The sequence below is a fragment of the Callospermophilus lateralis genome, chromosome 15, assembly GCF_048772815.1.
Source record: "Callospermophilus lateralis isolate mCalLat2 chromosome 15, mCalLat2.hap1, whole genome shotgun sequence".
NCBI classification, from domain to species: domain Eukaryota; kingdom Metazoa; phylum Chordata; class Mammalia; order Rodentia; family Sciuridae; genus Callospermophilus; species Callospermophilus lateralis.
This window is the reverse complement of record NC_135319.1, coordinates 54,434,218-54,485,035: the sequence shown is the minus strand read 5'-3', so window position 1 is coordinate 54,485,035 and position 50,818 is coordinate 54,434,218. Positions and strand designations below refer to the sequence as shown.

The 50,818-nt window shown below is 46.8% G+C and overlaps 2 protein-coding genes across 2 annotated transcripts; both read right to left on the bottom strand.

Moving 5' to 3' along the window:
- Nucleotides 1–6,572: 6,572 nt before the first annotated feature.
- On the bottom strand, nucleotides 6,573–27,175 carry Cdhr1 (cadherin related family member 1). The gene is made up of 17 exons (XM_076834976.1): nucleotides 27,121–27,175; nucleotides 26,393–26,488; nucleotides 25,292–25,437; nucleotides 23,799–23,849; nucleotides 22,596–22,685; nucleotides 21,191–21,277; nucleotides 19,789–19,905; nucleotides 18,569–18,712; nucleotides 16,787–16,865; nucleotides 15,099–15,199; nucleotides 12,778–12,981; nucleotides 11,780–11,932; nucleotides 10,062–10,226; nucleotides 9,553–9,620; nucleotides 8,777–9,005; nucleotides 7,869–8,126; nucleotides 6,573–7,103 (listed from the first exon to the last, which is right to left on the bottom strand). The coding sequence occupies exons 1-17, from the start codon at nucleotides 27,173–27,175 to the stop codon at nucleotides 6,573–6,575; spliced, it is 2,574 nt and encodes an 857-aa protein (XP_076691091.1).
- An 8,401-nt stretch (nucleotides 27,176–35,576) lies between these two features.
- Nucleotides 35,577–42,663, bottom strand: Gpr15lg (G protein-coupled receptor 15 ligand). Its single transcript, XM_076834253.1, has 3 exons — nucleotides 42,594–42,663; nucleotides 40,623–40,697; nucleotides 35,577–35,662 (listed from the first exon to the last, which is right to left on the bottom strand). Exons 1-3 carry the CDS (start codon nucleotides 42,661–42,663, stop codon nucleotides 35,577–35,579), a joined length of 231 nt encoding a protein of 76 aa, XP_076690368.1.
- Nucleotides 42,664–50,818: the final 8,155 nt, after the last annotated feature.

Sequence of the window (50,818 nt, the reverse complement as noted above, 5' to 3'; positions counted from 1 at the left end):
TCCATTTATTCAAGTATTGTTGAGCACCCACAGTGTTCCAGGAACGGAACTTGACAGAGTGGGTTCAACAGTGAAAATGAGGACACAGTCTTTATCTTCATGGAGCTAAGGCCATGTTTACATGTAATATTTACATGTAACATTTTGCATATATTATTCTGTAAAGATAGGTAGTTATCCCCTTTTATAGGGAAAGAAACTTAAACCTGGAAAGTTCAATGATTTATGAGGCTGACTCTCCTTACATTGACCACTGGGTTCACCCAATATCAGAATTTTCTGATAATCAGTGTTGGTTGAAATAATTAAAAACATTTTTTTGTGGTGCTGAAGATTGTACCCATAGCCTTATATATGTTAGGCTGTGGAACTATATAACCATTCCTTTTTACTTAGTATTTTGAGACAGGGTCTCATAAGTTGCTCAGACTGACCTTGAACTTGTGATCCTCCTGCCTCAAGCTCCTAAATACCTGGGATTACAGGTGTGCACCACTGTGCCCAGCTTGAAATAAATTTAAAACAAAGACAACACTCATATTCAGATCAATTGTTCATCATTCCTTCAGGTCCTTCTCACTTATTCTTTTAGACACTAGAAGAAAAAACAATTTTTAATGGGAATTTACAGTCACATCAAAAGTAGAGAGAATCTCATTCCTTCCCATCTGTCAGCTTCAACAAATTTTTTTTTAATTTTTTTTTTTTTTTGAGAGAGAGAGAGAGAGAGAGAGAGAGAGAGAGAGAATTTTTAATATTTATTTATTTTTTTAGTTTTTGGTGGACACAACATCTTTGTTGGTATGTGGTGCTGAGGATTGAACCTGGCCTGCATGCATGCCAGGCGAGCGCGCTACGCTTGAGCCACATCCCCAGCCCTTCAACAAGTTTTAACATTTTCTGGTCTTATTTCATCTGGTCCTTACCCTCAACCTTTTTTTAATTTTATTTTTTGGGGGATTTTAAAATATTTTAAAATAAATACAAGCTTCCCACCTACTTATATGTAAATATTTTAGTTTGTTCTCTAACAAATTAAGTTCTTAAAAAACACAAGACAACACTAGAATGCCCCTTAGAATGTATATTTTTTAAAAAATGCATATATACTTAGATATGTACATGTGCACAATAACACATACATATAATAGAGAATTTCTTTGTAATAAATTTCATATGGTAATTTTTTACAGGATTTTTTCTTTTCTCTGAGTATATATAAATTAAAATTCTATTTCCAAAAAATTATAATTTAGTCCATTATAACCATGCGTAATAGTGAGATTCATTATGCCATATTTGTACATGTGCATAACATAATTTGGTCAATCTCATTCTCTAGCACCTTTCCTTTCCCTCCCTTCTTCCATCCCAGATACACTTGCTCTACTCTATTGATATCCCTACTACTATTATTATTATTTCAATTAGTGCACACACATATATTAATGAGATTCATTGGAGTATATTCATACATGGACATATTATACTTTGGTAGATTTTGTTCCTCAGTAGTTTATCATGCCCCCTCATTCCCTTCCTCTACACTATTGGTCTCCCTTCTATGGTCTTTCTTCTATTTTCCTGAGACTCCTGTGGTATATTTCAAAGGTAAGTGGCTGAAGAGAGGCAGGAACTTGTATTTGTATTGGCCTCTGAGTATTTCCTTCCACAGGACTGAGGTTCAGCCATCATGAAATAGCTTGGTGCAACCATGAAGGCGAGAATGGACTCTCTGATTTTCCTCTGCCAAAGGGGGCTTGGTGGTGGGCATGGAACAGAGTGGGCAGGAGGAGGGAAGGGGCATGGAAGAGGAGTAAACCTGGAAGTGGGTCAGAAGCATGTTGATCAGAAGCTGTGTTCAGCTGCTCCTGTGAAGATGGACATTTAGGGAAGAGGAATCTGGTCTAGAGTGGATTTCTGGGAATACCATCCTTTTGAAGATCTGTGGGGAGCCTCTTAAAAAGTTCTAGAGTGAACTGGTTATGGGGTACACACCTGTAATCCCAGCAGCTCAGCAGGCTGAGGCAGGAGGATCTCAAATTCAAAGCCAGCCTCAGCAACTTAGCAAGGTTCTAAGCAACTTAGTGAGACCCTGTCTCAAAATAAAAAAGGGCTGGGAATGTGGCTCAGTAGTTAAACCTCTAGGTTTAATCCCAGTACCAAAAAAAAAAAAAAAAAAAAAGAATCCTAAAGATTCACATTATTGACAGTTCCAGATGGTTCAATTTAGGATTTTTCTACTTAGCAATGATGTAAAAGTGATATGCATTCAATAAAAATCAAACTTCAGTTGAGAATTTTTATCTTTTTCTGGATTAGCAATATACAGCATGGAGATGTTAGTGGCAGCAAGACACAGCTCTCAGTCCATTACGTGATCAGAAGGGAACAACCACTGATACTCTACTGTACAGTGATGCAAAGCTACGATGTTCAGTAAGTTAGGTGTGTTAAATGCATTTTTGGCTTACAATGATTTCAACTTAACATGGATTTATTTGGATAAAACCCCATAGGTCAAGGAGTATCCGTACATGTAACGTCATGATACCTATGCTAATATCCCTCACCTTTTCTGTGCGATTCATGTTTGAAGGATGTTATAATAGTTTTAGATCCATTTGTCATGCTCTTGGGGGGAGATTATGCATTTAGAGTTTAGATAATGTAATTTTAAGACAGGAGGCATTTATAAGTAGGGCTACTGGTTTTTAGAATAGAGCTATCTCTATTCCCAGGGTTCTGCTATCAGCAATTTGCAGAAGGAATTTTGTTCTTTTCCTCTTTTCTTCTGTCTTATTAGAACCTGTCCACCTTACACCTAGATTAGGGCCCAGCAAAGATGATAAGACTAAGAACATGTGTTTCCACAGGAATGATTGAGTGAGTTACTGAGTACTGGATAAGTGACAGGACCTCATTTAGCAAAAGAAGTTCACTGGCATGATTTCACGTCACATGAGTGTTCCCAGCATCAACCTGTTGCTAATCCACTTTATTAATTATATTATGTTGGCTCATGCCACAATCACCTCATTCTGGAATCCAGACCCTTCAGAACACCTCTGTCTCCTAAAAGAACCTCTTTGTGTCCACATGCCAATCTGCCTGCCGTGGTCCTTATGCAATATCATCTTCATTTTAACCTATCCCCATCTAGAAACCCTGAAGACTGTCAGAGAAGTGTTGCTGCCTGTTAGTAGCCATCACTCTGGATTCTTTGAAGCCTCTATTGTGCTGTGTGTGATGGCATGGATCTATAGTCTCAGCTGTTCAGGAATCCTTGATCACATGAGTTCAAGAGCAGCTTGGTCAACATAGCTAGGCCCCATCTTTTTAAAGAAAGAAAGAAAGGAAGGAAGAGAGAGAGAGAGAGAGAGAGAGAGAGAGAGAGAGAGAGAGAGAGAGAGAGAGAGAGAAGAAAGAAAGAAAGAAAGAAAGAAAAATATTCTGTTCTCAAAGAGATACAGAATCCCTGACGTCCTTGGAGAAGCAGGGGCAGAAGGTTTGCCACACTTTTCCAGCTGGGTTCTGCACTGGGACAGAGTACCAAAGTTATCGTAGGGACAGCTCATCAGTTCTGTCTTCCCTTGGAATGAGGAGGCCCAAATGCAAGCTGCAAGTTGCAGCTTACAGAGGCCCAGCTCTCTTCTACTTCCATCTTCTGTCTTCTCTTCTCCCAGTACATAGGGGAGGATTCCAGGCCTATTAATGTGTAGAAACACGCTCAGGAAGGTCTGCTTGGAGAAGCCCTCTCCCCCAGGAAATGTGCCTTTCTAGGTGGGCCACAGTAAGCTATCCTCAAATATTCTCTTCTGCAACTAAAAATAGCAACTGTCTACTGAGCTGTGACAGTAGCTACAAAGCTGGTGCCAGGTCCTTTGAATATATTAGTTCTTGTCATTATCACAGCAATAAGCTTATGTTGTCACATTTAAGTGGCAGGTAGTGTCTATTGATTGTCCATGGAGCTAATGCTCCATTCTTATAGTCCAGGAGTGGAAGGCCCTCCCTAGATGCTGTTCCTGCCCTCTCAGCTCTTTCCCTACAGGCCTAACATTGTACCAGCTTGTAGATCTGGGCCTTTCTTGATGTGACTGAGCAAGGAGCCCCTCACCCTGCTGTTCCCTAAGTCGGTGGGACTTGGTTAGCTCTACCCCAGTAAAAAAAGCAGGGTCTACTCTAGTGCTGACTATATTCACTGGTCTCTTCGGTTAAGCTGTCCCCTCCTTCTCTGTCCCAATGTGACTCATGCTGGCTACTTGGCCCTTTCTCCTTCCATGGCCAGTTCCAAAATTGACTCTGCTTTGGTTCAAATTTCTGGGCTTGTCTTTGGAGTCCGACTCCCTTCCAAAACCCATCTGCTATCCTGAGCTCCCAGTTCAGAGGTCTTAGCAACCATCATTCCAGAGATTAACTGCTTTCCAGCTTACCCGCCCATGCCAAACATCCCAATTCCTGCCCTTGCTGGACTGTACTGGGGTAGTTACTTCTAGCCCCAGATCTCCTTCTTTCCCAAGCAATCCTACCTGAGTGTGTCTTACTTAGAGAAAAAGCCCAATCCAAGTCCTGGTTGAGGGGGTCAGGTAGACAAGTCTGCAAAGGTGCTGCTGTTTGAGGTGCATGCAGGCAATTTGGACAAAAATTTGAAGCCTCCCTCAGTTGGGGTTCTGGCTGGCTATACCCACTGAAGAAGCCAGGAGGCAGGCTGAGCTTGGTTGTGAGTCAGGTAGACTGGTCTCCACAAGTCCATGAACACAAATGTAAGCAGGGGCAGGAGGTCAGATTGCGTAGAGTTATTAGATTTTTTATTTACCATTTACAAAAGAGATTGACCGCATGCATGATGTAAGGATAGCTGTATTCCCTGCAAAGAGCAGACATGATCCAACCCAGCCCTTTCCTGAAAAGTCTGGAAAGACCTGTCCAGTCTGGGCTCCTGACATGCTAGAGCCTGCCCCTCATTAATACTGTTTGGGTTAGGAACTGAAGACACCCTGGCAAGAACTCTGTACACTGGCACGTCTGAGTTATACCTCAAAACACAGATTCAGACATCAAGAGAACCACACAAGCATAAAATCTCTTCTCATAAAATCATGACATATTCTAGAGGGCTTATGTGCAAGTGGAGCAAAATGTAAAGAACAATTCTATTTTTCTATCTGTGTATAAATCTAGATTTTCTTATGGCAGGTTCCTTAAAGCAGGGAAGAACCTCTGTATATTAACCACAGTAGGTTTGTAGGGTTTCTCTCTTGGGAACACTGTCACATACTAACAATGTATGCCTAGACCACAGGAAAATGCTTTCAGATCAGATCCCAGCTACCAACCCACTATGCAACATCGGACAAATCATGCCTTTCTTGGGAACTCATTTCCCTTATCTTGGCAAAATGGAGGCTCAGACTAGACATTGCTGCCCAGCTCTGGTGCTCCCTGAGAGTGGAATGGGTGAGGGGAGAACAGAAACAGAAAGCTATCATCTGGTTCTGGCTTCTGGGGACCAGTGGTAGCCAGCACAACACCCCAGTGTTGAGAGATTCTGATATTTTCTAGAAGAACTGTACTCAGAGAACTGGCCTGCATAAAAAAACAAAACAAAACAAAACAAAACAAAAAAAACAAAAAACAACTTTGCATTTGTGCCACTTTGCACTTGGTTGAAGGCTTCATCACAACTTTGGGGCTGAGGTTCTTCATTTTACTGATGAGGAAGAAGATAATCAGAGAGTTAAAACAGCTTCCCTAAGTTGAATAAAAACAGAACATCCCTTAGATCTCAGCCCAGATATCTATCTATCATCCTACACTGTCTCTTGGAAGAGGAATGGTGGGGCAGCTTCTCAGAAAGGAGTCCCAACAGTCTTTTGGGTACTTCTAGGATTCCCAGTGTGGCTCCAGCTTCTAGGACCAGGCAGTCCTGGACAGGCATTTCTGCCTTCACTCTTGGTAAAACCATCTTATACCTGTAGGTCCCTTGTCCCACATGAGCACAATAGTGGTCTACAATCTCACCCGGATGCCATGCTTCAGTGTTTCAGTGGCTTCAGGCAGAGAGAGCCCTGCAGCCAGGATGAGTTTTCAGTGTCTCTTCTCCCCATGTTTGCCTGCATTTCCTCTCCTGTGGAATGTAATGTTTGCTGACCTCCAGCCTCAGCCAGGACTGGATCTCCTTTTCCTGCTCCAGCTCTTAGCTATGGACTTCAGGATCCAGATTCTTGTTGGCTTATCACATAGAGCCAAGGCCCCATGATGAGATCTCAGCAGAACCCAAGCAACTGTGAAGTCTGGGGTTGGTGAATAGAAGATGCATAGAGCTAGCTCCTTGTCAACTCATGGCCTCTGAAGAATGGGGAGCATCATGGCTGTGTCAAGGATTGGGGGCACAGGGACATATTTGCTAAATGCATCCTGAGAAATTGCTTGCCCAAGGCCCTATCCAGAGACTTGTGTATGGGGTACAAAACAGGGATGACCTTCAGAAACAGAGGAAGGGGAGCACATTGAGATCAGCAGGGTGGCTATGTTGGGTAGGAAGGGAAGAAGGAGCCACAGGGTATTCTCTAGAAGTAAGCCTTGTTTTTACTTTTCTTCTCAAACTTTTGCTTGAGCTCAGAGACCAGAGTCAACTGGGTGGGGCTTCCCAAGGCCTCAGACTGAGGTGACTGTTGGGATCTCTCTGGGGTGAGGGATCCAGAGACTGTAGGCACCGTACAGCAGGTGACTGTGTTGGGCACCATTCTGGGTGGTGGAGGGAGAGCTGGAGCTGTGGGGGGCAATGGGCTTCCTGTGCTGTTATTGCAGTTCTCATTGGTAGGATCCTCTTTTAGCATGAACTTGGTGGCAGACTTGTCCTTCCTGAACTTGAGCCACTCAGTGCGGGCAGTGCGGGGTGCAGGTCTGAAACGCTTGCGGAATACACGTCGCACCGGCTGGACCTTGTTGGACTTCTTGTTACGCCAGAAAGTGGCAGTGGAGATGAAGACGGTTATGGCCACAACAATGGCCATGATGCCGGCCAGCACACCCACGGCCTTCATGGGATTGTCCTTGGTTTGTATCAGGAAGGCAGCCATGGGGCTTCGGGACAGTGTCTGGAAGAGAAAGCCGTTGCCTGAATTGAACTGTTCCCACTGGCCCCTGGAGGACAGAGTGGGGGCGTGCACTTCCTTAAGCCTGATGGGATGAATTAGCACCCCCTCCCAAAGGCCCCATGCTGGGGATAGAACCAGGGCCTTACGCTTGCTAAGCAGGAACTCTACCACTGAGTTACACTCCCAGGCCAAGCCTGATGTATTTTAAGAGAATTTGAGAATCTTAATAAGTGCTATGGGCTTCTTTACAGAAAAAGTGCATAGGGAGAGCCAACATAGTGCAAATCATTCTCTAGGACAATCACTTAGGCAGAACACGATGCCAACAACCTCTTTTAGAATCAAAACATCTGTTTTGCTGGACGCTGCCCTTGAAGCATAGGATATTGTTTGTCTGTGATTACAGGGGAATTCACTAGCATAAATGTATCAAAAATCCCTAAAGTGACGATTCTCTGCCAGACAAGTACACATAATTATTTCACTTTTGCTTTTCAACACTCATGTGAAGAGGCATCATTATTTCCATTTTATAGGGAAAGGTAACAGAATCCTAGGAAAGCCTGAAGTCACACTATTTATAGGTATGGAAACTAGAATTTCAGTCTGATTCCCAAGGCTATTGGTTTGATGGCCTAGGGAGCCTTTGATAGCAATGAGCATTTTTTGGAAGAAGCAGGAGATGATCCCTCTCCCACTGCCTTTGTGTCAGAGAGGCCTGGGCTAGACTTCTGCTACCTTTTCCTTATTGTGCTTTGTACCCACCTCAGTGTCTGTGATGTCAATCTTGAGTAAGGCCGTGGTGCTGAAGGATGGGGAGCCTCGGTCCTTGGCCTGCACTTGTAAAGACCATGTGCAGTCCCCTCCAGGTGTGATGTTGTGCAGAGCATCGAGGGAGCGGATGGAATTCTTGAGCCTGATCTCTCCTGTGTGTGCATCAATTTCAAACACATTGGCTGGCTCCGCATGGGTGATGGAATAGTCCACCAGGTTGTTGGGTTCCTCTGCATCCTGATCTATGGCCTGTGCACAGAGAGGGACAGATAGAGCCGGGCCTGGGGAAGATACCTTTCTATGCTGGATAAACCAGATGTAATATGGAGCTTGGGAATGGTTGATTTTAATTGAGATGGATTAAGCTGGGAAAAAAATAGAAGGTATGCACTGCCGTGAGTGAGGGGCTATGCTAGGTCCTGTATGGTTCCATTGCCAGAACAAGTCTAGGAAGTAGGTATTGGTGAATCTATACTATAGATGAAAAACTGAAAGCTTGGATACTAAGTGACTTGCCCAAAGGTAGAAATGGAAGGAGGGGAATTGGGATCCAAGGTCAATTCTATTGGGTTTCAGAGCTCATACTTTTTCGCCATTGGGAAGACAGTGAAGCCCAGTAGACAGAGCACTGCTCTGAAGGCAGGCAGACCAGCTATGTGAACTCAGGGAAGACAAACACTTAACCCATTAGAGCTTTCTGTTTTCCATTTGTAATGTCTCCTTTCTCAGAAGATTTTTCTGGGATAAGGTGGAAATGAGATTACGTAAAACACCTTAAAGTCCATTGCCCCTAGTAGGAATCCATTACCTTTTATTTTAAACTAAATTCTTATGTTCCAGTGTCTCTCTCAGCTGCTAGAACCAGACTTTTAGGGGAGCTCAGCTGCCTCAAAACTCACCTCAATTTTCACTGGGGACCCCAAGACCATCGTCTTCTCCTGGATGCTTTTTCCAAACTGGGGATAGTGATCATTGACGTCCAGTAGAGTGATGAATACTTCAGCCAGGCTGTACCTGCCCTCCATGTCCTCAGCCTTCACATAAAAGTTGTATCTAGCAGTGGCTTCAGCATCCAGGCTGGCCCAGGGCTGAGTGTAGATAAGCCCAGTGGACGGGTGTATCAGGAACCTGCCAGGCACAGGTATGCACATGCATGGATGTACACATGTGTGTGTGGCACATGCACCCCACTCATGCACACACATCCATGCATGCAATGATAAGCAGATGAGCTGCCTCCAGGAAGCAGCAGTGAGGCATTATGAAGCTTCTCCCAGAAATCCTGCCTGCTCAGGTTCCATCCTTGCAGTCTATTGGGGGAGGAGGAGTTTAACAACCCCGAATTATAGCTCTCCTCCTGGGCCCTGCTCCCTCCCCAAGCCCAGCACTGCTTGCCTAGTTCAGAAAGCCTCCTGCCTTAGCTCTAGCAGTGACCATGACCTTCTTTTCCCCTAGATATCTTGCTTTTTTAGGTCCCCAGAAATCTCTGACTTGGGCTCTGTACTATTTCCCACTATTCATCACCACCCACCTTGCACACTCTGGAATGCTCACTGTCCCTGCAACCCAGGCTCCCAAGGCTTCCAGGTTCTTCCTGCCTTCAGCAAAAATACCTCTTCCCAATGCCAAATAAATCCCTTGCCTGAGGCTATGTCTCGGTTCTGGATCTACTTACAGGTCAGCCCCAGTCCCATAGATGGAGTATCTGACTTTGCCCCAGGGTCCTGTGTCTGGATCCACAGCCTGGAAGAAAGAAAACTCCCAGTGGCACCTGTCCTGTGGTCAGAACATGTTGACAGCTCCCTAAGCAAGGGTTGCTTTCAACGGCAATGCAAGGAGGGCCTGGAGTTTGCTCAGCTGAAGAGGAACTCACCAGGAGGCAGGAGATGCCTTAGGTCTCTAGTTTTCCTCCAGGGAGTTCTCAAATGTTGGAGGAACAAAAAGGTTCAGATCTTCAAGTCATTTATTCCTCCTTTATACATGAGGAAGGGAACGGGATGGGTCCCATGGCCTGTGCATATGTCCTCAACACAGACCAGTGAAGAAACGCAGGCTAGAGAGGGCAAGCAGCTCAAAGTCACAGCTAATGACTGTGGGCTTTGTGATTTAAACTGGAACCTGAATTTGTCTCACTTACAAGGCCCATTACCCCACCCCATGTCCTGGAGCCAGTCCCCAACCTACTGTGACAACCACCACGTTGGATCCCCCTGGGGCATCCTCAGGGATCCTGGCAACATAGTAGTGAGAAGTGAACTTGGGGACATTATCATTGGTGTCCAGGAGCTGGATCACAATATCTGCCGTGGAACTGAACTTCTCTGGAGTATTCACTTCAATGGCCAGGAGCTGGAGAAGGAGGAAAAACCGAGGACTTGTCTGGATGGACAGTCACCTGCCCAGGGCCCTCCCACCACCTGCTCCCCAGAACTGGTCCAGCACCCCTTGCCTTGGGTCTGTTCTTACTCTCCGCTTCCAAGAGGTTATTCCTGCCACCATCTGTAAGATCTCTCCTCATTCCTCCCTCACAGACAGCTCCTGTTTATATTTGAGCAGTTTTTTTTTTTGTTCTACTGATCTGCATATATATTCCTTTCTTGCTCCAAATTTTCTGACTATTATTTCTCCAAATAAAAACCAGGATAAGTTTTCTTACCTCCTCTCCAAAGGAAATTCTAAGTCAGAGTTAGTTGGGGAGATAGTTAATTCTATATCAACCTAAGGAGAACTTGCATTTTTTTTTTTTGAGAATTTTAATATTTATTTATTTATTTATTTTAGTTTTTGGCGGACACAACAGCGAGCGCACTACCGCTTGAGCCACATCCCCAGCCCCCCGAGAACTTGCATTTTTAAAACAAGGTACATCTTTACATATCTTGCCTTCTTTATATCTCTTTATGAATTTTTTGCATTTTTCATCATTTAAATACTACACATTTCTTGTTATGGTAATTTCTAGAAGTTTTTTTATTCCTTTATATATTCTCTCTCTGTTTGATTGGGGGTATCAACTTGTAATCAAACATGTCAGCAATTTTGCTATTTTTCTAACGGTTTTTAAACCATTTCTCTTAAATTTTCTAAAGAAACAATTATATCCCTTACAAATAATATGAATTTTAGCTTCTTCTTTCTAACATTTATGACTCTTATTGCTTTTCTTTCTTTGGGAACAATGTTATTCTAGAAATCATGCTAAATAATAGTGGTGATGGCAGGCATTCATGTTTTGTTCCAGAGTTCATAGAATTCTTTTAATATTTCATTTTTAAACATGATGTTGGGCTATAGGTGTGTATGTGTGTATAAGTGTAATGATGTCTTAAATAATATCAATGTAGTATTTATTATTGATTTTTACTAAATATAACAAGTTAATATATAATATTGATTATTTGTATACATTTATAATTTTACTTAATTTTAAGTGACATTAAAAAAATATTTTTTCCCTCTTCAGCTAATATGGTATGGTTATGGTAATTTCTAGAAGTCTTTTATTCCATTATATATTCCATTATATATTCAGGTTATCAGAATAAATGACAGATGTCAAAGACACGTGAGAAAACACCTTGATAATCAAACGGTTTCTCTCTTTCTACTAACAGGCCAAATCTTAGTGGTAGTTTTCTCTGACTCTCCACCCCTTGCATTCCTGGGCATTGTGGTTTAGGAGCTGGGAGCTCAGTGAAGCTAAGGCCGTGAGCAGTCTGTAGGAGGCTGTCTGTGCGCCACTCTTCTCCCCAGCCAGATCTAACACCTTCTCCCCATGTCAGCAGGAGGAGCAGAGGGCCAGGGAGAAAAAGAGTAGGACCAGGAAGGACAGGGGTGATGGGAGTCCCCTCAGGAGCGCCCCATTACACTCCCCATTCAAGACAGTGCAAAACATCACCTACCTTAAAGGTTAACACCTGAGAGCTTTCAAAGTCAATGGCGTCTGAATTCTCCACAATAATGGTAACTTGGGCTTCATTTAGGACCGTCTGTGGGACCACTCGGAAGAGGCCTCTGGGTCCCACCAGCCGCAGGTTGAATTTGGCATTGGCTCCCTGGGCAATGGAGCGTGGCAAGAGGAAACAGGGAAGATAAATGAGAACAGAAACAACATCACATACAGGTGCTAAGTGCCCTCAGCATAGGGAAATGCCCTTATCCCTGAAAGGTGAGTCATCTTTCTTTTTAAAGGTGCATTGATCACGGATCAGAAAGATTTAGCAGGTTATAAGGATTAAGCAAGGTACAAACACATAAGGCCCAGTTCTGTGCTGATCATAGGGGTGGAAGGACATATTTGCAAACACCTGTTTGCAGGGAGTTTTGTTTGACTGGCTTTCGCTTAAAAAAAATTATTGGTACATTATAACTATATATAATAGTGGGATTCACTATGGCATAGTTGTACATGTACACAGCATATTTTTTGTTTTATCTCAACATAATTTGATCAAATTCATTCCTCAGTGTCCTCTCCTTTGCCCTCTCCTTGCCCTTTCCTCCTCCCTCCCCCTGATCCACATCCTCTCTTCTACAGATCTCCCTTCTATTTTTATGAGATCTCTCTCCACCCGCCCCTTTTCTCTCTGGCGTCTACATATGAGAGAAAACATATGACACTTGATGTTCTGAGCCTGGATTATTTCACTTAACATGATGTTCTTCAGTTCCATCCATTTTCTTGCAGATGACATAATTTTCTTTTTCTCTGTGGCTTTTCATTTTTAATTGATTCTGAATTCCTTTATGCTGAGAAGATAATCTTTGATTAGCATTGTCCCTCTGCTCCCTCTTGATTATAACCTTTGGTTTCATTCACTTTGTGATCTGCCTGGCCCCTGTTACATAGGCAGTGACAGTTGACACAGAGCCAGTTAGTTTTGAGGGCAAGACCACGCACCTGGTCAGAGTCATTGACGGTGATCTTGAGGCCCCGCAGGATCTCCCCCTGGGGCGGATGTTCATACATGGACAGCTCAAACTTGTTCTGAGGCCCACTCTCTCCATAGAATGTTGGTGGATGGTTGTTGAGGTCCACAATCCTGATGGTGACAGGGACGATGGCCTGGGCAGCTGGGCTTCCTGCAGAGCTGATCTCTGTCACCTGGGGTGGGAAGAGGTGGCTATGGTTTTGTGGCAGATAGACTATTGTTGACCCCAATGGTCCTGTATAATCCCCTTTCTTTAAGTGTAGTCTGACCGAGCAACTTGCTTCTGACTGACAGCATATGGCAAAGATGATGGGCTATCACTTCATGGTTAGATTACATGAAACGGTAACTTCTATCTTACTAGTAGAATCTCCCTTGATGGCTTTGATGAAGGAGGCAGCTATGTTGGAGAGAGGCCCATGAGACAATGGGTGACCCCTAGCTAAGAGTCATCAAGGAACTAAGTAGTGTCAATAACCATGTGAGCTAGGAAGACAATCCTTCTACATTCCAGTCTCCAGATGAGACCCCAGGCTTGGTTGACAATCTGACTATAGCCACGAAAGTGACCTTGTAACCCAGGACCTAGTCAAACAGACCCTGGACCCCTGACCTACACCAACTGAGAGTATGGATGTATGTTGTTTTATGCCTCTGGGTTTGGGGTAATTAGTCATGAAGCATTGGATAACTAATAAAGGCTGAAAAACCAGGGCTGAGGGTCCATAGGATCTCATTAATAATGTGGCAAATATCTAAGCAAAACTTCCAGGGCCTCCTTTCCTTTTTCTATCAGAATGCTCTGGTTCTACAAGGACACTCTCCTAAAATGACTCCTTCACAGCCTGGCTGCTCTCCTAACCCTCTCCCTTCTGAGACGCCTGTGCCTGCTGTTTCCATTTCCTACTCCCACTCGTTTCTCACCTGTCCCACATTTAGATACTTCACACTGCCTTCCGTGCTGCACTCCACACTATCACCTTTGCACCTTCCCAAGGGCTCCATTCCCTTGGAAAATGTGATTCTGCTCTTGGCAAGTTCTCCTCAACCTCTCTGATCCCTCCTGGGTTTCCTTCACCTGTGCCTGCCTTGATGCTCCTGTGATGTGGACTCAGCCAACTGCTCCTCTCTTCCCACAGCCATCATGGGTGCTCCCATTCCTTCCTGTGCCTTTCACGGTGTATATGGACACTCTCTCTTCTGAGTTCCAAACCTACCTGCCCAGGTATGGATGCTTCACCTTGAATGTCCTCCAGGCACCCAGACTCATCATTTCCTTCCTAATTAACTTGTAGCCTCTCCCATGCTCCTGATGGTAGTAGCATCCAGGTTTCATCTGACCACTTTGTATTTTGCAATTTGTCCCTTTCTTCCATCCCACCTCCCTTTATCTCTACAGGTCCTCTTCTGCTGACACCTTGAGTGGTGGTTCTGTGTCCTGTTCAGTTCTCTTCAGATCCTAATTGAGTTCTCAAATGCTTGGCTAGCACTGGAGCCAGGATCCCCCGAGTGCTCAACAACCAGAGTCCTGGGATTACCCCTTTCATACACAGACACACACTCTGAATTCCCATCCTAAGAGAGAATCCCACATTCCAAATTTTGGAACCCAACTGGTTACCAAGTAGTCACAATGAGCTTTGCAACACGAGACTATCAAAACCTTTCATTGGCTCTTCATGTTCTTGGGAAGATCCAATAAAACATCATAAGTTATTGGGACTTTGAAGATAGTAAACAGCAGAGAATTAACTTTAGTGTGGGACCCTCCTAAACATAGTTTCTGTGTGGCTGCACAAGTCACATGCCCTGCTGTATCTCACATTCAGGCCCCTGATGCTCTGGTTTCCAACCTGGGATTCCTACTTTCCTTCTTCTACATGCTTCCTGTGAACTCTGCTCCAGTCTCAATTGACTCCTTATTGACTCTTTACTATATCATGTGCTAATGTCCCCAGTCCGGGCTTCCAGGGATTTTGTGGCTTGTAATATCTTCACTTACCCTCATCCACCACGGTTTCCTCCACCAGTCTCCACCTGCTGGGTCTTACTGGTGCTGGAGGCATTGCTGCTTCAGTCCTACTTCTTCCTATTTTTCATAATTCCTGCTGTGTGTGTGTGTGTGTGTGTGTGCACACGCGTGCGCTAAAACCTGTAGGTGCCCAAGGTAGCAACATCTAGCTCCCTCCCCAGACTGAGCCCCAGGGATCAAGGAGGGCCTGGGTCTCATTGCCTTGGTAGCCCTCCAGGGCTGGAGAGTGGACAGGACTGGCAAAGCTAGAGGGGTTACCTGTACATGCAGCTCATACACTTCCTTCCGGAGCTGGGCAGGGCTCTGCATGACCGAAATGGCTCCAGATGTTTCATTAATTTCAAAGGCTCCGTCACTACCTGTCAGAGAGGTCCCTGCAGTTCAGCACAAGGCCACAGGGGGGAGAAGGGGAGTCGCGCCACTCGCTTCTCAAGCATTAGCTAATGGAGGTTTCCTTGTAGACTGCAAAACTGTCATCGTCTGTGTCTTGCCAATAAGGAAACTGAGTCTCATAGGGGCCAAGTTAACTTATCTAAGCTTACACAGCAAGTGCAGACCGGGGCTTGAACTCACTTCTGTCTGGCTCTCAGGTTCCATACTGTATCCCTTCTCTTATGCATGATACTGTGTGTGTGTGTGTCTGTGAGTGAGTGTGTGTGTGTGTGTGTGTGTGTGTGACAGAGAAAGGGAACAAAAAGGAAATAAAGACAGAGGGAGGTTAGGAAGAGGAGAGAGAAGGAAAGAGGGGAAGAAACTGAGGGTGTGGAGAGAGAAATAGGAAAGAACAAGGAGATGGTGGGGAACCGCAGAGGGAGAAGCAAGAACAGAGGCTGGGCCGTGCCTTGTGACTGGGAACAGGCTGCAGTGGTGGGGGGGCAGGAAGGTGCCCAGTGTCTGTGCGCCTGGGGAAAGGAGCCTGTCTGGGATGGTGGACATGTTCATTCATGTGTGAGGTGCTGGAAGGCAAGTGTGTATCAGATGTGTCCTAGGACAGGGTGTGGGAGGTGGTAGTCTCTGGGTGAGAGTGTAAAGACATGTGCACATCTGGAATCTGACTCCAGGTGTGATGACCTGGCCTCCTGTGGGCTGCAGAGACCACCTCAGGAACACTGCAGCCTGTTCAGCTGCTGCCCAGGTGTGGAAAGAGCACACTTCAGAGTTAAAAGACCTGGGTTTAAATCCAGAGGTAGGGACTTGAGGCCAGTTTAGCTGCTCTGAGCCTCCGTTTCCTCATCCATATGTAGGGCTAGTACTAGGGTCATACCATATCATCACTGTGCTTATTTATTCAATTCAACTATATGCTCTAGTCAAATGTTTAAAAGAATGAGAAAAAAAAGTACAGAAATTCCAAGAGTATAAGAAATGTTGCCACTCTCCAGGTGCAGTGGCACATGCCTCTAATCCCAGTGACCCTGAGGCAGGAGGATTACAAGTTTGAAGCCAACCTCAGCAATTTAGCGAGACTCTAAGCAACTTAGTGAGAACCTGTCTCAAAAAACAGAACAAAACAAAACAAAAACAAAATAAGATTAAATTAAAAATGAAAAGGTCTGGGGATGTGACTCAATGGTAAAGTGCTCCTGGGTTCCGAACCCCAGCACCTCCCCCCCCCCACACACACACAAAAGAAAAGTTGCCACTTATCGCCATTCACAAATGTGTGTTCAGGGTGAAGGGAATGAGAATCAGTGGGGACCGTGTGGCTCTCAGGACCCCACTACTGTTCCCGCTGTTGCTAGACTGCAGCACATTTGTCACCTCCTGAAGGGCCCAGTTGGCCTTCTCTACCACATTTTGTCCTGGCCCACAAGGTTATAGCATGGGCTGCCCAGAGACACTCAGGCCTCAATAGGAAAGGGAACCGGAACCCAGAGAGGTGGAGGAAGTTTTCTGCGATCACCCAAAGAGTCAGAGCTGTAGCTGCAAAGCTAGACTAGACTCACCGTTCACGAGGCTGTAGACAATGTGGTTGGGTTTGCCCCGATCTCCATCCATGGCCACCACTGTCAGCACCTCTGAGCCCTGGGGGAACAGAAAGAGTTGCTTGAGGCTAATGGTGATACTGGGGGTTCCCCCTCCCCAGAAACTGCCCCATCACAGATGGGAAGTGCCACCCCCACACAGGAAAAGAACCAGGCCTCTGGGTAGCCCTGAAATGTGACACTGCCCTACTCTGCAAGGGGCTTCCAGCACTCACTGACCCCCCAGGGATGGAGGGACAGCCTGAGCCTCCCTTCTTCCTGGCCCACAAGGTTATAGCATGGGCTGCCCAGAGACTCGCAGGCCTCCAGACTAACTCCAGTCCCCTAAGCCACACTCAGCCTCACTCTGCTGTCCCCTCCATCTTTTGCCCTCACTCTACTCTAGAGGTGCATGAGGGAGAGGTGAGAGGGGTGGATCCCAAGAGCACCTTAGACGCAACATCTCACACTTTGTACTTTATCCTATGGCCCCTGGAGATGGGTTACTGAGAGGAAAAAGTCCAGTTTGACCTTGCCCCTTTCTAAGTACCTTACTTGGGACCCACCCTCCTGCTTGTCCACTCAGGGCTACATCTGAACTGGGTTCAGCTGCTGCCTTCCCTCCATAGCTAACCCCAAGCCTTGACCCTCAACACCTCTCTCAGCCCTTGGCTCTTCAGCAGTTGGGTCTGGGGCTCCCCCAACCCATCTTGCAGCCTGCACTAAGGGCAGCCAGTATTTCTCCCTCCCGTTCTCTATGCTTGTCTCCAGCTCTATGTTCTCAGTTTCTTTGTTTCATGGAGTTGGGAACAATCAGGGAAAGGGGAAAGTGAAAGTTGAGAAGGCAAAATAATTGCACAGAGTTGTTGCATCCACTGTGGCCAAATGAGGTCTGGCTCTGGACTGCTCTGCCTGCAGGGAGCCCAAAGTACAGCTGGGAGGCACTTAAATACATGGATGTATTCCAAGAATGGATGAGCTCAAGGTGGGGTGTGCCGTGCATGCTGTGGGAGCAGAGAGGAGGTGCCCACATCTTACACCAAATGTGCCGCAGTGCCGGAGCTGAACTGAGGAGGAGGGGCATCAAATGATGTAGTAAGATGGGGTGGGGTACTCAAAGGATAGTAAGGTTCCTGGTGTGGCAGGGAGGCTGAGTCTCACAAGCCAGCCTGGAGAAACTGACCACTGGGGATTCACCCACAGACCAGAACACAACAACAACAGCCGAAGCACCAGGGGCAGAGATTTGACTATGTGTGAAGGAGGTAGAGATTGGCCTTCCAGCTGGACCTGGGTTGGATGCCTCACAAGGGTCACCGTGATTCACACAGCAGATGATGGAAGAAATGCTGGTTGGAGGGTCCCTAGGCTGTATGCTTGGGGCTGTGGAGGCACAAAGGAAACCTCACCCTCCAAAGGTATAAGAAAGGCCCCACCTCAAACAAGACTGTTGGCCACTCGCCATCCTCTCTCTCTCTGACCTTCCCAGGGGCTGACATTTGCAGCCAGGCTGGTGTAAACTTGCATGAATGTAGGACTGCCTGGCATAGCCTCAGCGCCCAGAAGCATGCTCCACACTGGTATGGGCTTCCTCCTCCTGGTTCATGGGCTGAGCCTAGTCCAGAGCCAGCCTCTGTAGGAAGTGGGTGTTCCCAGGGAGCAGGGTGAGTCCAGCCATCCTCAGCATGGGGCCCCAAGAAATCACAAGGGGACAGGGAAGGAAACATCTGGAGGGGACACTGGCTGAGGGGCATAGCCACTCACCGGCAGGGTGTCTTCATAGACGTAGCCATAGTAGGGTGTGCCCACGAAGACAGGAGGCATGTCCTGAACGTCCTGGACATTGACTGTGACAGTGGTGGTGGCTGAAAACACGACGTCGGCCCCTCGAAGCTTGCCCCCGCCATCCTGGGGAAAAACCAGAACCACAGAAGGAGAATGAAGACAAGCTGGGCTCAGGAGTGGGATAGACTCCATAGGAGTCTGGCACCTACCATCTACTGGCTGCGGGGCCATCTGCCCTCTCTGAACGTCTGTTTGCTCCTGTGTCAATGCAGTTACTTCTCCTCTCACAAGGATGTTGGGGAAATTAAATGAGATGATGCACGAAGGTTTTCAACCAGGGTCTGGTGTGTACTAGGGTCCTCTGGATACAGGAGTGGTTCTTTTTCCAGGACCTCATGTGAGCAAGTGCCAGAGGAAGAGGAGGTCAGGGCTAAATTCTCATTCCCAGCCCCAAACCAAGCCTGGAACACCTGAGTAAGCAATGACAGGTCCAGCCTGAGTTGGGTGCCATAGGGGCACATGGGAGTTGTTTCCTTATCCTGAGCAAGCCTAACAGAAGTGTGCAGTGAGTTGAGCCCCAACAGAGGAACCAGTGGGTGGGCCCTACTTGGAACTCCTGATGGAGGCGGTAGTGAGATGACCTCTAGCCAATCTGTGACCTGTAAAGGGCTTCCTGCAAAAGAAACTTCTAGGCCCAGAGGGATAGCTTTTGCTCTCAGGGGGAAGAGGCTTGGTTGAGCCCTGCTGATTCCTGGCTCCCACACCATGCACTTCAGAAATGTGAAGAACTTAGTTAAACTTCTGGGGCAGGCAGATGAGGAAACAGAGGCTCAGAGAGAGTAACTGCTCACATGAAGAGGGGGCGAGGGGTGAGCAAGCCTGGCCAGACAGATGGAAGGTCCCAGAGGTGAAGCGTGTGAGGGGATCGCTTGGTCCTACCTAGCTGATCCTGGCCATCAGTCTTGAAGGGTCATATCCCCTCCCCTGGAAGGGCATATGGCCTCTCCATGCCATAGGCACCAGGCTCCCCAGAGAATAAGTCCTGACAAAAGATTTTAAGTAACTGCCTCTCCTCCCTCCCTCCTTAATTCCCATTATGCCTCCTGCTCTGCCAACTGCCCTCCTGCTGCACAACCTCACTGTGTTCCAGGAAAGTTCAGGACAGACTAGATGCTCCTCTGGTTCTCACTCTCTGTTACCTTGGCAATCACAGTGACAAGATGAGTCTGGGACTTCTCATAGTCCAGAGTGGCTCTGGCCTGCAGGCGCAGCACTCCGCTGTGGCGATCCAGGGCAAATGTGGTGGAGTGCAGGTTCTGTAAGAATCAGGGAGGCACTGGACCTGAGGGAGGACCCCAGGCTGCCCAGGAAGGTTCACTCGGAAGGGTTCTCATGGGCCCCTGTCAAAGGAACTCTGGTTTGGGGGCTGAGGTTCCAACTGGAGGGCGCCCAGTCCTCTTGGCCCCCAGGATACCCTCATAGACCGTGCTTAGGACTTTCTCTCCCACCATTTTTGTCAAAACCAGAATGTTCTCTCCAAGCAGGGCCTTAGATTTTTCTCTCTGCTCAGCTGGAAAACCTGGGGTTCAGCCTTGGCCTGAAGGTACCAGCAGGTAGAAACGTGCGGATGGTACTCTGACTGAGAGGGCATTGGAGTTTCAGTGTCATGGTGAAGGAGGGAGCCTTGGGGACCCTCAAACCACGTGTAAGGGCTGCGCCTGTCCAGGGCAGCTCCTGCTGGGAGCAGCAAGGGATGATGAGCAGTCTGGAGGAGGCCAGCAGGAGCACTAGCCTCTGGTGGGGGTGCTCAGGAGGCCACAAGGTTAGGTATTAGGTGCCAGGTGCTGTGATTGGAGTTTTGTGCACATTTAATCCTCACAGTTGTTCAGTGAAGATATGTTTTTATCTTTCCCATTTTACATGTGAGGGAACTGAGCTAGAAAATTCAGGTAACGCGTTGAAAGTACACAGTGGTAAGTGGGGGATCTCTCCAATACCTGCGGAGTTGAAGTGTGTTTCTCCAGAACCTGTAGCAAGCGGTTCACTGAAAATTGTCAGGGTGGGTGACCAGATGCAGAGAACAGGAAATGGCATAGAAACAGCAGCCATGTCAGAGAGGCAGTTGACTTTTAGGAGAACAGATAGGGGTGGGGGTTACAGGGGAGGGGTCCGTGCCTTTGTCAGGGCAGCACCGATGGACAAGGGTGGGGGTCAGGGCATAGTAGCTCTTATTCTGAGAGTTGTTACCTCTGCCCTTTTTTCTATGGACCATTGTAGTCCCAGATAGGTTTCTTCTACCCTGCGTGGGTGCAAAGTGTCCGAGGCTTATCCTGGGGAGGATTCTGGGGAAGTTGAGGGCTAAGGGTCACAGGTCTTCATAGGAGTGGGTGGGAACAGGCCAACTTAGAAGAAGTTAGGATGGGGGAGTCAGGAAGAAGCCTGCTATCCCTCTCAGGTCCCGACCTGTCCGTCTCAGTCCTGTGGATGCTCTTTGGGAACAGTAGAGGGCACTGGTCTAAGGTTCCTGGTGATTGAAGGGAGGATGTCTAAGTGTCCCCTCCAGCTCAGAACCCTGGGTGCATCCTATGCATCCCACCTTACCTGCAGGAAGTAGGTGACACTCCCTCCAGAGCCAGTGTCCTTGTCCACTGCATGGACCTTGAAGATGCTGCTTCCGGCAGGTGTGTCCTGAGGGGTCACAGCCACAGGGAAGGGTCAGGGGCCAGAGGCATAGGGAAGTGGTGAGGTCAGGGGACTGAGAGGCTGAAGAGGTGACAATGACATATGCAAGCCTCCAATGGGGGAAGGTCTGAGACAGAGGAGACATGTTGAACTGAATGCAGGAAAGACGGGGGAGAGAAAGACATGGCAAGAGACTGGGGGTGCCCAGTGAGAAAGCAGAAGAAAGGACCAAGATCCCAAGTAGATGAGGGGTTTAAATATGAAACTGCAATTTGCAAATGAGGACACGGTTCACAAACACGGACATACTTAGGATCACCAGGGACCCCACACACAGACTTTAGAACAAGAATGAAATTGGTTTCTCTGACTGACTTAAGCAAACATTTTAAACTTTGAGAATTTTTGGTGTTGACAAGGGTCAGGGGAGACAAACTCTTCTCTATGTTGTAGGGCAGGAAGTGAACAGGTGACCTGGAAAAGCACCTTGGATACAGGTATTTATGCTTTTGACCCAGTAACTTCAAATCTTGGGGTTCTGTCTTAAGAAAATAACTTTTCTCTCCTCCTCCCTTCCTCCCTCTCTCCCTTCCTTCCTGCCTTCTCTCTTTCTGTGGCTGGGAATGGAACCCAGGGCCTTGAGCATGCTAGGCAAGCACTCTAACACTGAGATATACCCACAGCCCCTTAAGGAAATAATATTAAAGAAAAGAAATCCTGTATGCTTAGAGGTTGATATTTCTTATAACATCAAAAATATACATTTTTAATATCCAAGCATAAAGGAATGAATTAATGAAGATGGATTGTTCACTTGGTGGAAGCTTTCAAAATGATAACTTTTCAGTTAATGAGGAAAATTTCTAGGGCATAAATAAAGTGCAAAATAAGATATTGAGAGCATTTGTTTACTATGTTCACAATTATGTTGAACAAAAAATGAAAAAAAAAAAAACATCATTACCCAAAAATTAAAAGAAAATACACCAAAATGTAACATGTTCTCAGGTTGGAGGGGTTAAGCATGATTTTCAAAACTATTCCGTCCTACTTTTCTATAAGTTACAGATTTCTACAATTAACATGCACTAATTATAATGGTAAGTAGACATTCTTTTGGAATAAAACCTAATGTGGGAGGGCAGGGAGGCAGAGGTAGGGGAGGACCCAGAGGCGTGGGCTCTCCAGAGGGCAGCAAGTGAAGGGAAGGACAGATGCTCTGCACTCCAGGCCCTGGTTCCCTGGGTCAGAGCAAACAGCAGCTCCAGCAGGCAGGCTGTGGGCCTGAGGAGCCGTGTCTTCCCTGTCCAGTGGCTCCTCTTACCTCAGGAACCAGGACGACATAAGGCTCTTGGATGAACCTGGGTGCCTCGTCATTGGCATCTGTCACTAGGATCACGACTTTTTCTGCCACCTGAGAAAGGGCAGAGTGATCAGGAGTCAGGACAGTGAGACTTTCTGGGGGCTAAAAGGATGGTGGCCTCTAATACCCCCAGGTATATGTTCCTACCCATCTCTTCTTTCTCTCTCCTTCTCTCCCTTCCTTTCTTCTTTTATTTATTTATGCGACAAATCTTATTAATGCCAAGCACTGTGTTCCACTCTGGAGACAGCAGACAGTCTGAAGGTACATTATTTTGCAGTGGCCATGGTGGCTTGGATATGGGGTAAAGACCAGCATATTCTCCCCTGCATGGAACCCCTCAAGGGCACCAGGTGCACCATGGCCTGTGTAAATGCATCCCTTCGGACTGTGTGTGCTGCATCTAGAGGCCCTGGGAAGCCACAGCTAGCTGGGGCTGTGGTGGTAGATAGTAGGGAAGTTTCTCAGAGGATGAATATTAATCCCTGTAGCAGATTGGCCAGAGGAAAGAGGTAGAATTGGGTGGTGGGTTGGGAAGAAGGGGCCATGTGTGCAAGGGCAAAGAGGACTGAGATAGTGAGTTCAGAGAATAGAGGAGATGCTAAGTCATGGATGAGAGAGAGAAGCTGAGCAAGGCAGATGGTGCCTGACGGGAGGTCCCGCATGTCTGAGTGAAGCTTGGATTTCATCCTGAGGGTGGTGGGAGCCAGCTGTTGGCACTTGCTTTTAGAGTTGCAAAGCAAAGGTTGGGGGAGGGGTGTTCAGATCTACATTTCACAGCGATGTCTCTGGTGGCACTTTGGGTGTGGATTGGGGTGGCTGGGGGAGCCAGTGGGTGTGAGGCAGGTGAGAAGAACTCCTGGGTGGTCAGGTGTTTAGTTCAGCTCCAGCAAGTGGAGCAGATGGGGGCGCAGAGTTGAGGAGTTGCTATGGAATGTGGATTAGACCCATAGAAGGTCAGTGGAGAGAACTTGCTCTCTGTTCTCTCCACCTTGCTTCCTTCCCTCACACCTCACTTCAGCTCTCTGCTATGGGCAGTTTGGGCAGGTCTTGTTGGACCCTGGATTGGATTTACAGGAACCCTCAAGGGGGCCAGGGGAGGAACCATGCCCTTCTCAGGCCCAAATGCTACATGTTGCTAGGGCAGCTCAGGAGCACACTCACCAGGTTCAGGCCGTCAGAAATGCTGATGATGACTTCAATCTCATCCTCCCTCTGTGAAGCACAGGAACTGAGTGAGTGTTTGGGAGTCTGACACGCCTTGGGGATGCTGGGGCTAGCGGAGCTTTTCTTGGACCATCAGAGGAGGCCTGGGCATGTTGAGGAAGCCCTGGAGCAGGGCTGGTGGTGGCAGTGCACCTGGTGTGGCTAAAAGCTGCCTCTTGCCAGGCTTGAGATTTGGGGGATTTATGTATCAGGGGTTCTCATAGACCCAGAGCAACTGATGGGGCCCCAACAGGAATTGCTTTCCTGCTGAGTGGGAGGAGAGGCCAACTCAGCTCAGCTGGAAGAAGAGGACATCCTTTCTTTTCTTTTCCTTTAGCTCTCCCTTATCTCTCTGCACCTCTCTATATCCCAGAGATCTGCAGTGATCTGTGCCCATGTTGTCTCAAGAGCTTCCCAGGACATTGTGTGAACCTCTATAAGGTCACCAGATCCCTGTGGGTGCCAGGAGTGCTGTTTCCACAGTAGTCACTGAGTCTTTTTTCCCTTTCTCTATCCTGCCTGAGGCTAGTGGATTCTGTCATTGAAGCAGAACTGGCAGCAGCCCCACAGCTGAGATCTAGTTATGTGGCCAACTAGGCTGACCAGCCTGCTGTGGGGTTATTTATTTATTTATTTATTTATAGTCCTGGGGATTGAACCAAGGGGCACTCTATCACTGAGCTACATCCCCAGCCCTTAAAAAAAAAAAAAAAAAAAAAAAAAAGCTGGCTTTGAATTTATAGTGCTTCTGTTCTGAATCACTGGGATTCCGGGTGTGTGCCACTGCACCTTGCCTGGTGTTGGGTCTTTAAAGGGAAAGGAATCCCCTGCCCTGTCATTGGCAGATTCAGATGTTTGCAGAAGGGAGGAGGTTTTCCAAACTCAGACATTCTCTCAACCACTCTTTCTGGTCCTGATCTGCTGAGCTTCCCTATGGCTTATAGGATCTGTCTAAGGATGACTTCAAAGACCACTGCAGGAAAGACCACTGCAGGAAATTTCTTTCAGAAACCTCAAAGTGCAAACATTTCACCTTTCTTTTTTTTTTTTCTTTCTTTCTTTCTTTTTTTTTTTTTTTTCTTGGTATCAGGAATGAAACTCAGGGGTGCTTAACTATTAGTCAGATCCCCAGGGCTTTTTATTTTTTATTTTGAAAAGTTGCTGAGGCTGGCTTTGAACTTGAAACCCTCCTGCCTCAGCCTCCTGAGGTGCTGGGATTACAGGTGTGTGCCATCCCCCCACCCCCCACTCCCACCTCCTTGAGAGCAAAGTCTCCTCTGTAATGGAAAGCAGCCCAGAGGCAGAGCTGCTGCTGTTCTTGGGCAGCATCACCACCCCCAACATCACCACCCCCAACCCCTTTGATCCCCTGCTCTGCAGAGAGGATCTGACACATACTGGCATGCTCTAGCAGGCAGCAGCCCTAAGGGGCTTCCCACACATCCCCATACCTCTCTGTCCAGCTCTTCAACCAGAGTGATGTTTCCAAAATTGGGGTCAACAGAAAAGACGCTTCTGGTGCTGGGGTCAAAGCTGATGTGATAGGAGACCTGGTCTCCCTCTGGGTCTGTCCCATTCAGTGTGTACACATGGGTACCTGGAAGGAGCACAGTGGGGGAAACCTAGAACCTGGGACCCAATTTATCCTGAAAGTGGCAGCTGCTCAGAACCAAGGACGCTAATGTTTATAGAGTGAATGTTCAATTCAGCATTTAAGGTGCTGCCCTGAACTGCAAGCTCCTGACTGGCCTCATCCCTCCTGGCTTCTTCCCACTTTCTATCTTTATTCTTCACAACTGTCAGATGTTATTATCAGCCACTTTGCTGACTGTAATCTGTAAGACAGATTATGGAGGAGGTTCAGGTCTGCTGTGCCTAGTTGACTCTAGTGACTATTTCCCTCTGTCTAAAATGACTTCTCTCTCTGGAGCCAAGACTTGGGAGGAGGGGGAGGGGTATCCCTGGGGTGGGGGAAGCAGGGAGACAAGGGAGCAGTACTGAAGGCAGGAAGTCACCTGGAAGACTTCAGGGGTTTCTGAAGGTAGGTGCTGCTTAACTTGCTCCTCCTTTTCTTTAGGCATACCAACGCTGATAGAGTAAGGAAGAGGGGCTGTGACCCTTTCTTCTTGCTCCTCGCTATCTCTTTCTATTTCAGCTGGTTGGAACTTGGTGGCTCTTTTTAAAGTCTAGAGAGCTGAAGCTCAGGGAAGTAAATATATTTGTTCAAGGTCACAAAGCCCCTAAGGAGCAGTGCCTTATCGCCAAGTTGCAGACCACTGACTGCCCCCAGGGACCTACCCTGTCTACAGGCTCTCTCCCCGGTCTCCTGGACTGTCCAGGCTTAGGTCGCCATGGCAGCGGTGACCTCTTTTCCTGACATTGCCCTGGGGAACTTGGAGGACAAACAAGGAATCCCCCAGGGGCATGCGCAGCCTTGAGCTAGGCACCCGGTAGGCTCAGAGGAGTCTTGGTTGCGTCTCTGCATCCAGGAGAATGCAACGTGCTCTCTGGGAGACCTGGGGTGGGGGTGGGCTGAAGCTAGGGCTACTTACCCACAGGGGTGTCCTCTGGGAGGCTGAATAGGGCCATGTTTCCATTGGTGCTGCCCACTCCGTTGTCAAAGAAATGGGGAGCAAAGTTGGCCTGGACTAGAAAGAAGAAAGGAAAGATCCCCCAGACACCCCGGGAGAGCTTCGCACCAGCGTGGTCATTGGTCAGACCCCACTAGTGCGAAGAAGAGCGCTCTGTCTCTCCAACTTCTGCGCGCAGAGGGTCCCCGCTGGGCGCGGCGGACAGTGCACCCCTACCCCCGCAACTCCACTGGGCTCCGACTGCGCTCCAGCTTCTCCAAGACACAACGTTATCTGGGCGTTTAGGAGCGAGGTGGCGCCCAATCCCACCCCCATCAAAAGGAGGACTGAAAACTCTTGCTCAGAGAGGGGCAGTGCCCCGACAAGGTCATACTGCGAGGCAGGATACCTTCCCTTGCCCCCCCAAGCCATCGAAGTAGTTAGTCAATCTCCTCCCTGCGTCCGAGGAAGGGAGAGCAGCAAGGGTCTAGCCCCACACCTCGGGGATCTGGGGCCACCCCTCTGGAGAAGCGCCCCAGGGGCGCCCACGATCTGGCCGGGTCAGACGGCTGGAAGGACTTCTCCCGCCCGCGTCCCGCAGCCCGAGTCCTACTCTGGAAGTGGACGATGTCCCTGAGTCCACCCAAGTCGCGCCGTCCCCCTTTCTCCCTGTCACCCACGGCGGCCGGAGGGGCCCAGCAGCCACTCACCCAGGCAGAAGGGCAGCAGCCCCAGCGCCAGGACGGCCTGCGGCCCGCGCCTCATGTCTCCGCGGGTGGGTAGTGAGCTTCACCGCCGCCGAGGCCGGGAGCAGGAGCATCAAGCATGCCCTGGATCCGCGAGGAGAGCAGAGACGACAATGGGGGTGGCTGCGGCTGCGGCGGCAGCGGCGGGAGGGGGCGCGGGGCGGGAGTGCCGGGTGGTGCGAGGGCGCTAAGCGGATGACAGGGCTCGGATCTGTGCAGCTGGAGCACTCCTGCCCGCCGCCTAATGAGACCAATTAGTGGGAACCGAGCTGAGGGACCTGCTCCTAGGTGCCGGCAGGAGGGCTGACAGGACTGTCCTCCCTCCTACCACGCCCCCTTCGCTCAAGCCTGGCGCTCAGGGAAGTGCAGAGACAGGGCATTATGGAGGGAAAGGAGTGTCTTTCCCACTGGTTGCCCTGCAAAGACTGTTGGAAAATTGGGGCTTCCCTGGGTCCCCAAGTCCTGGTAGGGCTAGGGCTCCACCCCCGTTTTCCTTTTTCATGAACTTCTTCTGTGAGTTTCAAGAAATTCAGGACCTCTTGAGAGCATTCTTGAAGACAAAACAGTGGGCAGGGGAAAAGCCCCGACTTGGTCTAAAGGGATATCTGGAGGAGAAGTGAGAGGAGAAAGAGATGGAGAGGTTTGGAGAGGCATTGCCTTAGCAATCTAAATAGGTTCCAGGAACCACGTTCCTAAAGGCTTTGAAGGTGAGACCAAAAGATGGGGAACAGGTGGTGAAGGGTTATCAGGGCCTCCTTTCTGGGATCCCAGGAATGCCTGCCCTGCCCTCCAGGTGAGGCCAGCTCTCCCAGAGGGTCTCATCACGTGTGTTGTGTGTTGTGGGCAGCAGACTCACTCTCATCCCTAGAGCAGAGTCTGGTGACCACAGAGGAGCAGCTGACTCACTCTTCAAGCTGGCCCAGGAAAGGCAAATAGTTTGCAGGCAATTTCAAACCCCATCTTGAGGTAGACTTGCATATAGTTGGCCAACTCAAGTATGGACTGCCCAGGTAGGGGGGAGCTCCCCAGACCTGCAGGATATTTAGGCAAAGCAAGGCACTGCTTTGGGACCCTGACTGATTGATACCTGGCTGATTGATACCTTACCTGAAGGAGGTAAGGGCAGGAACTTCCCCAGTTACTAGTAAAGTTCCCTGAGCTCTCTCAATTGTCCTGCTCTGACACAGGAGTGTGCTTGGAAACTTAGCCTATCTCCCTTCTCATGGCTGTGTCATTCCTGAGTTAGAAAGGAGGGCACAGGGCAGCCACTTGAAGCCAGGTTACATTCCAGGATGCCCTTCAGAGGCTGTGATTTCAGGTAGAGAAGATCCGCCTACCTCCAAGGGCCTTTCAGGGAGCACAGCATCCCCCATCTCCTATGCCAGGCCACCTTGATTAACTATTAGCCAGGGTCAGGACTCAGAGAGAAGGAGGGAGAAGATGAAATAATGGTTCTAGGACATTCAAATTTTCAGGCCCACCCAATTCGTTCATCTTGTTGGGTCCTCTCAGGCTTGGCATTTTGAAAAGCTGCTTTAGAAATTGCATAGACCTTTCTGCATCTTTCAATCACAAAATGCTGGAACAAAGCCAAGGTCAGTGTTCCTCAAGTCTTCTATGGAGATGAGAAGACAGGGGCTGGCTGGAGGCAGAACCAAAGTTTCCAGGAGCTATCTTGTCATATGCAAAGAAGAGCCCACTCTCCTTGTGCCCTGTCCACTATCTCTTCACTATAGGGTTCTTTGGGACCTTTGATTCTCTGTCCTCAGTTCACTTAGTCAACGGACTTATACCAGAGAGGAATAGAGAAGATAGGTCACATGCCAACTGTGTGTGTATGAGTGTGTGTGCAAATGTGTGTGTGTGTTCATCCTCACCCCTATTACCTTATTTAACCTACACAGTCCTCCTGGTATCATTGCCCCTACTTTACAGAAGAAAAACTTAAAGCTCAGAAAGGGTAAGTCACTTTGCATAGGTCCACACAGCCAGTGAGCAGAGGTTGGATTTAGTTGGACTGCTTTCAAAGTTGAAACTCTTTCCATGGCTGATGTAGATGGCCATGAAGTTAAGGAAACTTTAGACTCTGAGCTCCCTCACTCACATATCCTTTCCATTCTTGTACTTTATAGTCTTTTCCTTGAAGAGATTGCCTCCGTCCCAATTGTATAAGCTCAGATCTGCTAGAGTGACTAGCTGTCCCAGTTTGCCTGTGACTGAGGGTTTCTAGGGATGCACTAATTTCCATGCTAAAATCAGGAAAGTCTGGGGTAACCTGAGATGGGGTGGCCACCCTAGATCTGGCACTGTCCTCAGAGCACCTAAAAACATGGAAAAGCAGCAACGCTTCATGGTAGTTTTTGTCACAGATCTTGATCTTGACATTGCACACGGGGGTGGGGGGGTGGGGGTTGGGAGAGTGTGGGGGTTGGGGTGGGGCTGGAAGCTATGTGGAGGACTCAGTTTGCTGTAGCGGGAAGGGCTCATCTGCCATGAATTATAAGACTTGGTCTTCACCCTGCAGACACTGAGCAGCCCCGGGTACCCAAGTCACCCTTAACTCTACCTGCCTACCACCCCTGCAGGGTAACTGAGGAGCTCCCTGTCTCTTGGGCCTCCCACATGTTATCTGTGGTGCCATCAGGTCATCTTTGGGTCAGATTCTGACAGCTCTTCCTCTGGCAACTGGTCCAGTTATTGATAAGTGAGAAAATACAGAGTCAGCTGCCAGCCTGGGCATGCACACATGTTCTAGCTGTTTGCCAACACATCAACCCAGGCATAAATGTACTTTTACACTTTTGCTTCTGATCTTCCTAAGTGTGCTAACTCATAGTCTGTTGCCGACGTGTGCACACAGATTCTCACAGCTGTCCACAAACATATACATGTGAGTTCTAGTCCCATTTTCACACCTATTTGTATAAACATACATAATGCCATTCACAAGCAAACTTGTTCATGTCTTATCACAAACTTGTTCATGTGTTATCACAAACTTTTTCCTGTCTTATCTCCATGTGTAAACACTCAGTCCAGCATCTGCATGCACATCTGCATGTAGAAGTTGGACCAGGTACTCTCTAGGCTCCCCCTAGTGCTGAGAAGATGGTGAGCACCTGCTGTAGCTATTCAACAACACAGATGGGGGAGGAGGCAAGGGTAGGTAAACATTTGCTGCAGTGTCTCTGACTCTGCCCCAGTAGTCTGGGAGACCATCTGGCAGATTGTCAGCCTCTGCCTGTCCCTCTTGTTCCTAGGCCAGGTGTAGGGTGACAGTTTCAGTTTCCTCTGGAATGAGGATGAGATCCCTTCCCCATTGTTGTGGCCCTGCCTATCCCCTTAACGGAGGTACTCTGCCATTGTTTCTTGGTACTCAGTGATGCCCCGGTTATCATTTTGCTCATGGACTGACTTCTGGATTGTTGTAGTGCTTTGAACATGACATTCACACAGGTAGGCAGACTTTGCCTAATTCTACCCTGTAGATGTCTTCTTAGCTAGCTAAGTCTGCTGCATGGCTGAGTCTGGTAGGGAACACATCAAAGAAGATGTGTTTCTCCAGAGGGTTTTTCTTCCCCCAGTATGCCCCCATCCCCAAGCAGAACTGGTCACCCACTTGGAACAATGAATTATAATCGTCTGCTTGGTTTTCTCCTCCAGGGGGCTGGGACCCATTCAGACAGAGGTTGTATTTAAATCATAGGTTGCTTTACTCTCGGCAAAGGGCCTGGAACATAGTGGGTTCTTCTTGTGTGAGTCAGCCTTCTACTACTGCAACAAATATCTGAGGCAATCAACTTATAAACAGTAAAGGTTTGTTTTGGCTCCCAGTTTTAGAGATTTTAGTCCATGATCCATTGGCCCTGTTGCTCTGGGTCTATGGAGGCACATCGTGACAGAAGCTGGTAGTGGAACAAAATGGCTCACTCCTGCATAGGAAGTAAAAGAGAGAGGAAGAAAGGATGGACTGGGGTCCCCCTCTGAGGTCATGCCTCCAATAACCTAAAGACTAGGCCACACCTCTTAAAGGCTCTACCACCTCCCAATAGTGCCACAGGCTGGGGACCACACTTTTAACACATGGATCTTTGAACAACACTTATCAAAGCCATAGCAGTCCTTAAGGAGTGATCATTCACTTCTTTAATGAATGAGGAAATAAATGAACGAAGAGTCTTCTAAGAATGTCAGGAGTTTTAGTTCCTGGTCCTAGTTAACCACTGACCCTCTGCATGCCTTTGACATGCTCTCCCATCCTTCCATAAATTGACAGAGTAGAATAGCCAGGAGATATATGTTGTAATGCTTCTGAGCCAGGCAGGAAATGGAAATGTTTGAAACTGGCAGGGTGAAAGACAATAGGGAGTGGTAGAAACTATGGCTCACACATATGACTGTTCACATCCATGGAATATTTGAATTTTGAGCTCAACAAGCAATAAGCAAAAAAGGTTGTGTTTTGATGTGGAAAGGAACTCCCCAGTGTGGACATCTCACAGCTTGATGCCTCCTATCTTTCTGGTTAACACTTTGCAAATCTGAGGGTTTGTGCAGCTTAATTGAATTTACATGGCAGTTGTGCACCAAAGTCCATTTCCAGGGTTGGAGCTGTTGATGGTGTATCTGCTGTCTGCTTCTAAGCTGTCTTCATACTTCCAGGCTGCTAATAAACTGGCAAGTTTTCACTACTGCCAGGGAGACCAAACTGACCACTGGACCTACCCATATCCTAGGTGTTCCCAGTAAGTGGAGTCACTGTGTGAATGTTGGCCAGCTGAAGCGTGGTCTCTGCAGGGCTCTGGGAGGCGGCTTACCTGATCATTTGCCCAGAATGAGCTGGGAGTTGTGATGAGCAGTCTTAGCCTCACTTTACAGGTGGGAAACCTGAGGTTCTGGAAGCCTCCTGACCTCCCCCAATGTCACACAGTGGATGCTTAAACAGGCACCGCTGGAACCTCAAATCTATCTTGGAAACCAATCAACTACCCCAGGTGCCCCTTTCCCACTTCAAGGAGCATGGACTCACTCGGTTGCCATGGAGACTGTGTACTTTTACCCTACTGTATCCTGTGTGAACATGTCTAGATTCCTCGAGGAGTCCATCGGGGCTACATAAGAACTCCAGCTTTATTGGTTTAAAGTCATTTACAGATGTTTAGGTTTCCTCCCCGTGTTTGAATAGTCTTATGCACAAGATTTCCCTGGATACTCAATATATCTTTTGAGAACGAAGTTTTTCTACTGCTCGGGCAAAGGACAGAGGGGACAGGGAGAGGTGGGGCAAGTATAGGGTCCTCAGCTCCCTTTCAAGTTACTGCTTTTATTTATTTATTGGTTTTTCTTAGTTACACATGACAGCAGAATCCATTTTGATAGAATTATACAAGCATGGAATGATTCTTATTCTAGTTAGGACCCCATTCTTGTGGGTGGGCACAATGGTGGGATTCACTTAAGAATTTTCACACGTGTATCTAAGAAAATTATGTTAAATTTATTCTACTGTCTTTCCTATTCCTATCCCCCTCCCTTTCTTTTATTCCCCTTTTTGTCTAATATATTAAACTTTCCTTCTTCACCTTCCCTACTTTATTGTAGTTTAGTTTCCACATATCAGCAAAAATATTTGACCTTTGATTTTTTGGGACTGGCTTATTTTACTTAGCATGAAGTGATGTCCAGATTCATCAATTTACTGGCAAAATGTCATAAAGTCATTCTTCTTTATGGCTGAGTAATATTCTATTGTGTATATAAACCAACATTTCTTTATCTGTTCATCTGTGGAAGGGCACCTAGGTTGGTCCCATAACTTAGCTATGGGGAACTGAGCAGCTACAAACATTGATGTGACTGTGTCACTATAGTATGTAGATTGTAAATCATTTGGATATATGCTGAGGAGTGGGAAAACTGGGTCAAATGGTGGTTTCATTCCTAATTTTCTAAGGAATCTCTATACTGCTTTCCAGGGGGTTTGCACCAATTTGCCAGTTTTCCAGTCCTTCCAACAGTGTATGAGAGTTCCCTTTTCCCCACAACCTTGCCAAGCGTGGGCTGCTCTGAAAGTCAGCTGTCCCTGGGAGCTGGCCTCTTCCTTGTGCCCTTTCTCTGTGAGCTTCCCTGAGCCATGGCATGGCAGTTCTTGTCCTCAAGAGAAAGTGTCCTTTCCCCCAAGGGCCAGGCTGTGTCTTCTTTTTACTTGTGTGCATTAACAAGTACCCCCACACAAAATTACCAAAGAGGCTGACACTCCAGGACTGGTGTTTCCTCACTCTGCCTGTTTCTGGGAGAGGCTCACTTTTGTGATGGGGCACATGATCTTGAGTCATTTCTCCTAGTTGACTCAAGCACATGCGTTAAGTCGTGTGTGTGTGTGTGTGTGTGTGTGTGTGTGTGTGTGTTTTCTTTACCTCTTTTCTGGAGGGAGGGGTGGGCATGGAGAGAAGAGAAGAAGGAAGGAAAAGGATTCAGGGACCACCAGCTCCCACTACTGGTAGGTGAGGCAGCTGCCTTACCAAGGAGGGAGTGCCTGGTGAGGGTCTGACTTGTCCCCACAGCCACCCAGCTAATGCATCACCAAGGCCACCCCACCATGTTCAGAGACATCCCTGCCTTTCCCCCATGCCTTATCCTCTCCAATTCATTAAGTCTCCTTTACCTGTGTTCTCTCCTGCTCTCACACTTTTCTAGTTCTTTGTTGTTCTTGAGAGAAAACCCCAGTACCTGATGGCCTGTCATTCTATGTGCCCCAGGCCAGATCCCCCGCTTCCCCTTCGGCCCCCTATTGTTGTCCAGTTGCTGAATTCTGCTCCAACACTCAAGTCTTTCTGCCCAGCCCTTGGTGTGCTCCTACCCAACCCAACCCATAGGCCACAAGTACACATACACACACACACACACACACACACACACTCTTCACTCCACACACACAAACACCACACCATGCATTATATACCCACCACATACATTACACAACAACCGTGTAGACCACACACCTACACCACACACTACACATACACCACACAACACACCACACATAGCGTGTGCACCGAATCACATGCACATGTACCCTCCCAATAAACACACGTCACATCTTCCTCATCCCCCCACACGAACCTCATACATGCATGCTCCTTCTTCTAGCTGGATTCTCTGTCCCACTAACTCAATTCATGTGTCAGCTTCCCATGTTTTCACTCCCCTCTTGCACCCAGCCTGCAATTTTCCACTGGTGCTCCCAGTTTTGTGGAGTGGTGATTGCCTATCCGATGTTAAAGGACCCTGTTTATCTCTGAGCTTGAGAACCCAGCACCGAGTCACTGCCAACCCCAGAAGTGGGGTGCTGAAGGTGTGAGTGAGTGAACCCAGGAGCATCTATGAAAGGGATGGGAAAATCCTGCCTTGACAAGATAAAGACTTGTAATGTGCCCAGGGACCGCTATCCCCACATTCTGCACCTGGGACCTGTGCCCGTCACCCCCTCACATCAGGTGAGCTGGTCATGTCCTCCATGCCTGTGGGTGATGTGGGGATGGGGCTTCTCACCTTGCTGGGAGAATCTGATTAGAGGGAGCTTTACTGAGAAATAAGCCTCTTAAACCTGAGCCATCTGTCCCCTGTGAGCCACGGCTCTGAGCCTTGTGATCACTGTAGCAGGGAAGGCAGCGACATTACTCCTGTGGGTTTGCCCTCTGAGAAGGTCCTGTGATCTCCATTTTACACAAAAAAAGAGACTGTAATGCTCAAGTTGCATGAAAAATCCTGGGCAGGGCTGGGCTTTGCATCTTGGGGTGTTGAACCTGGTTACTGTCCCTATTGCCCACAACCTAAGTTGTGCTGGGATAAAGAGGTGGTCTGCATGTTCTTTAGGATGGTTTTATTTTAGTGGAATGCTGTGGCTCAGGCCCTATCACCAACTTTCTCAAAAAAAGATGCATCATGGATTTTAGCTGTTTGTTTATTTGTTATCAGTTTGGGTCTTCTTTCCAGTAGACTCATGTCTGAAAGTTAGGGAGTGGTTCCTTCAGGGGTCACTGGATGCTGGTGGCTGAATGCCAGGATTGGGGTTTATCTGAGGATGACTGAGACTCTGCAGTCCTCATTGACCACCTTTCGGTCTTACTATGCTGAATTCTAGTAGACTTGGAAGCTACTGGAACCCTAGGTGCCACAGGTCATGGTGAAATCCTCAACTATCTGCACTAAAGGGACCTCCTGGGGTTGAAGTCGTGGGGGCTGGGCCTGGCTCACAATAGCTCTGCAGACTGTGGCAGGATTGGGACCAGGACCTGGAGTTCCGGAACCTTCCCCAGGGCTATCACAGCTCACTTGCTAAGGGGGGCAAACCAAGGCCTCTGGTGTTTCTGGTGCTGAGAACAAGGATCTCAGGTGTATGGAGCCCGGCTCTGGGAGCACTACACCTGCGGGAGAGCCCCAGGCACCACCCAAGACTGTGACATTGGCTTGAGCTTGCACACTCTGCAGAGCCTCATGCGGTTTCCTGGGGAGGAGCAATGGGTAGAGGCATGAGGACAGGAAGGCAGAGAGTGGGGAGCAAAGGTAGGGCGGGAGAGAGAAAGAGAGAGAGAAATATAATTAAGACTCATTCTCAAGCACAAAACTTTTTTTTAAAAAATCAAAGAATCAGACCTTCCCCTCCTTGTGGGAGGCCCAGAAAGGGCCCTTCATGGCAAACATGACTAGCCCAGATGGTTCCGGTCATGTTGGGGGAGTCTGGGGAACTCTGATTTACTGGCAGAAGGTGGAGAGAAGGTGACTTATCCCAGGCAGAGCACACTTGAGTTGACTTGGGTCCAGGAGGCCTGTTTGTGAAGGCTGTGGCCTGAGGGCTTGCCACATGGACGTGCAGCCCTTGGACCCCCCAGACTGTCTCCTCCCAGGCAGCAAATGCCAGGCCACATGTGTTCCAGAGCTGCATTTGCATCATTTGGCAAACCAGTCCCATTTACAGGAGGACAATCCACAAGAAAGGAAATACTGCTTGCATTAAACTATTCTTCATATTATTTTTAATAGCAGAAAAAAATGCTGCTAATAGTGTATCCTGTGATCTTTATGGATAATTAGTGATGATACCTCATGATGATAGAAACCCCGAGGTTATAAAAAATGTGTAGCAACATAAAGAAAAATGCTTATTATGGTTAATATTAAAGATTTTTAAAGTGAAGTACAATAAAAACAAAACCAGGCAAATCTTTTTGCATAATAATAACAAAGAAAACATGAATGAGAAATGTTCTTAAGTTATGGTAATGAGATTCTTCTTTCTCTCTTGATTCCAGATTACTACTACATGCACTGTAGTATGAAAGTTAATAACAGAATCTGGAACTAAATTATTAGGACTCAAAGCCCAGCTGTACCATTTACTTACTAGCTGTGTAACCTTTAGTAAGTTACATAACTTATCTGGGTTTTGATCCCTCATCGGTGAAAATAAGGATAGTAAAAGCATCTGACTTTTAGGATTATTGTGAGGATTAGATGTGTTAGCAGATGTAAATATGACAACTAGTAATTGCTATATAAGCATTTGCTACATAAAAAATAATTCTCATAATTCATCCACAACCTCATGTATTAATCATAAATAAGTGCTAACGTTGGTGTGATTTTATTTCCATTTTTTTACTTCCTACTTGAAATTACTTTCACCTTTCTGTGGTGATAATCATGAAAATATATAACTTATTCTTTTCCATTGACACCATGTCATGAGTATTTCCACCAGCATTTCTGATGGCCCATGATGTCCTGACCACTGCCCCCCACTCTGTGCTCTGTCCCCACCTGTAGATCCCAAGTGTCGTTGTTGGGTCCTACAATAAACATCACAGTTGATTGATTGGGAATAGGTGGTCATTCTCCGCCCTTCTCTTGCAACTTCTCCCATCAAGGTATAGGATCTATTTCCCTGTTCCTAAGATCTGGGCTGGTCTTGTGACTTGTTTTGGCCAATAGCACGGGGTGGACATGAAGGCGGGTGATTTCTGAGCCTCCACTTGAGGAAGCCTCCATGTTCCCATTCCCAAATGGTGGATCCCTGCAGCCTTCTTGTGAACATTCTGGGCTAGTTTGAATGAAGAAAGACCATGTGGAAGCAAATCCAGTTGTTACAACAAGACTCTCCTGAACTAACAGCTATTCACCCCACAAACACATGAAGGAGTCCAGCCAAGATCCACAAAGCTGCCTCTCTAAACCTTAGGAGAATGAACAAGACCAGCCGAGACTAGAAGGAATGCTTAGCTGACCTGCAGCCGCATGAAAAATAACAACAACTTACTGCTTTGGGTCACTCAAGTTGGGGGTGTTTTTAAGGCAGTTACAGTTAATGGACATCATTACAGGAAGCAAGACCACAGATTTGCAGTCCCTCTGGTGGGTCCCCGGGGCTGAGGGCTCTGTCCACCTCCTCCAGGGTCTCTACTTCTAGGTCCTCATGTCTATTCTGGTACTGTTGCTGAAACCCTGAAGCCACCACTTGTGTTTCTCAGTGGGCAATCTTTGTCCCTCCTGCCTGAGGTCTTTCCTAAAGACAGAGACAACTGCATGGTAGGAGAGGAATCTCTCTACACCCCATCCACCATGAGTCTTCCACTGTGGGTTGAATCATTTTGCTGAACTTTGAAGCAGAGAGGGGCATGGAACTCCCAGTATCTGGGCAATCTCTCAAGTCTTGCCACAGGGCCCCCCAGGTCCTAAGCAGCCATCAGTCGACCCTAGTTTAAACCAGAACAGCTTTGCATCTCAGGGCCCATGCCTGATGCCCCTGCAAGCCAACAGAGTTAGTATATTGAATGTTTCGTTTTAAAAAAATATTATGACAATGCTGCTATATAGATTGCTCTAACTTTGTAAATCTTTAAGAAAGACTTTTTATAGGGAAATTGGTAAATGGAGTCAATTCATCAAATCCACCATTTTTTTCACATTAATTTTTGGAGATGGTTTTTGCCTTAACCCAGAGTCCTGGGCCTTCCATATCTTGTCACCCCTGTGAGTTTCACGTAGCACTTAGATATAAAGCAGTGCCCAGAGAAGGCTTTAGAGTGAGGAGCAGCTGCCATCCAGGTGTGGGTCACAGCTGGTGCTGGCAGCCCTGTATTAATTTCTTGAGTGCCGATGGAGGCACAGGCGCTTTCATATGTCCATGTGCTGGATTCCATGAGGCCAGATTCCAGGAACCTGACACACCCCAAAATCCTGCTCTCAGTTACACAACACCCTGATTCATTTTTCTCCCTCCTTTTCTCTCAATCCCAGTGTTGGTCCCGGAAGATAATGGGTGGAACCCTCAAGCCTGGGCAAGAATGTGTGAGCTTTGGTGTTTGGCATGGGAATCGTCGCTCTCCTGCCCCAGTGGAAGCAGGCAGGGTCCAGCCTAACTCCAAGGTAACAGTGGGGGTTGGGGGGGAGTCAGGCTTGATGCCAAGTGCCCCACTGACTCCTCACCGCAGCCCCATGCAGATTCACTTATCGTACCTTTTCACAGGGCAGGTGACTGAGGCTTAGCAAGGCTGGGGACCTGCTCAAGGACATGGATCTAGTGGGTGGGGAGCTGAGATCCCAATAGGGATGGCACTTTTCATCTAAGAAGTCTGTGGTCCAGCTTGGCATGCCGTGTCGTCCAACCCATGCTACAGGAGACTTTCCCTTCCAGAAAGAGACAGGTAATTGTACCTGTAAAGAGGTGCATAGAACCTGGCTTTTGGCTCTGCCCAGTTTCCTACTGGGCCTCACAGTTTTCCAATCTATACAATGGTGACAAGACCTCCCTAGGGTGGTAGCAAGGATTTAAATGTGATCACATGGTAAGGACCTGGAAATATGTTTAAATATGTTTAAAAGTTGTTTATATGTTTCTACAGTGGAAATTAAAAAAATAATAATAATATATATATATATATATATATATATATATATATATATATATATACCTGAAGAAATTCAGTCTCAACTTAGAAGTCACAGCCCTAAGTTATTTTTCCAAAGTGTTATATGACTAACAAAGAGACTACTTTTGTACTGTGCACAAAGGGTGAACCTGGCCATGTTTCCTATTAACTGTGTGTACTTGTATATATGTGTGTGTGTGTGTGTGTGTGTATGAGTTTGTGTGTATCTGGGTGTGTAATGTGTGGCACATGTACATGTGTATGTAGTGTGCATATATGTGTGTGTAGTATGTATGTGTATGTTTTTGTGTATGTGTCTGCGTGCCTCTGTACGTGTAGTGTGTAAGTGTGTGTGTGAGTGGGCACAACACCACCCCTCAATGGTCTATTCTTGACAGCTTCTGAGCATCCCATGCTGGGGAGGGGTGAGAGGGGCCTAGGTTTGCAATTCACAGAAGTGTTCCTCCCCAGCAGGCCTGGGGGAGCAGAGTTACAGTGAGCCTGTGCTCACCCTTCACCTTGCCTGGGCAGATGCCTCACATTCTCTTTGCGGTTTTGCAGTGTGCGAGGTGTGCGTGTGAGAACTGATTATTTTTACCCAGCCCCAGCTGGGTGTGATGCCAGCTGGAAAGTAGAGGTTGTCAGCATCTGGAGAGAAGTAGCCTGAGGTTGGAGCTGTCCTGTCTCGCTCCCCACCCCCCACCCCTATCCACATCTGAGCTTCCCTTTGGGTGGGTGGGACTCTTGGTTGCTAAGACAGGTATGAGGCTCTAGTGTTAGTCATGGGCTTTGGGGGCAATAGCCTTAGAGAAGCAAGAAGGGCCGGGGCCTCCTTGGACTCTATGGGGAGGGTATTGAGTCAAAGCATGGACCCTAGAATGGGGGTAGATCTGCTCTTCCAGGCCTCACCCTGAGCACGGAGCCCATTTGGGTGCCTCCATCTGGGTGCCTAGGAATGGAGCCTGGATATTGGCAGCCTGCATCTTTGGGGGCTGCAATGTGCCCCTCCAGGCTGAAGCTCCTGGCACCTGCATGCCCCATCCACCCGCAGGTGGCTTGCACTGCTGGCCTGTGCGTCGGGTCCACATTGCTGCAGTCTTGGTTTATAGATTCCATAAGCACCTTTGGCCCCCCAGCTCCTTTTTGTGTTCTATGTCTTCTTCTAGCCCACTCCAGGCCTTCAATGCCGCTGCTGCCTCTTTCTGGACCATCAGCCTCCATGGTCTGAGGCAGGGTTCCTGGCCTTTCATGGGGTCTCATAAATCTCACTTCCTCTGACACCTCCCATCCAAGGGACAGGTACACCCCCATGCCATTTCTTAATTGCGTCTTGCTTTTCCTTGATAGAATGTGTTCAGTTTGAAATGGTTAATTTGTTCCCTCTAAGCTCTAGGAGGCAAAGATCATACCTGTTGGTGGCCCCCTCTGTACCAGGGCCTCACACCAGGCTCAGGTGGGGGCTGATCAACGTGTCTGGCCTGTTCTATGACCCACTGGAGCTATTCCCTAACCCCAGATGGAGCAGGTATGAGCACTTACCTTTCTGGGTTGTCAGGTTGAGAGCAGGAACTCTGTGGCAGCAGAGTTTCCAGGACTTGGCAGGATGCCTTTTCCCTGAGGGTGGATACAAAAAAGCACAGACACTCCTTTAGTGCCCTTGGGGGTACCCTGGGGTGGTTCTGTGCAGGGAGACCCAGGTTCAGGAAACCCAGGATGAGCCAGGCTATGTGAGGGAAAGGGTGAACTTTGTATCTTAGTTTTCAGAAATAATAAAGTCAATGTTGGAAGATGACTATGCCCTCAGAATACGTCCTCCTCATTTTCCTGTCCGAAGAACCATTCTGTGACCCAGAAATGTCCATGCCCTTCCACACAGTCTCCCCTGGAAATCTAGCCTAAGAATCCTAAGCATAGGAAATATTTTATGTACACATATTTGTTTGTTTGTTTTTTACATATACTTACTACAGTGCAACATTTGGAACCATCTAAATGTCTGAGCACATAAATTTGTGCTATCCCACTCACTTGATGGCAAATTATACATGAGAATATTAGTAAAATAATGTCAATTTTGGGATCTGCCAGAGAGAGTCCTAAATGGAATAATAGGAAGCTTTATGGAGAAATATATTCATCCTTATTGAGTTGCCATTAGAGTAGCATTGGTGACCTCTAAGATATACAAAAATATATTTCTGCTTATGTCAGAAATATGATTTTAAGTTGAAGGCTTGAAGGCCATCATTTATAACAAATGCCATCAGCTATGTTTTCTGTTATTTCTCCACTGTGGTTCAGCCACAGTTGTCATGTCTGCTCATTCATATATTTCTTAGTTTTGTATTTTAAAGGTTTTAAAATTTTAAGCTTTTTCCCAGTGAAGTAACATCACATATAGATTGTTTAAAGTCTTAGTAAACAAGTTTTTATAATACAAAAAGACCAAATATTGACCATATAGAGATATTAGCAATTTAAAAAAAAGATGCACATAAGACTGAAAAGAAATAAACAGAATATTGAAATGATTATACTTTTTTTTTTTTTTTTTTGATACAGGGAATTGAATTCAGGGGCACTCGACCACAAGCCACAACCCCAGCCCTATTTTGTATTTTATTTAGAGACAGGGTCTCACTGAATTGCTTAGCACTTTGCTAAGTTGCTGGGGCTAGCTTTGAATTCTCAATCCTCCTGCCTCAGCCTCCCAAGCTGCAGGGATTACATGTGTGCACCACCATTCCTGGCCAGAACATGATTATTCTTGAATCATGAAATCATGAGTGTTTTTCTCCCCTTTACATATTTCTACATCCCTGGCTCTAATCAATGTTGAAATAACCAAAAGCATTGAGACAAAAAGAAAAAAAAAAAACAAAACTTGGTAGTTTTGTTTCAGGTAAGAGAAAAAGGTAAGAGAAAAAGCCCCAAATATTCAGCTATCTAAATGAAGAAAGGCAGGGGAGCTAAATTTTCACATCCACCAGGGTGGAAAGACCATGCTCCCCACTTCTGAACATGTATAAATGTGCCCAATATCTATCCCCATTTCATACATACCCTCATCCCATCTGCCTGTGCAAGATGTTTGGGATGTTCAAATTCAGATAGTCAGCTAATTAATTATTCATTCAGCACTAATTTGCTCTGTCCCAGGCATGCTACAGATCCAACAGAGTGGCTCCAGATTTTCTAGACAGGTTGGACTCACGTGCAGCAATCTAGCTGGGAGGTCTTGGGTTTGCATGTAAGCTCGATGCTTCACCTAGGCTGTCTCTTTTGGGGGAGTTGGAGCTATTGATAGAGACTGTAGGTCCTGAAGCCCCAAAGCCACCTGTTTGGTGCTAACTATGGATAGAGGCACTGCATGGGTTCAGGAGCAAGAGCCGGTCTTGTGCAGGACTGCCTGCCAAAGCCTGAACTCCAACAGTTCCTGTTTGGAAACTTCCTAGAAACTAGAATTCAGGTAGTAGCTCAGGTACTAGCACCCCAGGGGGGCAGCCCTACCTTCTGAAGAGAAGATGGAGAAACAGAGAAGCAGGATACAGAACAGGCTGGAAAGTATTAGAAGCCTCATGGTGAGGTGACTGGAGTCTCAAGTCTTCAGCTGGAGCTGTGCTGCAGAAGGCTTCCCTCAGGGCCACTACGGCATTTATAGAGAGTGACAGGGAGAGGCGTTTCCCAATGGGCAGGGCACCAGCAGATCTGAAAGTCCTGAAGAGTGCAATCAGCTCCTCCCAAGAGGAAAACTATCAGCTTTTTGAGAAGTCAGGAGCATTTAGTGACCTGTAACACAGACAACTGTAAATGCCTAGCCCCTGAGCTCCCTGATCTGGTTTCAGTGGTCAGAGCAGGAAACTCCTGCTATAAGGGGAGAGCCACTTCCTAGGGTTGAACATTAACTTTTAGTATCTGGAATAATCATATGCATGTCTTCCTGCTCATTCCTCAGATGAAGCTGGGATAAGGACCATAAAACCCTTTGCAATGCCTCGGGGATGGCCAAATAACCTGGGTTTGAATCCTTACTCTTTCATTTATCAGCAGTGTGACCTTGAACTTGTCGTTGAATATCTCTGAGTATGCATCCAGCTGTAAAATGGGCACAGAGATTGAGAGTTCAAAGCCATCCGCAGCAACTTAGTGAGGCTCTAAGCAATTAGTGAGGCGCTGTTTCTAAATAAAATACAAAATAGGGATGGGGATGTGGCTCAGTGGTTGAATGCCTCTGAGTTCCATTTCCAGTACCCCCAACCAAAAAACAAAAAACAAAAACCCAAGGAGTACTTGCACTATTGTTCAATTATTCAGGTGCGGGATAATTGTTTCATATGGTGATAAAATGAAAGGGTACTTCAGGTATAGGGCTAGCCTGAAAGGCATGGAGGAGGGAAGCATCCAACCAGGATTGGCATGGGGAAGTTGGCCATGGGTGCAGGAGGCTCATTGGTTACCCATTCATTGGACATGTACCTCCAGCTGGGCCACATTTTGGGCCTCAGGAACACAGAGACACTGTGTCTGGCCTCAGGTGACTTCTTTGGTGGAGGCAGCCATGCAGACAGGTGACTGCCACACTGGATCCTAAGTGCTGTCCATGACAAAGGCTAGTGAGGGATATTGTACAGTGAGGGAGTTGGGGAGGAGGCAGTTTTGTAGAGATGGGGTAGATTGAGTGGGAAGTGGGATGGGGGCGGGCTAGCATGATGGGTCAGGTAATGGTGGGCTGCTAGAGGTGAGGTGTTGGATTGGCTAAAGTATGAAAAGGGGAGGTATAGAGGTCTTTCAGCTGGGGAGAGACTGGTGGCGTGAATGCTTTGAGTTCCTTTTCCATCAGGAATGGTCTCTGGATGTCCCTTTAATAATGGTGCATGGTTGCCTGAGCATATGCAAGACCCTGGCATAAGGGGCAAGTTGGGTGCTGCCAGTGTGGTAGCATATACCTATAATTCCAGTGCTCCAGAGGCTGAGGCAGGAGGATCGTGAATTCAAAGCCAGCCTCAGCAATAGCAAGGCACTAAACAAGTCAGTGAGACCCTGTCTCTAAAAAAAATTCAAAACAGGGCTGGGGATGTGGCTCAGTGGCTGAGTTCCCCTGAGTTCAATCCCCAGTATCCCCAGACCCCTAAAAAGATAGAGTTGGGTGCCCCTGCGTATAACATACAGTGAGTGGGTGTCTCTTATGCACCTTGCCAAGCCTCTGCCTGGGCTGTACTCTAAGCCCCTATTCCTGAACCAGCTCCTGCCTGTCCTTCCAGATCCAGCTTGAGTCTCCAGCTTGTGAATCATCCATGATGCTTGGAACAGCAGTGGTCACATAATCTGTGACTGTTACCTCTTAGCATGCTCTTTCCCCCAGATGCAGAGACTATGGTGATACAGGGCCTGGTGAATGGACAGCAGGATCCCTGAGGAATGACAGTAAACTGAAAATGTGTCCGAGGGGGTTTCCTGTTGAGCATGGGGTCGGGGTGGGGCGGGAAGAGGCTGTCCCAGGCTGAAGAAGCAATATAAATTTTGTGTGGCTGGAGAGAAGATGGGTCAGCCTGCAGGAGCTCCTTTCTGGAAGCCAGCAAGTGAAGACATACACATAGCTGGCATGAGTGCACACGCATATTTGCGTTTATGCTTGGAATGGGATGGCCATCTGTCCTTTGTCTTAAGAATCATGTCCTTCTAACTAAGGAAATGATGGTGGTTCCCAGACTAGAAAGGCATGTGGGAAGATGGCATCATCTGTTCAAATCTCCAGGATCTCCCTGGTTCCTGGCAGCCAAGTCAGATGATTTCCTGCTGTTGGAGCCTAATCTATGGCCCTTCTATTCCCTGTTCCTCCTCATTTGCTGCAGATTAGAGAAGCAATTTAATCCACATGCTTAACAGCTCAATGGGCAAGTCAATGACTAGGGGCAATTTTGGCAGCCATCCCGTATGCTTTTATGTTTGCAAAACTTTAAAGTCAATCCACACAAAGAAACTGGTTGGGGCAGTTAAGCTTACGAACTAGACCTCATCCTTGTTAGTTACCCACCCCAGCCCCAGCCTGATTCCCTTTGTGGCCTGTTATCTGAATTCTGATGGCTGTGTTAAATGTGCAGTGGCCATGGCAGGGGGTTCCAGCAGGAAGAACCTGGGAATTTACCAGGGACAGAATCAGTGCTGGTGTCTAGGGGATACTGGGGGCAGCCACTGTTGGAAGAAGAGAGAGTCAGAAGGTGGGACTTCTCTTGAGGATGCATGTGCCTGTCAACACTCTATTCTTACTTAGATTGCAATAAACTGCCAGTTTCCTAACGATGTTTCCTAAGATTAGGACTATATCCATGGTCCACATTAAGGATAGTACTACTATTTTACTAATTTCATATTTTATCTGGGGTTGTTTGGGAGTGCTGCCACCGAGTTCCCTGAGCAGCCGCATACCTTGGGCTGCCACTTATATTGTCACCTGTTGTAACAGGTACTACTGGAAGAGTCCCTTGTTGTTTTTGGCAAACCATCATTAGAGGGGAAGGGAACAGTCCAGCTGGCAGAGGGGGCAGCTAAGAATTTAAGGCCAACTCCTAAATATGAACTCTAAATCTCTTGGGGAGTACAGAAATTAGGAGTGGACTCTTAGGCAAGTGAAGAGATTTGTCTGTAACCTACTGACCAACTAAATTGGGATTTGGATAACTTTCCTAGTATTTGGCAGCCATTCAGCTATGGAATTGGAAATAGACTTCGGGTTCATACCACAGGTTTTTTCCGCCTTACAGAACAGAAGGTTAAGGGCACTGTCCACTAAGGGCAGGAGAAATCAGTTATCTTCAGGGGTTCTAGTCCTCATACACTCACACATACCAGTCACAGCTTTGCAGGTTTCTCTGGGACCGTACATTTCAGTGGAAAAAAGGGACTCATTTGTCAGAATTCTGCTTTCTAAAGGCTCACAGAAAATTACTGAAGCAATCCAGGCCCACGTTAATTTAAATAACACCGAGTATAAAGTGTAAATTCCATGCTCAACCCCATTCCTCAGGGACAATCGATGTTCACAGATTTTCACCTGCTATTAACATTTCAAAGATAGCTGTCAACTTCTTATTTTTAAAAAGGAAGAAACACCTCTGGCTTTTTAGAATATTCAGAATCTCATGTCGAGCTGGGAGAGGTGAAAATGAGAAGCATTTTAACGGGAACACCTGCTAGTTTTAAGCACATGCAGTTTAGGTACCAAAAAGCTACTCAAATTTGACGCTTTGAATGATTTCCAAAGATGATTTTGAAAATTTGTCAGCCTTCCTGAGAAAGAAGTCTCCAGACAAGCACTTAAAATTCTAGAGATTTTACAAGGAAGGAAAACAGTTCAAGTCAAATTTGCCATTTCTAAGACCAGTGAGGACGCTGCCTGTAATGTTCCCACCCTTTATGGTTAGAGCATTTTTTGCCCCGTGTCCTACACTGCAGTTTCCGGAGAAACACTCTCTGTCCAAGTGTTTTATGGATCCTATAATGGACCAGAGTTTACTCTCCTTCCTTTATTTGCCTGTCAAACTGCAGATCGGCTCATAAAGGAAGGTGGGACTAGGTCCTGGACACTATCCTTTGCTTGTCCTCTCACTGAATTTCCTTCCTGTTTGAGGGAGGCAGGAGCTTCCATTTGTCTTAAGGAAAATGAAGTTTCCCTTCACTTTGCAAAAAAGGTCTTGGGAATTTCTCAACTGCAACCAGGTCTGGGTACGACAAAACCGTGGTTCTCCCCTGAGTTCCAGGAAATAACCTACAACATGGATGTTTAGCTTACACTCCACCCCATATTGTGCTCCACACCCCCCTGAAAGACGAGACTGTCCTCTACTTTTTACAGTTAATCTGAACTTCCTCATAACCTCCAATCTACTGGGTTTTGCCTGCCTCTGGGCATCCTGCTGTGTGGTCAAGGCTGGTGAATGAGGCATCTGGCCCCTTGCTGACCCCTTTGCTTTCACTGGAGCTTTAAATCTTCCCACTGTTATTCACATCTCCCTTCCCCCTAACCCTGTCCACCTATAGCCTTTGCTGTGGGGTTATTCTGCCTGGCCTTGGTGGCCACCTACAGGTGGAACATCGTGATTTCCACCATATCACAAAGGCTTGTGGGGAGACTAGAAGGCATTGATTGGCTTTTCCATTCTTCCGTGGCCACTCCATATTGGTGTTGGAGCACCTGTGAAGCCATAGTCTTTGACTCCCTGATAGAAATAACCCTTTAGCTTTCGCCTTTTCTCTCTTTCTAGGGCTTTTGGGCTTTTCCCCCTTACTCCACCCCATGTTTTTGGCTGGTATGGGGCACCAGCAGGCTGATAAGACAATTTTTGTCTCCCTGCCTCCCCTATTCTTGTGCAAAGCACAGCCTTTACAGTCACATGACCCAGGCTCTAACCAGAGTGCTACTATGTTTTAGATGACAAGACTGGAATACTAAAATGTTGACTGTAGGGAAATTTATTTATTTTGTAATATTATGTGGTCAATTTCCAGAAAGGAGGGTGCCGAGATTTTCCCTCCCTTTTTGCCAACTCCAGAATGTTTATTATCATAACAGTTCAGGATAAAAGACTTCAACATGCTGAATAGTCATTCTGACCCCGAGATGCTATAGTGATATTTTATTTAATTCCTATCCAAGATTCAATACCATTTCAAGATTTAAAAATATTTTGATTTTTTAAAAAAACTTTTCTAGTCACCATTGACTTCGATTTACATTTTCTGAAGAATTAATTCTCTCATAATATGCTAAAAATGTATTTTATTTTACAACAAATTGTGATTGTATGTAATTATTAGGTTCAGTGAGGGAATGATTGAATCAAACTAATTAACATATTCCTAACTGCAACCTAATCAAAATGCCTTCATCTATCCTCTCCCCAGTTCCTGATAAATACCATTATTCTCTGTTTCTGAGTTTGATTTAGATCTTACATATAAGAGGACATATGACTTTTGTCTTTTGTTGACTGGCTTATTTATTTAACATGTCTTCTAGGGCCATCCATGTTGTTGCAAGGACAGACTTTTTTCAAGGCAAAGTAATATTCCATTGTATGTGTAAATTTCTTTATCCCTTCATCCACTGACACACATTTAGCTTGTGAATAATGTTGCAATGAATATAGGTATGAAGATACCTCTTTGACATACTGATTTCAAGTTTTTAGGATATATACCTAGAAGTGGAAATGCTGGATCTCACTCCCTTTTTTTTTTTTTTTAAGAGAGAGAGAGAGAGAGAGAGAGAGAGAGAGAGAGAGAGAGAGAGAGAGAATTTTTTTTTTAATATTTATTTTTTAGTTTTCAGTGGACACAACATCTTTGTTTTGTATGTGGTGCTGAGGATCGAACCCAGGGCCGCAGGCATGCCAGGCGAGCACACAACTGCTTGAGCCACATCCCCAGCCCTCACTCCCTTTTTCAATGAGAACCTGTCTCCAGAAAATACTCAACCACCTACTTGTGCTCAAGGATATCTGATACTTCTTTGGTGGGGAATGACTTCCTTGTCACAGTTAAAAGGAAAAGTGTGTGGGGCACATGTGTGCGCACACACTGAAATTCAGGTCTGAATAATTGATGCCAATTCAATTATTTGATGGACAAAGGTGAGAGGACAAGCGCACCAATTGCAATAGCCCAGCAGAAGGGAGGGTGTGCGGACAGGAGCTTGGGTGCCATGTTTTTCTGCTTCTGCCAGCACTTGGGGCTGGACAATAGCAAGGTTTGGAATGGACCCTTTTTGTCAGTGACTGTTCTAATGCTGTATTATTTGGCAGCAGGCTTCCCAGAAGTGTTGCTTTGTTTCCTATTCTCACCCCCACAGCAGGTGCGGGGGCAGCAGGCAGGGGCGGTAGATGTGTGTAGTGCAGCTTGAACTGTGTAGCTTTTCGGCAAACTTCTACTCCGCTGGAGGAATAAGGGTAGGGCCTTGAAGGCTCTGGGTCCAGTGTCACAGTGGAGCAACATCTTGTTTTCCTGGATCTTCCCATAAGCTCAACTCTGAAATTTTTCTTTTGGTGGTGGTGGTGGGGATACCAGGGATTGAACTCAGGGCCACTCAACCACTGAGCCACATCCCCAGCCCTAGTTTGTCTTTTACTTTATTTAGACACAGGGTCTCACTGAGTTGTTTAGTGTCTTGCTTCTGCCAAGGCTGGCTTTAAACTTGCAATCCTCCTGCTTCAGCCTCCTGAGCTGCTGATATTAAAGGTGTGTGCTACCTTGCCCAGCAAATCTGAGATGTTATAATGTTTTAATGATTTTTGACTTTCTCTCCATATGTACTTTCCTTTTTACAAAATTTACTTAATGGCAGCTATATTATACTGAAAAAGATACACAACTCTCCATTTTCTAACCAAAGACAGTTTCCCCTGACAATTTACCACAGTGAAAAATATCATTTTTTCAGTTTTGACTGCTCTATTTAAATGAGACAGTTGACTTCTGCGGGTGACACTAATTGACTCGAGCTTACGTAGAAGCAGTCTTGGAGGGTATTTTCAAGCACAAACAGAATTTAGTCAGAGTCCTTCAGAAGGGGTAATTTAAAAATAAGGATGTAAACTTCAGTTCTAAAAATGTGACTAAAGACAATAGGCCCTTTGATATTTCACTTTAAAATTACATTGATACTGGATGGGGAAAGGGAAATTTGGCATCTATAATTTTTATTTAGGGAAACAAACTAATAAACCAGAACCAGCAATTAATAACAGAATTTGGTCAGGGTTCTTTAGAGGGAGTAAGCTCTCTGTGAAGTAGGTCAGGATACGACCTATCATGCTGCACGTAGGGCCTGGCCGCCATTCCCCTTCCCAAGCATCAACCCTTCCCTTCTGTGCTGTATATTGACACATAATGTTCCCAAGGGCTCTTGGCACATTTGCCTCTTCCTCTGTCCTGTTGCAATTTTCCAAATAACCCTTTTGTAGTTTCTCAATGACTTTGCCTTGATTCATGGAATCATTTGTTGCTATTTTCCATAGTTTACTATTACTTAATAGAGTGCCTAATAAATGTTGATCTCTCTCAAGGATGACTCAGGTGAAGATTACCAGTGTTCTATTAGGGCATGAGATTCCCCACCTAACATTGTTTCTGACTCCAACACTGCGTTCCCAAAAGTCAGCAGGGCCAGCTGTGTTCTAACTGTAAATCCCACCTGGTTACTGCCCACCAGTAAATTCCTGTTTGGGAGGCATTCTGCACTGCTGAAACTGGCCTAGTCAACATGTGTATAGGTAATTGGGCGTGGCTAGCTTGTTTGTATTTTCTTGTGAAAATTTCCTCTGAATCTTTATGTCATTTTAATAGTGCTCACTGCCAAGACACTCATCCAGTGGCCGGGACTGTGGCTGTTTATGTGGGGCTGCTATGCTTCAGAAGGCAGTTACTTTATTCATAAGCCTCCCCTCTTACACACTCATGTCTTCCCACTGAATGCTCATTAGACACCCTTCAAGCAACCAAAAGGGCTTTTATATTTTGTGTGACTTTTAAACCGCAGATCTCAGTTATCCTTTAACACTTCAAAAGACATGTCTGAAAATGTAAAATGCTAATTTTATTTTTCTGCCTAAAGCCTATCAATTTTCAGGTCTATATACTCTTCCCTGTGGATGAGGGGATGTTAACAGGAGTAAAGAAGCCAGATTTTTTTTTTTTAGTTATCATTTTAGAGCTATGATATATAATCACATTTTGTATCA

Excerpts from the sequence above, each read along its gene's own strand:
- Cdhr1 (XM_076834976.1), bottom strand. The coding sequence starts at position 27,175 with ATGAGGCGCGGGCCGCAGGCCGTCCTGGCGCTGGGGCTGCTGCCCTTC. Across the intron at positions 26,489-27,120 it reads GCTGCTGCCCTTCTGCCTGG|TCCAGGCCAACTTTGCTCCC; the intron begins GTGAGTGGCTGC and ends TCTTCTTTCTAG. Across the intron at positions 10,227-11,779 it reads CTCAGGTGTTAACCTTTAAG|CTCCTGGCCATTGAAGTGAA; the intron begins GTAGGTGATGTT and ends CTCCTTCTCCAG.
- Gpr15lg (XM_076834253.1), bottom strand. The coding sequence starts at position 42,663 with ATGAGGCTTCTAATACTTTCCAGCCTGTTCTGTATCCTGCTTCTCTGT. Across the intron at positions 40,698-42,593 it reads CTCCATCTTCTCTTCAGAAG|GGAAAAGGCATCCTGCCAAG; the intron begins GTAGGGCTGCCC and ends ATCCACCCTCAG. Across the intron at positions 35,663-40,622 it reads CAACCTGACAACCCAGAAAG|GAAACCGCATGAGGCTCTGC; the intron begins GTAAGTGCTCAT and ends GCTCCTCCCCAG.